The following is a 60,072-nucleotide window of genomic DNA, read 5'->3' as shown; positions in this document are numbered from 1 at the left end:
AGGGACCATCACCACGAGAACGGCGATGTTCTTCCAGGTCAGGTCCATGCACGTTGGGGTCCTCCTGTGGCAACCAGGGAGCTTCTCACTGTCACACTAGTCCGCACCCTCCTCCAGCAATCTGTCAAAATGACTTTCGGTGTTTCTAGCAGTTAGGGTTGAGTGACAACTTCCAAGTCATTGCATGCAAGTGTCCATGCATTTTATGTGATAAGTCTCTATTGATGGAAAGCTTCATTTACTCCAGCATCCTAGGGCATAGAATTTTGTGCACTGTGCTAATCATGTTTTCCTTTGGGTAAATTCCTTGAAGAGAGATTTTCAGGTCGAAGCATAGGCACATTTTAAATGCATTCCACAAGACTGCACCAATTAATAATTTAACTAACATTGCACAACACTGTTTTTCAAGATGTGGGGTCTTTGGACCTCTTTAGAATTACTATGGCAGCCACTGAATCTGAAAACTGGAATGGGGAGAAAATTTACATTCCCTCCAGGATATCATCCTCAGCCTAGCAGTCACCTGAACTATCAATCCAAGATCTCTTAGGATAGGTTCACAGAGAACATTCCTATTAAACAGCTGTTACCTGTCAGTAATAGGGGCTTTAAGAGACATCAACTATGGATCTTTTTCTTCTCTCTCTTTAAGCAAATCAGGTGTAATTTTCTCCATTTTACATAAAAGCAGAGAAGACGAAAAGCTTCAAAGGGGGAGGGAAACACCTGCTTCTTGCCAACTGTATTTCCCGGAGAATGAATTACTTTGAAGGTAGCGATGTATTTCGTCAGGCAGAGAAACGCTGGAATTTCTCCTTGAAAAAGATCATTGGGAAGTGAGGGAACTCGGAACTCTGTTGTGATGTTAATGATTATGGGGAGGGTTTTGGGTACACAGGTTAATCCATGATGGTTTATCAGTTAAGTCCTGAGTGTGACTGAACTTTGCTTTTTGCCCCCAGCACTTCGACCGATAACAGGACAGGGACTTGTAAGAGCTACTGAAAATAAATAACAGTTTTTCCCAAGTGACCCTTTCCCTCTCCTCCCTTATTTAGAAGTGGTGGAACGGAAGAAATGGAACATTTTAGGACAATTTCAGATGAATCCTAATTTACAGGAAACCGCATACTATAGGGGGTGCCTTTGCTAGCGAGTGGACTGTGAAGAGGGGTGTGTGCAGACTGGGGCCCGGGGGGCAGGTGTGTTAGGAGAGAACAAATGCAGTCCCTGTGACCTGCAGCCCCAGTCTCGGTCTTCCCACTGGACTGTGATCCCCAGGAGTGGGACCCGCCCCGGTGCTTCCTGTGTCCTAGCACAGGCCCTGGCACAGTGCTCCTCAGCGTTCAGCCATGGACGTGGTTGAACGACTGACAGACACCTTCACTGAGGAAGAATCATATTTAAAAGGAGGGTCACGAACACCCAAGTCAGTGTCTTTTTGGTAGAAATAGTTTTGTGCACAGGCCGCTCTCTTACCAGTGGGACTTCTCCCGTCCACCCCTTGCCCTGCACGATCAAAGCATACTGTTTTTCCCGGTCACAGCAGGGTTCATTTCTCAGAATCAATCGGGCTCCCCATGTCTGGGGTTGTTCTTGTGTGGAGGAAGAGCTGCCCCTAAACTTGGGCCTTCAGATGCAGCAAAGGATCTTTCTAGAACCTTTAATTATATCTTGTTCTTATAATAATTATTGCAGAGTTAGCTGATTTAAATTGCAAAGACATTTAGAATTTAGATTGCAGAAGGAAAATAAAGGAAAGGTGTACCAGATGAGAAAAATGGAACTGATGTATCTCCTAAAGGAAGTTTTCAAGTAGAATGAGAATACAAAAATCTAACTACAGTATCCCCCCCCCCCCCTTATTCAGGGGGATATGTTTGTTCAAGACCCCCTGTGGATGCCTGAAACTGCTGGTAGCATTGAACCCTATATATACTATGTTTTTCCCTATACATATATACCTATGATACATCTTTATTTATAAATTAGGCAAAGTAAGATTAACAACAACAACTAATGATTAAATAGAGCGATTATAAAAACATGCTATAATAAAAGTTATGTGAATGTGGTCTCTACCTCTTTCTCTGATAACTGATCTGATAGGCTGGACGGCTGCCGAGGGATGAACAGCATATACGGTGTGGATCGCTGGACAAAGGGAAGACGCACGTCGTGGGCCACGCAGAGAGGAACAGAGCAAGGCTTCAGCGTGCTACTCAGAACCACGCACAATTTAAAACTTATGAATTGTTGATTTATGGAATTTTCCATTTACTATTTTCAGACTGTGATTGACTGCAGGTAACTGAACTGTAAAAAGCAGAACCGTGGACAAGGGGGACTATTGTATCTGCTGTTCATAAGAGACACATGTATAACATAGTGACAGAGCAATTGAATTCAAGGAATAGAAAGAGACCCACAGAGAATTACCACTGGAAAGAAAACTAATGTAGCAATATTAGTATCAGAGAAAAAGATTTTAAGACAAAGAGCATGGTTAAGGATACAAGAGAACAGATTTAACAATGAAAGGGATAATATACTAGGAAATCAAACACTTAAATCTATATACACCTAATAATATAGACTCAAAATATATAAAGCAAAAATTAATAGCATTACAAGAAGAAAAAAGAATTTCCATAATCACAGAAGATTTTTAACTTACAGATCACCTCAGAAAATTATATCTCAAGCAGCAAAAAAGAGGAATCTTAGGAGTGTAAAATCTTAAATAAAATTTTAGCCAATTGAATGCAATAAAGTTTGCAAAAACACATCATGACCAAATAGAATTCATTCCAAAAATTTGAGGGTAATTTAACACTTAAGTATTTTCTCTAAATTAAATTCTCTGTAGTAATGCATAATTTACATATTAAATGAATAACAGAGAAAAGCCATATTATCATATCAATAGATATAGAAAAAATTTTGGAGCTTTTAACACCAATTTAAGACAAAAATCATTAGTAAACTAGGAATAGAAAGGAATTTCCTTAATATCACTAAGAGTATTTGCGAAAACCCATAGGAAACATTATACTTAATGATGAACTTTAAGTAGCATTCTCTTTAAAGTCAGGAGCAAGAAAGAATGTTCACTACTCTGCTTTTCCTCAACATTGTACTGGAAACCCAACCCCAAGAAATAGATCAAGAAAAGGAAAGAAGTCTAGGGATCAGAAAGCAAGAAGCCAAATTGTTACATTTTAATGATGTGATTATAAAAAATGGAAAATCCAAGAAAACCTACAAATTTTAAGAACTAATAATTGAGTTCAATAAGGTTTCAGGATACAAGATCAATATTAAAAAATCAAGGGCTTCTCTATTCAAGCAACAACTACTTAGAATAAGATAATATTTACAAAGATACCATAGCAACAAAAATTACATGGTGCCTAAGAATGACTCCACTACAACACATAAAGAATAGCATAAAGCTTTATTAAAGTGCAAAGTAAATAAAGTGATAATATACCATGTTCATGATTAGGAAGACACTGTATTATAAAGATCTAACTTCTTCCAAAGTTACACATAAATTCAGTTAATGATTTAATTTGCAGCACAGTTTTTAAGGAAAGTTCCTAGGCTTATCTCAACATTCATATGATGAATACATGGCCAAGAAGAGCCAGAATAACTTTTAAGAAGGCATGGAGGTGTAGGAATGAATTTACCAGATGGTAAATTAGACTGCACCCACTAGGGTAATAAAAGGGGTCCTCAGGGCAGCAGAAGAGGAACAGGTCACGGGATTGGAATAGAAGCCCAGAGCTGACAAAGAAGGCAAGAACAGATATGCAGGTAAAGGATGAGTTCTTCAGATACAGAATGGGTTCCTTAGGACAATAAAAATCCAAACAGCAACAGTATATCATTTTATGGTCAGCAAAGTGTAAAAATGATAATATCTGAAAATACCAGGTCATGATTAAGGAGAGAGAGGAAAGTCTTACACTGCTGACTAGGGTATACTTTGGTGAAATTGCTTTAGAGAGCAATTCATCAGTGGTGAGCAAATGCTGAGATGTGTGCTCCATGTGATCCAACAAGTCCACCTCTATGTATATTCTGGAGAAAGTCTTGCAAATACTCAAAAAATGAGACTTGCTTAAGAGTAGTCATTGCAGAGTCATTTATAAGAATGGAAATGGAGATCTGATGGATACAGGGATTAACAAATAATTTGTATACATGTATGCAAGCATGCAGCAGATAAAACCAACAAACGGGAGCTATTTGAATCTCAAAACCCCAATGCTGTATGGAAAAAAATCAAGCTGCATAATAACATATGCTGTTATCTATGTAAAATTCATAAACACCCAGAATATTTATATGTATTGTTTATGGATACATATATATGAGGCCTTTTTTTAATGGCAAGGAAGAATATACAACAGCTACAAGACTGTGATTACCATTGAAGAGAAAGAGCATTTTGTTACTGAGGGGTGTATATTTTGGATCTGTGATGTTTCATTAATTAAAAAAAAGGTAAGGAACAAATATGGCAAAATGTTAATATTTGTGAAATTTGAGTGCTGGCAAATGGGTCTCTGTTACATCATCCTTCGTGGTTTTCCTGTGTGTACAAAATGTTTCATGCGATAAATCAGAGATCATAAATGGAAGATGAAACACAACTAGAGTTTTACGTGAAGACAGAAGGTAATTCTCGGCAGGAAGAAGCAAACAAAAGAAAGTGCGACTCCTTGGCACCGAGTTTTACGGCGTAAGTTCCATTTGAGAAAGTTAATTGTCTATCAGATTTGGAAAGCGTCCTTTTGATTGTTCTTGGTTTTCCCAGAAGGCCCAAGGAACTTCTGAGTGCTTCCAAGCATCTGTGAGTTTTTAGGGCTAGGCTCTGGCAAAAAATAAAGACGGGGGAAAGAGAAGATGTAGAGTTTAGCTGGCGTGGAAGCGAGATGTCAGTTTGATTTAGAATTAGTAGGAAAATAAGGTTAGAGAGTGTGTTGAAAAAGGAGCACAGAAAATGTGTGCCTGAAGAAAATGGCTTGGAAGAGTGTTCGAAGACACATCTTTCAGCTTGTGCCTGTGTATTTTATTTCCAGAGAAACTTAGAATGCTGTTCTTTTCTTCTTCTTCTTTTAAAAAGTTCTAATAAAGTTTGTTGAAATGAAGAAACGTTTCTCAACATTACACTTCTTTTCTTAAAATACATGTTTCATAAATGTATAAAAAGAACCTTCGAAAGCTGTCGATTCGATTTAAATGAAGCTACCATGGCAACAGTGTCTCGGGAAAGGACTGAAAACGCATCATGACGTTACATGGTTCGGTAACAATATCAGCACACTACTGCAAATGCATGTGAGCTCATCTTGTAGTGTTCAATACCTAATGGAGCAGATGTGTCACCTTAACATGTACCTATGACACTTACGACTTCTTTTCCACACATTAATAAATACAGTAATAAAAATTCCTGAGCTCCCTTTTCTTACACTTGTGTTTGCCATTTGCCATTTGTGTGGTGTTTTATGTGACTAAAGTCCCCTAACCTTTCCTTAAAAATTTTTTTTGATCACGTTTATAAAAATATCTGTGCTTCCAGTCAGTTTGTAAGCATAAGTTTTAGTGTGAACCGGGTCATCACAAGAGAAAACTGCTTACGAGGGCGTTACCGTGGGCAGTGGGGTGGGTGGGGCCGGTGGTGGAGAAGGACTTGCGGTTTAGCATATATTTTCCAATATCAAGAGCAGGTGCAGTTTTCTCTGCACGGTTTGGAAAGATTCTCAGAGGGAAATCAGCAAGAATCGGCTTCTGTGGCCAGTAAGGTCCCTGTTGGGGGCTTTTCAGTAGCCTCATTTCTTGTACCTCTGCCCAGTGTCACTCTGCACCCCTCCCCCAAGACTTAAAGGTTCCTGCAGGATGGAAGTTCTGTCTCCCAGCCCCTAAAACAGAGATTTAGACTGTATAAAGCTTGGCTAGTGAGTCACAGGGAGTCAGCTGAGGTTACTGCTTCAGATGTGATCTTGGCGAGATGCGTGATGCATGATTTCTGTTGTCCTTCAGAAAGCACAGGTACTGCTTTTGGAAAACTAGCTACATCTTGCTTCTCTGGCACCTCATAAATTGTATGAGTGCTGTGTCTAGTGGCCGACACCCCGAAGTTTGCAGCTTAGAAGCGAAAGCGTGCCCCGATAGTAAAGAGATCAGCACGGACGTCAGCACACGGGAGTCAGCGTTTCTCTGACGAAGGCCAAGTCTTAGAGTGTGATACCGGAGACGTGTGTCATTGCCCCATAAAACACCGCGTTAGGGAAGGAGGAGGAGGAAGAGTTCGTAAAGCAAAACCCACCCCAGCTCGTAGTTCTGCACCATCAGCATGAACAGTAGGCGAAGACTTCTTGATCCAGAGTCGTTAAAGCTAATAGGTTATCATTTTACACTTAATTCGATGGATTTTTTCAGAAAAGATGTTTGAAATATGGAAGATTCACACCGCTCAACAAAATCCCTTTATGATGCTTAAAGAAATGGTTTGGTCTTTTTTCTTTCTTTCTTTCTTTATTGATTTTTAGAGAGGAAAGTAGAGGGAGAGAGAGAGAGAACCATCGATGAGCGAGAACAGTAATTGGCCGCCTCCAGCACGCCCCGCACTGGGGATCGGGCCCACAACCGGGGCATGTGCCCTGACTGGGAATCGAACTGGGACCTCTTGGTGCAGGGTCGACGCTCAGCCCCTGAGACACACTGGCCGGGCAGGTCTTTCCTTTATTTCACAATATTCATGTGAGCTTCTCTGATTTGATGCCATGTTTGTGGTTCTCGCTCACAAACTCAGTTTTAGCAGCTTTTCATGGGCCAGGACCAGGGCCAGGGCCAGGGAAGGCGGGCAGTTATGTTTGCATGCCTATGGAACGGTGAGGGCAAAGGACAACTGTTCTGGTTCAAAGTATACCAGCAATTTCTGGATGATAGATCCCTTTGTGGCAAAAGCTCTTCGAGAAAATTATTTCAACCACCCATGACATTCTGTTCATTTCCACATCAAATAAATAAAAAAAAAAATAGAAGAAGGGTAGGCAAGGGAAACAAATGTTTATTGGGCCAGGCACTGAGCTAGGAATTTTCAGTAACATGAGTAGAAATATAATGACCGTATTGTATGGGGATGTCTAAGATTTTGTTTGGCAAGCGTCATTTCTGGCGTGCGTACAAATGAAGATGCTATGATAACAGCAGTTAGCATCATCTCCCATACCACTGACAAAGATTTAACTGTCCGCGTTGTCTCCTCAACACAGAAAGAGACAAATGAATAAATCCACAGAGAGCAGAAAGCACAATATTCAATAACCAAAGATTTACAGGATTAAAATGCAAGATAAATCAATGACTGCTGTCTTCTATCACGCTTTAAGATTAAAAAGAAAAAAAATTCGGCATTACAGTAAGTACATGTAGAAATACATTTTAAAAATCGAAACAAGATTATTTCTGATATATGATTGACTTTCCCCTTACCATAATAAATTTATGTCTAAGATCAAATAAGAAAAAGATTTATTTCTAGGTGGAATTAGGGAAATCAAATCGTGAAAGATACCATCATCAAGACTTTGGGAGACAGGTGATTTACAGTTAGAAAAAAATCTGCTTTCTGGTTTTGTTGGCTTTTCATTGGTGACTTACTATGTGTTCGTTCTGGTTCTTATTCCTCATCAGTTTTTATTATGTAAAAATGGCTATTGAGACAACCTAGCATAAACCTACAAAGTGATGAATTAGAGGGTGTATTCTCATGTAAAAAAACCCCGAAAAACCTAAACAAGTCTGTCCAACAACTTGTGTAACAATCACTTCTAATTTCCCACTTAAAGGTAAAGAATTTTGCTTGGCATTTGCTAGGGAAGAGGAAAAGCAGAGGTAGTGGTAGCTATGGAAATATGGAACCTTATGCTATGACGTAGCCTTTCCTTCGCCAAGGCTTCACACAAGACACAGGTCACCCAGCGGGCTGCTTCTACGTTGCTTTGGCTTCCACATGAGACTGGAAATTTTAAAAACAAAAGATCAAGCAAAGAAGCAAACCTCACGATGCAAATAACACTCAAGACGTTATCAAAGGTTACAGGAAGCAGAGCTGAGGGCTTGGTTGACTTTCAAACAATTGTTGGTTGTACTTTAAACATTTAACACCGAGATCAGCTATACAAGTGGCACATTACACTATTTCTAGACAAAGAGTAAGAAAACAATTAGTGTATTCACGGTTTCAACAGAATTATATGATTACATAGTTCCTTCAGTTTTGTTTCACAGACATAGACACAATCATATTGAAACTACACATGGATAGATTGTAAGTCATTGAATAATTATTTTCACTTGTCTTACATGAGTTTCACAATATAAAGACTATTTCAATGTGTCATAAAGATTTTGAATCACATAAAGCAGTAAAATATAAAATAATACAACAGTTTTTTGTTTTTTTTTTTTAAGTCAGGAATATCACATGGCAAATACAACAACTATACCACTGAAAAAGAGTCATGACATCCTTTGTTCTAAACAATAAGCAGCTTCAAAAAAGGACATTAGGATGAGAAGGGGAGGTAGTTTTCAAAACCATTTCATCAGGAATTTTATAAAAGAAATTACTTCTCAGAGGTATCTCTGCTGTGTAGTTTTTCAATTTCAGATAGCATAACAAAAAAGATCTTTTCACCCCAGGACTCATGAAATTTGCATGGAAAAAGTCAAACTGTATTTTGCAGTTTATTCTGGTGAAGCATAATTGGACCACAACCGTGAAAGGTTATTTTTGATGTTACTATATCAGTAGCCAAAGTTTTGAGAGTTAATGGTTTTTTCTTTTTAATTAGAAGCAGGTAAAAATTAACTAATAGACTAAGACTATCCAAGAGTCTCTCTATTGATTGGCCACAACTTCATAAATGAGATATGTTTTTCCATTTTACACATCCCAGTTCTTCCTGACTTGAAATCAGAGCATTGATCAAAGGCATCGATGTGGACGAAACAGTGGAGGGTATATGGTGTTGTGTTATGTACATCTCTTAGCTGTAAACTCAGAACACTGGATAGACTATGGATTCACCAGGCCTCATATAATTGATGTTCAGCAGGCTACTCTTGGCATTTTATGGAATCCTGAGATGCCCAAACCTCTGGAAATGTCATATTTTCCATCTTTTCCTTCTCTTTGAAATAGATACCATGAGGGTCTCAGACCAAATATCACTTTCCTGAAAAACACCAGTCTGGGATGAGGGCTCCTGTTTGATTTGCTCATCATGGGACACATCTGGGCCATGACCATGCAGAGAACTCCTGGTTTGCTCATATGTGCTCAAGCAGTCATTCTGTATTTTAAGTTTCTGTGCAAGACCTCCAGGACCAAGACATCAATGTCACTCGGATTTATTAAGGCCTTTGAGTTAATTGAGTAATTAGTGAATAGAGCTAACATCTCTAAACATGCAGATGTCACAGATTAGGTAATCTGTGACCCTCAGCCTGGGCCTTGATGTCTGTGTGGCTGATTTAACATTTGACTCGGTCTTTGGCAGGGCCAAATAATTCCTAATTATTTAGGAATAATTTAGTTTTTTGGCAGTTCTTAAGGTTGCTACCACCATAATTGACTCTGAGGAAAGACATAGGTCCTGGGGTGAGAGAATAAAGAGTCTGCAAGTATGGACAGCTAAGAAGAGGGGGAGATGCAAGGACGCTAATTCAAGTCAGTCTGATTCAAAGGGATGACTCTCTGTTCTTCTCTCAAGCATTGCTACATCCACACTGGTCACTGCTTCAGGTTAAGAGCATATTGACAGTTCTTCTCTGGTTGTACTTGAGCCTGTCACCAGAAACTGCAGATTTTACTTTGATCATGAGAATCAAAGATGGTTCGAGTTATAAGAAGTCTTTGAAACATTTTAGGCCAATCCAACTTATTTAATAGGTGGGGACACTGGTGGCAAGGGTTTAAAGGACTTGCACAAAGTCACACAGCCTGTTTGGGGGCAACGATGTGACCTATACCTGGAAACTGAAAGCTCAGCCCACGACCCTAGAGACAATGCGACTGTGCTCAAGCTGCAAAGGCACAAGGAGAATTTGTTCACTGACGTACACGTGCCACTTTTGTCGATGGCAAATCTACAGGAGCCAACACGGGTAGTAACCAGAGTCCTGTCTGTTTTCCCGCATGTGTGCAAAGTTCCAGTGTGTGTGCATTGTCTTTTCAGGCCCATGCATGCAATTCAAAGCCATTCAAAAGTGCATCAACATGTTTGTCAATGGAAGCCTAGGGGTGGCAGGTTGATCCCGAAACCCTAGCCAGAGTCAATTCCTTATCAAAGGAAGTCACACTATTCACATCGACTCTGTGGTAAATCAGTTAAACAATACATTTAAAAAATCTGCTGAACAGTTGCTGGTTGGACCATTGTATCATTCCCTTTCTGGCTTCTCCATTCATTTACATTTAAAACAAAGGAAAATTTACTTTCCAATCAATATACTTTGTGTGTGTGTGTGTGTGTGTGTGTGTGTGTGTGTGTGTAAAAAGGAAACTTCTAAAAAAATATGAGTAAAGAAAGGCACTTTGTAAAATGTACAAATCTGCTTCTTTCTTTTCCACTCTAAGGAGACAGAGAAGTTACTAAAGGCAGGGCCACGTCTTTCTGTAAGTGGTGGGCAGCAGCGGGCAGCCAGATTTCCTCAGGATTCTCCGATCCAGCTGGGTCACTATGGGGAAAGCAGCCAATGTCCTTGATCTTGTACAGTGCTCAGGGACGGACCCACTTTGGACTAAACCAGTGAAAGCAAGCTTTTAGTCCACAACTGCCTACCAGGATTGGCCTTAGGCACTTAGGAGAGAGGAGAGTCAGTTACATGTCAATGTCGTGGCTGACAGTACTGTGCTCATGGTGAGGTGCCCAATACCCCTGTGTAACACCTTGACCACAGGACATTCTGCAGTTGGGATCATGAGCTTCCATGCATCACACACTGGCGGTCCCGTTTCCGTGTGCTCTGTAACATGAATATTCAGGAGTATGTTTACAAAAATATGACTTTTTGTAATTCAAAGCATAGGCTCTTTAGACCAACTGTGCAATGCTGGTTGGTAATCCAGAAGACAGAGAGAAAGAAATACCAGAATCAGCAGCCATCTGTAGGCAAAGACATTTGGGGCTGTTGGCTTCAGCAAGGAATAAGCATCACTTGATTCAGCAAAAGATAAGTTTTCTAAAAATTAGAGCGACATTCAATATGTCTTTTTTTTTTTTAATCTCACGCCTCTTCTTTTTAAAAAAATATGTTTTTATTGATTTTTTAGAGAAAGAGGGAAGGAGAAAGAGATAGAACCATCGATGTGACAGAGATACATCGATCGGCTGCCTCCTGCACACCCTCTTCTGGGGATGGAGCCCGCAACCTGGGCACGTGCCCTGACAGGGAATCGAACCCGGACCTCTCAGTCCATGGGACAACGCGCAGTCAATGGAGCCACACCGCTGGGCTCATGACTCTTCTTCTCTCTACACACATATTTGCACATAATCTTAGACTATGATTCTGTACCTACCTGATTTATAAAATGCACGTGCAGTGTGTTAGGACCAACTAGAACTGATGATTTGAAAGGGAACAACAATAAGGACATCACTGAAGAGCACTTGTATTTCTATGATGAAGGGCGATTATTTATTAGCTTAATTAAGATACAAAGCATTGGTTAAATGATCTTGGCTAGAAAATATTCAGTGAGTCATGGAATCAAGGAGTCAGAGTTAAAAAAGGACACTAGAAACGATGTGGCTCAATATTTCCTTTGGAGGAAAACAAGGCTCAGGGAAGGGAATGGATCTGTTTAATGGGACATAGGACTAGAACGTGGGGCTCTTGAACCCCAGTCTGCATCTTTCCACTCAGCTATCTGTTTCCTTGATAGAAAATATTCTACCCATGGAAAAAACCTTAATTCAAACATAGAGTGCTAATTGGCCAACAAATATAGTCTTGGCTTGATAATGAGTGGCTAATTAGAGTTTTTTAGGAATTTAATTGAAGTTGAGTCTTTAGTCATAAATTGTTTTTTTTTTTTTTTTTTTCATCTATGCCAAAACCAGATTATTTTTTCAATTTTCAAATGATCAGAGTGATGGATATACATCTTGGAGAACAACGGACTATTCTGGGAAAATTTTAGTATGTATTGGCTTTGAAGGGCAGAGTCTTTGGTCAATGCTACCCAAGGTGGACTATATCCCCTAGACCTCTTGGAGTTTTGCGTGCACTTTTGCAAGTCCTTCTCTTCCATGATGTAAATCTTAAAGTACTAATAGATTTTTTAAAATTATGCCTCCTCCTTACATACAGTGTTGTTCAGTGTGAGTCAAACGGACTTCCCAAGAGAGGGGTTTCCACGCACTAAAATAACCTTTGGAGGAAACGGTAATCTGGGGCAGTGTTTCTCAAACATCATTCCCCACGTGAGTCACCTGGGGAACTTAGTCAGCTGCAGATTCTGACTCTGGAGGTCTGGGGCAGGGAGGCTGAGATTCTGCATTTCCACGTGGAGCCCAGGTGGTGACACAGCTGGTCCTCAGATCGGACTTTGAGTTGCAAGGAGCCAGGAGACCGAATGAACTTGGACCACTTTCACGAATGTTCCCGTGCTCCGCGGGGTTTGCATATTGGGAGAACAGAGCCTCGGCTCTGTGAGGTTTGCAGTCTGGGAGCTCCAGCAGCAGTGCGCTTGCTTCCAGACCTCAGGCCCCCTCTGCATCCAGTTCCTGTCAACGTGGGCTTGTTGGGGTGGAATCAGGAACTCACAGAGGTGAGCTCAAATCCTTCAAGTCCTGCTAGCGAGTGGGCACAGAGAAAGGATTTGTCTGCCATCAGGTGAAATAAAAAACAGGGAGGCAGCCCATGAGTCATGGATGTACTCTCGAAAACGGAGTTCCAAGCGTTTGACCCCTCCTGGCGAGCCTCCCGTGGAACTGATGTGGAGGTTCTTACCACCGTACCCCGGCCTTTGTAGCTGTTCCCTGCACTCCGCAGAGGCTGTTTCTTAACACTTTTATTTGGATACTTCTGACGTGAGTGCTCTCTCTGCTCTGCCAAGATTTTGCAGACGGATCTAGTCCAGAGAGATAACTAACTCATGGCTTCGCCCGAAATATCTTTGCTACCCAAGTTGCTCAGGAAAACAAAGCCAAACAAACCCCTCTCTCTGACACAGTATGTTGGAGGTCACCACGTTCCTTTTTTATGGTGGTTTCTTGACTCTTCACCCAGAGAAAGGCAGAAGCCCCAGGGTTGCTTTAAATTATAGGAGGAGTAGCCTCTGTCTGTGGAGAGCCCTAAACTTGAGGCTGGTGATTGTTGTTTAACATGTCCTAGAGATAAAAGAATCAGGTACACTACACTACACTGTATGGGCAATTGAATGTTGTCATCCACTTTGTACTCTTTGGTGGGCTTTGGTTGGCATGACATTCACCCCACAAACAGGCACTGCATGTACTATAACCTGCGGTGAAGGCTCGTCACAGCCTCATAGCAGAAATCACTGTGCCCACGGAGTACGTAAACAGCTGTACTGGGAAGATAGAAAATACTCTTTTATTTTACCTAAGTGATAGAAAAATAGTCTTGAAAAATATGTTGTTAAATATATGGGTTTGTAGCAAAGTAGACTCTGTATGTACAGTAAGGCAGTATCTCCATTATCCTCCTGCTGTGATTAGCTTTTAAATTAAAGTTAGTCTTTTGGGACTTTTTTTTTTTTCCACTATGAGAAGATTATAGGGTGTATAATAAATGTCCCGTCGTGCTGAAATGAAGCAGGAAAACATTTCAGAAGGACTCACCACAAAGAGCTCATTTGCCTCCCATGTAAGAAAATTCTACTCTCCAGAACTATCCTCGCTAGGCTGGGCTTTAGAGTGAAATACAATTTAGGGGGTGCAAACCCATGCTTAACAAATTCCAACAATTGTAAGGAAAGAGGCGGAGGCACACTGCCCATCAGCAACGTGGCACTAAGGTACTGGGAAGTGACGGAAGTAATCGCCAGGTGTTCGGGAATGCGTCCTTTCTTTCAGTGTGTTGTGTTTGGTTCACCCTACTCAAATGACAGAGGTGTGCAAAGCGATTTCCATGGCCTTTGTCTCAGATCTGTCACCTTCCTGAGCTAAACTGTCCGACGACTTCATTTCCCCCGACGCACCAAACCACAGACGCCTTCGCCGAGGCCGTGCCTACTGGCCCTGTCCCTCCAGAACACTAAGCCGTGTGCTTTTGTAACATACAATTTTATAACTAATAGCAAAAAAGTAAATCGACAAATCACAGGAAACAAAATGATCTGCTCTGGAATCAGCTGTTGGAGAAAGAGGCAACTGGTTGAAAACGGAGTATGGGAAGGAGTGAACCGGGGTGTCTGCGGTGTCATTTCCACCCTATTCTCAGACATTTTTCTGGTAGGGTACACTTCGTGTGCGCTGCGGTGTGACCTGAAGAAAAATCCCATTCGAACCAACCATCGTGAGCTGGCCGTCACTGGAAAGGGTGCTTTAAGCACGTGGGGTCCAGGTAATCCAACCCACCCAGCTGCAGTCGGCAGCTGTTGGGGGTCGTGGTGAAGGAGGCCAGGTCTTTTTCCTCCTGGTTCTGTTGCGAGGATGGCACCGCTGCCTCAGCTGGGTCCTCGCACAGAGCCAGGTTCTGAGCCGGCAGATTCTGCACTAACACCAGGATGTTGTTGTCCGTCACCCTGGACACCCTAGCGTACTCCTTTCTGGCTTTCGGAGCACAAGGCTTCTCTCTCTGGCTGCTGTTGTCTTTCTGTTTGGGGAGCAGCGCTAATGCTCCATCTCTGCCGATCTTGTGAATCTCCACGTAATCCAAGGGCTTATCAGAGATGAAGGAGATCTTCTCCCGGGGCCGCAGCCAGGGGATGTCTGCGCCAGTCTTGGGATGCAAGCTTTCCTCCTCCTTCTGCTCGGCCGCCTTTCCCTCCCCTCCGGGCTCAGCGCTGTGCAAAGACGTTAGTGCACGTTTGTCTGTTTTGTCCAACAAAGCGGCTAATGCACCCGCCGCGCCCATGGCTAGCTTGCACACATCGGCCACGTTATGGTACGAAGATCTGGGGCTGTGCTGGCTGGGGGGCTGCACTAAAGGCCATGTTGAAGATTTGTGTCCATTGGCATAGAAACGGGGGGTCTTGCCTTCCAAGCTTGTGCTCTGCGGGTCCCAGGTGTGGGTGCTGTTTCTGTCCGGGTTCTCTGGCTTCTCAATGCCCACAGGAGCATGGGATGTGGAGGGATGTTCCTGGGGCTCCTCAGAATTGTTGGACAGAAGGGAAGGGGTGTCATAGCTGCCCTGGCCAGAATCATTGTCGGGATCCAGGTGTTTGGGCTTCATACCTTGACCCGGGTACCCTTTCGAAGGGCCTGGCATCAGCTGCTGGTTCTCACTGTCGACGACTTCTAACAGCTCCACCAGCAAGTCCTCACAGTCAGAAGGGAAGTCTTGGCATCCCAGGGCACTCAGGAGTTCCTCAGACTTGCCTCTCTGTGAAAACACAGACAGGAGAAATGGCTGTTAGCGTCGGGGCGTTCCAAACCAGCATCAACGCGCAGCCGTGCGCTTGGCCTTGGGCAGCACCTCCCTACCTTCAGTACCAGGCCCTCTATCATCGCCTCCTAGACCTCTATTCATTTAATGTTTTTCTTTAAGCCAATTCATGATTTTAACTTAGTCTCTTTCTAAGCAGTAGTGATCATGAGCGTAATGGGCAAGTAGTACATGCGCAGATAAGAAACATATAACATAAGAAAGTTTGTGCAGCACCTGAAACATGCATCCGGCACTTTGGGACTCGTGGCCCTGAGATCTCTAGCTGGTCTCCTAACCTCCCCAGCAGGTTCTAGAATCGGGGACCAGTAAGGTGCTTCTCCTCTCAACTCTCCTCTTCCTGTTTCTCCCTTCCTTTCTCTCCCTTCTTCTCCGAGCCTACTTTTCTCTCTCCTCCACTCCGTTTCCTTTCCCTCCTCCTTCTCCTTCATTCTTCCTTCTGCCGTCTCCTTTTACTTCCCACTCTCCTCCCCGATCCTCCGACTTAGGTCAGTCCTGGTGCCGAATCTTGGCTTTTTCCCTCCTTAAAGGGTATTGACTTTGAACAAGCTGCTCGAAGATTCTCAGTTTCTCCATTTGTAAAATGGGAATACTAGTGCCGGCGAGAGGATCCTTTCCAAGATTGGAGGTAATGTAAGAACACAGAATTTTTATTTTTATATATTTTTTGGCACAGAAAGCAGTTACTTTACTGTTAAGTTTCTGTGGTGACAAGGTGGGAGAGACGGTGCTGACTGTGGTTAGCTGAGATGTTCGGCGGTGGCTCAGAGCACCGAACTAAGAGCCCAGATGCCAGAACCGTAGTCCCTGCGCTGACGCTGCAGTCGGTGGGCACAGTCAGGCCACATTCTCGGGCTCACTTCGCACAGCCTTGCACCGTTACCCAGCCTCTCAGTGGCTGGGGCAGGTGACAGAATGCGCAGGTAACTGCTTTTCTATGTCAGCGTTAAACTTAAGGTCCAGTTAAAACTACAGATTTCAACCTGCAGAGAACTTAAAAATGTTCTAACCTCTCTTTTCATTCAAAACACTTCAATTTAATTCCCACTCGAATCAGCCGACGTGGGTCCTGGTATCACCAGCCCCATGGCGCCCACCCGTCTCGACTGCGTGCTCAAAGGGAGGGAGCGTGGCGCCGGGGTATTCTGTGTCCAGGGCCTTCTGCAAGGGACCTCAGGTGAAAGCTTGTGCCACAGTGTGAGGGAGGGGGGTATTAAACGAAATAGTCACCTTTTGTATTAAACAAAATAGTCACCTTTTTTTCCTACACTGATTATTTGTACAAAATGTTTATGTCTGTGCTCATGAATAGACCTGGTGAATCGAGCAAGCATTGCTATGTGTTGCCACGTTTTCCTGGCTTTCTCTCTTTTCCCTCTGACATTTAATGTCTCGTGGGAAGTACTCTCATGCCTCACACATTTTCTTCTCTAAAGAGGGGGGACAGCAGGGCAGGGGCGCCTGAGCCAGCCAGGCTGCGCCGATGTGACTGTGTGTGCATGTGTAGAGGCAGTTACTTCGAATCAGTGAGTCAGGGTTCACTCTCCGCCTCCGGCACTTACCTCCAGCAAATGAATATCAAATCCTTTTATTTTTGGCCCAGGAACTGGTGGAAAGACGCAGGTCACCATGCTATAAAATAATTTGTAAGATAAAAAATAATGACTCATTTTCTCACTTTGTAATTTCTGAAAGATTAGTATTATCTGTAAATAGCTGCTACATGGACTATGGTAGCGAGGCGTTCAAGATCTGGGGCTACATGAAACTGACGATCAGTGGTGAAGACCATCAATACAGAGGCCAACATCAAAATCGGCTCTGGCTGACTGGGGCGCTGATTTGGAAACTAGTGCATTATTTGCTTCTCTTGTGTATAACTGCTCTTGACAGGATTTTACTATTTCCCAACTGTGAGCTTCAGTATGACGGAAAGAGCACTAGTTTCCAATGAGTTCATTCTGCTACTTCTGGGAGCAATGACAAATGATTTTTCTTATGGGTGGACACACTGCAGCTAATGGCTAAGATCAGGTGCTTGAATTATCTGTAGGTTTCCATCATCTCAGTATTGCCTTTTTTTTTACCATTATCCCTGACAACCATGATTGGGAGGAAGGTTGATAGACAATGAAGTACCTATAGCCCTTCAAAGCCGCTGCCCAGATCATAATCAAACAGATGACAACAGAAACCACAGCCACAAAGATCCACACAGCGGTGTCCGTATTGGTGGCATCTAAAAAGAAACAGCCAAGAAGGCTTTGATCACATACAGCAGTGGTTCTCAACCTTCCTAGTGCCATGACCCTTTAGTACAGTTCCTCAGGTTGTGTGTGGGTGTATCTGCATGTGGGCGGACCTGCCCGGAGACGGATAGAGGAGCCGTGTCTCAGTTCCTAAAACCATCGGAAATATGTGTTTTCTGATGGTCTTAGGCGACCCCTGTGAAAGGGTCATTCAACCCCCAGAGGGGTTGCGACCCACAGTTTGAGAACTGCTGACATCCAGCATCATTAACTACAAGTGAACGAACACAACTAATGAATGAAACTTTTGAACGTAAGCTCCCCCTCCCGCCTTCCTACACCTCTTTGGATCTGAATAGCAATCCAGAGTAACATTAACAATGGGTTAATTTTCCCAATATTATTAAATTTGAATATGTTCCGTATAGTTTATAGTATTCGACACTTTCTAAATCCTTTTACATGTTATTTTATTTGCTACTTAAAGAGGAAATTCGAAGTCACATGGTCAGTAGCAGTAATAATAAAAGGTAACATTTGTGAAGTTCTTACTGAAAGCCATCGTGGTGCAAGCTCGTTATAAACATTGCCTGTGTGTAGGGAGGAGACGGAAAGGGCGATTTTCCCGTCGGCACGTAACTACAAAGCTGTCGTCTGGGGTTTGAGTCCAGGCTTCTGCCTGCAGACCCTGTGCTTTTATTTAGGAAGAGCTGGGGCTGGACGGGATGCATGTGGTGTCCTGACCCATGGCTCTCCCCAGTAAGGTCAGCCCGGTTCGTCCTCATTCCGTGTCCAGGCAAGTTGTCGCAAGCACTAGGCTTTGCCATTTGGTTCTGGGCAAGACTTCTAACTTCACGAGACTTCAGTTTCCTCCCTTTCGATTCTCAATGGCAATTCTATTCTGTCTGAATCCCTGACAGGCTTGGGAGGACCCAACAAGATACCGATGTCGTAAACCATAAAATTCTTCAGAAATGTAAGATGAGCTGTTCTCCCGTGGCACACAAGCCACCATGCTTCTTCAGGACACTGGGGGAGCACTGAGTGCCCCTCACTTAGTGAGCCTTGACTGGGAAACCGACATGGAATCGACATCAGAGACGGGAAATCCCTTCAGCTCATGCCTTTAAGATGGGATAACACCTTACACATTCTGGGAGAACTAGACGATGACCTTGACTAACGGACAGGGATGGAGCAGGCGGGGCCGGCAGAATGGCCATCAAGCCCTCTGAGACACGCCAGGCCCCTGTCTGCAGCTTTCTCCTAGAAACCGTCCTCACCAGTGACCCAGGGACACAACTCTGTGACACTTCCAAATGTCTTTGTGTTGGGTGAAGAAATAATAAACCCTCCTCTGCTCATCCCTCTGACTAAAGCTCAAAATAGTTTCTCTACTAGTAGTTACTACCTGCAAATTTACTAAGTTTGTTCAGTTCTAAAAAGATTTAAGAATCTAAGCAAAGCGTGGGCGAGACACTCACCGTTAGGTACCTGGACAGAGCTCTGTGGGCTCCACTCACTCCAGAAGCCGTGGTCGGGCTTGCAGCGCACCTGGGCGAGGTATTTCTGTCCTGGGTAGAAGCTGAGGACCTTAAACTCAGTTTGCTGCCCGGCGAAATGAGTCTAAGGAGGAGCAAGGAAAACAGAAGGCACTCTGACTCGTGTTCTGAGGAAACACTTTCCCCTAAGATGAGAAACTATTGGAGGAGTGAGGCTGCATGATCAGACTGGAGAGATACCCTGTTCCCACCTTTCCGTCCTCCAGCCCATCCCTTAGACACTGTCCACGCGACAATCAACAGGTCTTCTCTCTCTCCAGTTGGAACTCTGCTTCAGAAAGACAGATATTCTGCACCGTCCCTGCTGCCTTCTAAATTCTGAAGGCAACCAGTTAATAACGTTGTAAAATTGTTATTTTGTAAACCCCTGTGAAATAATGACTAGAGAAGTACTCCAGTAGAGCCACCAGGTGGAAGAGAAGCGGCATGGTGTATGCTGACGCAGCAGAGCACAAAGTAAACGCGGCTTTACAATCAAGGCATCGGGCTGCGACCTCCCGGACCCAGGGCTCAGTTTCAGCACCATCTGTGGTAGGTCAACGAGATGCTTTGTGTCTCCTGACATGACACAATATGAAGCTGTACAATATCACCTCTGAAGTATTCTTGTTCATAATTGTCTAACCTGAATCTCATCAAGTCTTTAGATCTAATGTCTGGTTATAGGAAATAGGGGGGCAGAGAAATTAGCTAAATGACCTCACAAAGAACTAATCAGACAAATGCAAAAAATAGGATGTTCTATGAGCCAAGAGGCTAGTCTCCTGAGTATATTCACACTAAAGGAAGGTAACAACCAGTCACAGTGTGGGGTCCTGGGTTGATGCTGGTTTGGACAAAGTAACTGTTCGAGATTTGTTTTTGAAGCTATTGGGGGAATTAAAATATGGACTAGCTGTTTGAATGATATTAAGAAACTTGAATGAGTTTTCTATGTGTGATCTTATGTTTTTGGCTATGTTTGAAAAATGTTACCTTTCTCAAAGAGACATATGCTAAAGCATTTAAAAGTGGAATATCATAATGCCTATAATTGATTGTATTATTATTATTTTTTAAAATTTATTTTAGAGGGAGAGAAACATTGGTATTGTTGATCCACTTATTCATGCATTCATTGGTTACTTCTTGTATGTGCCCTGACTGGGGATCGAACCCACAGTCTTGGCATATAGGGACAATACTTCGACCAACCGAGCTACGTGACCAGGGCCTCTGTATTATTTTTTTACATTGAAATATTTTAAAGTGAATAAAAATGCCACCGAGCATTGACTGGTTACACTGAGATTTCTCCCCTCCTACTTGGTGCCAAAGAAGCACTCTCATAGGTGTCTAGATCTGCTCTCCTGAGGGCAGCGGGTTGGGAACCTGGTGGAAGAGGCTGTTCTGTGCCAAGAAGGAATTAGCCTTGGGAGAGACGTAGGATGCACCTCCACCGATCCCAAGGGAGGGGCAAGGCCCTTCCACATCTGGGCAGGCCACCTCAGCATCAGGCCCAATAAGGAGGAGAAATGGCCTGTTCCCAGCAGCAAGGGCTTCGTCTTTGCCAAAGCACATGGCTCCTTTCAAACATTCTGGGTTGACTCACCTCCCACTCAGCTGCTTTCTCGGGCTTTAATCGAATTTCATACTTGAGTGTGAGCCAACCGGATCTTAGGTCAACTTGGATGGGTGGGGCCCATTTTATCCACAGATATGGTTTTTGGAGTTCTGGATATTTTATTTCCAAAGTCAGATTCGTAGGAGAGTCTGGTTCAACTGAAAATAGGAAAGAAACCCCATATTTAGTAAAAGTGGTATCTGAACACAGAACTACATGGCTTATGGTTTCACTTCCCGTGGTGACCAGACACCTTGCATTTGACGTCAGGTGCTGCTCAGCAGAGTTGGGATCAGGTTGAAACAAGGGAGCTGCACAGGGTGTAAAGTTTAAGGAGGCACGAATGGCCAACAGGTCCATGAAAGACCCTTAGTGTCATTTGGGAAATGCGAATAAAAATCACAAGGTTATACCATTTCGTACCCTCTAGGATGTCTGGATTCAAAAAATGAAAATTAACAAGTGGGAATGTTGGAGACATGGAAACCTTCATACATTGCTGCTGGGAATGGAAAATGGAAAAAAGGTCTAGAAGTTACTCAAAAGGTTAAACATAAAATTACCATGTCACCCATCAATTTCATGCCCTAGCCAACATACCCCAAACAGATGAAGGCAGGAGTTCAAACAAAAACTCACACGTGAATATTCATAGCAGCACTATTCACAGTAGCCAATAGGCGTAAACAATCCAAACGTCCATCAGTTGATGAATGGATAAACAATAACCGTAGAATGAAACATTATTCAGCCATAAAGAGGAAGGAAGTGTGTACTGATAATACTACAACGTAGTCTAGTCTTGAGAACATTACACTAAATGAAAGAAGCCAGACATAAAGGCCACACACTATACATACTATTCCATACATATAAAACGTCCGAAATAGGCAAATCTGTAGAGAAACCATGCAGATTGGTGAGGATCAAGTAAGGGATCTGCAGTAAGTACTTAATGGGTATCCGCTTGGAGTCATGAAAGTATTCTGGAACTACACAGTTGTGATGGTTGCGTAGCACTGTGAATGAACTAGTACCACTAAATCGCGTACTTGAAAATGGCTAATGATAAAGAAAAAATGAAGGAAGCACTCACTCTCAGATTTCTTTATTTTATTATTAAAATTTTTTTTTTCTTTATTGATTTTAGAGAGAGAGGAAGTGAGAGGGAGAGAGAGATAGAAACATCGATGAGAGAGAACATTGGCAGCCTCCTGCATGCTCCCCACTGGGGATCAGACCCACAACCTGGGCATGTGCCCTGACCGGGAATCAAACCAGTGACCTCTTGGCACATGGGTTGACACTCAACCATTGAGCTACACTGGCCAAACTTCTTTAAATAGAAGTTTATGAGTGCCTCCTTAAGAGTGAGGTGCCTAGGGCACAGGCTTGACTTACCCTAGTCTCACTCCTGCTAGTCAGAAATACATTCTCTCTTCACTTACTACCTCCTCAAACCACCCTCCACACCAGGCGGCATAAGAGAGAGGGCAGCTACAGTGTACCTGGCATTATCACCTACAATTGCCTACAAAAGGAACATTAGAACATTTGCCATGAATCCTAATGCTCTTATGTTACTAAGTAACAGCTGAGCAAGGATACTTTTTGTGTGCTTACTAAATAAACATCAGTTATTCAATATAAGTTTTAAGTTTAAACACAACACTGAGAAATGCCTCTGATAAAAAAACATTGCGCAAAAAGTCCGTGTAAAATGTTCAGGATGAATTCCGTCAAGCAGCTTCTCACCCTCAGCCTTGTTTGTATTTTGGATCAGGTCATTCTCCATTGTGGGGCTGGCCCGCGCACTGTGAGATGCTTGGCAGCATCTCTGGTCTCTGCCCACTAGATGCCAGGAACACGCTCGTCTCCCTTCCCAGGGCTACGATAATAAAAAATGTCTCCTGTCATTGCCAAATACCTTGTGGGAGGCAAAATAGCCCGAGTTGAGAATCACTGCTTTCCAGTGACGGCCGTGGCTCGTTTTCGAGTTCTTTCAATGGTTTGCCCTCGAACGCTACTTTAATCTTTGAGGGCGAGGCAATTCAAGAAGGAGCCATGAAGAAGAAAGTATTTGGCCTTTAGCATCTAAAGATCTCATATCTCACATATGACTCAAATTTATTTTATTCCGACTTGTCATTGGGATTACCTTTTGGATTTTCTTAAACTAAGACTGAATTTCGTTTCTACCCCATGCTCATTGCAATGATTTGCTGGGGGCAGAAAATATTCAAGTGCGAACCAGCTGGTGTTGGAAGCTTTTTAAGGACTAGCCACTGTGATGATATGCAAGTGAATATTTGAGACTCCTGGCCTAATTTTCCTGTTGGGTGGTGTTAGGTAAATCGGGAAGTCTTGGGTAAACTTGAACCTAATTAGCTTCTCCCTAGATTATTATCTGAAGAAGAGGGCTGACCCTAGTCCTAGCCAACCCATGTGTTGCCCTTAGATTCCCTTTTTCATCCCTGATAAAGCATACAGGCTCCTACAGTGATGCCTAATTGCCCCGCAGCTCAGAGTTGATCAGGCAAAGCAAGAAGCAGCTCGCAAGTTGATTTTGATTTGCTTTGCCAATGATGTCTATAAACCTTGTACTTAGGATCGTGGTCTTCAGCCTGCTGTTCAAATAGCACTGTTTTTGTTTTAACTTTTAAAAATTAATTAATTTTTATTATCGAAAGTAGTACAAATGTTCCCTCTCCCCCCCATTGACCCCCCTCCACCCTGTTCTCCTTTCCCTTGCCTTCACCACACTATTGTCTGTGTGCATGGGTTATGCGTATGTGCATATAAATTCTTTGGTTAATCTCTTCCCACCCCCTCTTCCTTATGAGATTTGTAAGTCTATTCAAAAGCTGTGGTACATTTACACAATGGAATACTATGCAGCTATAAAAAATGAAATACTGTGCAGCATGGAGGAGACCTGGACAGTATTGTGCTAAGTGAAATAAGCCACTTGGAGAAAAGACAAATATCACATAATCTCACATATATGTGGAATCTAATAAACAAAATAAACTGATGAACAAAATGAGACATGGAAGCATGGATCAAGGAGCACTCTTCACTCCCTAAGTGTTTATTTTTCAAAGAAGAGCTCTAATTTCTAAGAAGTATATGTACACTGGCTACTAAATTTGGGCAAAGAGGCTGGAGCTAGTCCTGTGAGTGTAGAAGCAGATGAACTCCTTCTAAGGAGTTCTCTGTGGAGAAGCTCTGCCCTCCAGGGGGAGGGAGAAAAGAAGGCCCAGCTTGCCCGGGGGGAGGGCACACTGGTTGCAGGAGGAGGACTGAGGGGAAGGGTCGATCAAAGAAGCACAAATAGAACATTCTTGTCTGGTGCAAGGGGATGGGAAGAAAGGTCAAGGGAAAGCAGAGAAACACGAGGACCCGGAATGCCAGTCTTACTGTCATGATCGATTCAATAAAAATGGGTTTAAACTACTTAGTAGGTGAGGGTATTGCGAATTGTCTCCTCTTTCTTTCTGGGGATGAATCCATAAGTCAGGAAGACTCAACCTGAGTCTGGAGTCACACATTCCTCCCCCGTCGCCCTTCCCCTCACCTATGTAAGCCACGTCCACGAAGCGCGGGTTCGAGGAACTGCTTCCCATCTGGTTCATGGCGTTTACTGTGATGACGTATATTGTCCAAATGGAGGTGTGCTTCTTGTTAAAGTAACAGGAGTTGGGGCCACCGGTTTTGTAGTCGGGACAGTCATAGATGATTGAATCTCTGCACAAATGATACAGTAGGAGTGAGTGAGAACATAGGAAAAAGAGTCTAGTTTTTTTCTTAATAGAGCAACACCACTGGGTTTTGGGGAGCAGAGCTGAAGGACGAACACCCCAAGCTTCTGTGCCCTGTCCATGTCACCTGGGGGTGAGAGGGAAGAGAATGCTGGGGGAGGGGGTGGCAGTGTCACATTAGAGCCTAATGACTGGTCTCATCAACCCTTCCTTTCTGCAGATTTCTGTGGGCTTTGTGACACCTGCCCCTGCCCATAAACACTTGAACTTTCAATAACCAAGGCATCGGCGTGCCCATGGTTCTGCCAGGGGGTCCTCTCAGGAACAGGGACCTCCCCCCACATTAACACGGAATGGCGATGCATCGCTGCATGCATCTGTTGAATCCCATTCATTTTTGAAAGGATTAAAGAGAATAAAAGCTGATGTGAGTATGTTTCAGATTGCACATCAGCAGATGTGACTAAAGAAAGACATTTCCGGCCCAGGAGGCCCATCCATCTGCTCTCATCAGCCTTGGGGGTCTTGAGGCAAGACACCCCAGACAGGGGTGGAGGAGTACTCCATCTGGGTTCCCAGTTGGAACTCCTGAAATCTGCTTGCTTGACACCCCCCTGGGCCCCAGAAGGGCTGGCAGCTTTGTGTACAGCAAAGTGCAGGCACCAGGAAGCGGGCCAGCGGCTGTTTGCTCCCCCTGGATTCCAGGGGGGTCTCACCGCAGTGTGATGAACCCTCCCCCAGAGAGCACCTCTTTCATTCTGCGCTGCAACGCTGGCTGCAGATGTGAGCTCTGGGGGACCGGGAGGTTTGATGAGCAATTTCCTAAGGAAAAATCCTCACCTTCCTCATAGGGCTATTAATTTTCTCGGACATGAAACAAATTTGAAAAGTTAATGTGCCATGATTGTCAAGGACGACATGACAGTCTTTTTATGTTGCAGAAGTAACTATTACTAAAAAAATTATAAATAGCATCAGGTGTATAGATAAGCACCTGAAATTAATTCACACTCAGTGAATGCTTATATGTGACCTTGGGCTGCAGCCTACGTTTGGAACAGACGGCTGGGAACACCAGTCTGTCCTTAGCCATGGGCATATGTTCTAAGACCCAGAGTAGATGCCTGAAACAGTGGGTAGGCCTGAACGTGGATGCCTGGGGCCCTCCCCTCGGAAGCATGAGCTTTACGGGTGTCAACCCGGGGGAGTGTGGTGATTCTAACTCGGAAGCAGTACTGCTCTGCCTGGAGAGAGGACACGCACCCTTCCTTGCGGTAGGTCAGAGTGTAGTTTGTGGGAAGTCCTCCGTCCGGCCCAGGCTTCCACCAGCACGTGAATGTCTCCTTCTCAGTAGAGCGACATTTAGAGAGCTCAGGTTTTCCAGGAGGAGACTGTCCTAGAAAAAGCCACAAGCCACCGGAATCAATCCTGAGAGCCATTCAAGCATTCCCTCATTCTGCTGGTGACGAGAGCAGACTTATGGGACCACGCCAGGGAGGAGGGCTTGGGGTGAGTAGGCCTAGGGGTGCGGCGCTCCGAAATGCCAAAGAGTTAGCATCCAGCAACCCTCCTCTGTGAGCTGCCCCATGTTGGCGGAACGGGGGGGGGGGGGGGGGGGGAGAGCGAGCTTTGCGGTGGGCGGTGGTGGCGGTGGTGGTGGTGGTGGTGGTGGTGTGTGTGTGTGAGAGATGGAGACACTGGCAACCTAGGATCAAGTGACAAACGACTATTTGAAGAGCGTGAGCATCAGGAGGAGGCGGGACTGGAGAGCGGTGGCCCTTCTGTAATTCCGTGGGGTGTGTGAGGCTGATCTCCACCCAGAGTGTAAGGGTGACGGTAAATCCCCTCCTCTTGCTGACATGGTGCTTCCCGGCACTTGTCCCCTCTGCTCCCTAAGCGACACCTCTCTGCCATTCCCACACAGTCAGCTCATCCTGTGGTCTTGTGTGTTCACTGGGTCACTGGTACTCCTCCTTCCGCTGCCTTCTCCCCTCCCGTCTCCTTCCTTTCCCCTTCACTGTTCCTGAACTCCGTTCTGCTTGACCTGGGACCCGCTCTCAGTACGTCCCCTGCTGTCCCCACCCCCATTTCTGAACCCTGGTGTTTTGTCTCCTTTTCTTTCACATGCCCCCTCTCTCCTTGGGCCTGTGTGTGGTGAGGGGCAAAGGACTTCCCTGTAATTTTATGGTGGTGGGGGGGTGGGCAGGAAACATGGTAAGAAGTTGGGGAGTGGGGAGCTGGTCTCCTGGTTACCAGCTGCCACCATGATCTAAGGTCTGTATCCAGTTCCAGCCCGAAGCTCGGATGTCCGCAAGCGGTGACGTGGGCATACAGTGTCAAGGGGATGGGATGTGCCTCACCCGTAACCCGAAGTTCTTGGTGAGCGGGCCCCTCGTCTCTCCCTTACATGTCAGGTCCCGAGAGGAATGTGTGATGCTGGGTTTGCCCCGATGCTGGGCTGGGAGCCACCCCCACAGGCCTGGTCCCCCTCTGTGCTGAGCTGCGCTCCTGAGCGCTTACTTCAGGAAGCAGGAGCAGAGAGGGGAGCCATCAGGTGTGGGTCTCAGCAACTTGGGGGGTCTCTCTCTTTTCTCTCACACTTGTCTCCCCATCCCTCATGCTGGCTCCAGGCCAGAATCACTAGCTGAGCAGCAGATCAAAAAGAAGAGGGGCCAGGCAGCCCTGGTCAGAAAGCAGGAGTTAACGAGCGGGGACGCGGTGCGCAGGCTGGGCCCAGGCCACCAGGCCGACGGTGTGGCCGGCCGCCCCGCAGCTCCACGCCCCACGGAAAGGGTCCACGCAGCCAGCTGGGGCCCACTCTGGCAACAGTAACTGTGCTCGGCCTCGGGGACAATTTCACAGGCTAAGGCAACGGTTTTGTTTTTATCATGTCTGGGGAGGAGTGTTTGAAATAGAAAGAAAAGTTTGTTAAAAAAAAACAACACTCAAACTCTGTGCTCCGTAACGAGCAAACTCAGAAGCCAGACAGGGCTATTGCTGACCGTCCGAGTACTTGACGTTCCCTGTGGAGTACACTGCTCCCCTCTTTTCTTTTGCCCTTTCTGAAAGTTCCTCTTCCACATCCTCTGGTTATTAGCAGTGCCTCCAGGAAACTCAGAAGAGGACAGGAAAGCCGTCAACTTACAATGAGTCAAATGTTCCTTTCAGAGGAGACAGCCGCATGGGTCCACACGCAGGGCAACACAGAGCCCACCTTAGGAACACATGCCACACCCCGCACAAAAGTACACTTAGGTGCACACTTAGACAAATACACACTGGTACACAACCAGAAATATACACATACAGAGAGGTACACACAGAGAAGTATTTGCAATCAGGCACATATGGAGAACTTAATGCACACACAGGCGTATCCAGAAGTGTACACACCCAGCAACACAAAGGGTGCACACAGGTGCGCAGTGCGGTGTAGCTGTGAACCTCTCTCCCACTGGCTGGGATCCTGGCACAGTGGGCTGTGCCCATTCCCCACCGTGCAACCACAGTCCCTCAGATCTCTTTACAGTTTTCCGAAGATTTTTCACATACATCATTTGAGGTTCAGGAAACATCACTATCCTCAGCCTGAACATGTGGGAGCCCACAGAGATGGGGTTATGGCTCGAGGTACACAGCTGATGCCTGACCACCCGGACCGCAGCGCTGGTCTCGTGGTCTGTAGACCCGCCACGCTGCACGCCCGGCCTGAGGGTGGACGTCGGAGGACAGTGAGAAGCTTTTGCATTAATTTCTAGTGCCAAATATATTGCAAACAACTTAATAGCAGCAAATGCCATGGACATTTTAATTTCTCATAAGTGCATGGCAAGAGGACAGTGCTGGACTCCCCACCCTCTCAGGAAACACCCCCGGGAAAGAAAGAGAGCAGGCCAGTCTCTTACTTACCGTTCAGAAGCTTGGTGTTGAGAAAAAGTAGCAAAATGGAAACAAATGTGGATGCCACATTCTCCTTCATGGTGGCTCCCTTCTGTTTCTACAGGGGATCAGAGGTTCACTGGAAGAGAAGGCACCAGGCTACTTTTCTGAAATAACAGTCTGGTCAGGCACATGCACCACTTTATTCTGGATGTTTGCAGAGGAGTCTTGCTCCCTGCTTCATGTGGATGACAAAACAGGAGGGAAGGGGTGTAGGAAGATGTAACATGGTCCGATGGCTTGGCTGAGACGTCTATGCACACATGCTGGGAAAAATTCCACCACCAGAGGTCACCAGATGACCACGTTCAAGGGCAGCCACGTGGCAGCTGGCTCCTTCGCACTCCCCGCAAAGAAAAACGGTTCCCTGTCAGCCAGCAGTCACCTAACAATATATTGCCTGTTTTGTGTGACACAGACTGTTGCCCCACCAGAGAGATGTTCTGGAAGGGCTTTGATCCACCAGCCAAAAGGAAAGCAGGCTGGAAGTCAGGATACTTGGTCCACTCCCATCTGGCCTCACCGAGGCCACAAAGTTAGGGGGGCTCCCTCTGGAGGTTCAGGCTGAGAAAGTTCTGGAAATCGCTGCTACAGGCATGGCCATGAAGTACACAGTGAATTTTGGTGCACTTCCATGCGGTTTCTTTCTCCCCTTTGGAAATGCCCCCAAAACAAGGAATGCCAAACCCAGCCATAATTCAAGTCTCTGGGGTTCAGAGTGGTAAGTTACATTTGAACCCGCAGGACTGAGAGTTTCAGGAAATTTATTATTAATATATTTTTACCCTTGGAACCAGCTTCAAAGCCTCTAAAAGTCCTTCTTGTTAGACTCCACACAACTCAGAAAACAACGGATTTGATGGACGAAGTGCAAAGGTTGGGAAACACATGGTGTACATTTTCCTCTAAAAAAAAATTTATTTATTTTTAAATCAAGTAAAGAACATCCAAGGGCAAGGCTGCTCATCTTGGGATGTTTGAAATGACTGCGTGTTACATGATGAGCCTCGAAAACACCAGCCTCTTGGTCAGAGGGTGCTTCCCAGCTGAACACCACCTAATAGGCTTTTTGAAATCTTTGTCCACCTGCTCCTGTTCCCTCCGAAATGCTCTCAGAAACAGAAGTCTTAGTGACAGTAGAGGTTCGGGGCTCATAGGTGTCATCAAGTGACTCTCTTCTGTTGGGGCTCTGGGAGGTAGCCAGTGTGCTGTTCTGGAGGAAACTTCTAGACACTCTTCCACTCCCAGACCATACCTTCTAACCCCCTGATCCATCTAACCCTCAGGACCATCTATTGAAATCAATAGTCTATAGTTAAAGACTCATAATTGGTTTAGAATCATGCCTATTGCGTATGCAGCACTTACTATGGGCCGGGCACTGTGCAAAGTACCTGAATTATTAAAATTTCAGTTATCCCTCCCAGAAGCCCCACCAGCAGTACCGGTTACTACCAGGCCCTTTAAAAGATGAGGGAACTGAAGTAAGGAGCAGGTTAGTCAACGTCATCACATGTCATTGGGAGAGAGACATCTGGCAAATCTGAGCACGCGTCCCAATTGGTGGGCAGTCTGTGCTCAATGGTGTGGTTGTTCCACCTTCAATGGGGAGACAATGGAGACAACAGCAGCCAAGCCAAGATGAGCAACACACCGAGCCTTGGGGACCACAGAGTCAGGAGAGCCAGGGCTCAGAGAGGTCACTGCAGTGCCCACCCACTGGTGCCTGAGCCTCTCAAACACTTGATGGCCACTAACCCAGCTCCTTTAGGCCCGGATAGCCCCAGCGGAGTTCTTTGTCCTGGAGAGCTGGTGACCCCAGCTGGCCTTGGGGATGGAAATCCCTCCCACTGGCTGAAGGAGTCCTCTAATATCCTGCTATTGAGATTTCCCTGCTCTTTGGGGCACTGCATCAAAATACTTGGGAGCTGAGAGCGACATGCAATAAGTCACACCTTTGGGGGAGGCCAGATGCTGTCCAGACTTCACTGCCCAATCAGGGCTCCACGTGATTTGCAGAAGAAATGCCTGGACAGGGAGCAGGGCGGGGCAGCTAGAACAGATATTGTTACTGCTTATACTTTCTGGTGCACTGGTCCAGGCACAAAGAAGTTCTAAAAGTGCTTTCAGAAAGTATTTTCTGGACTAAAAAGCAACCACTTTCCCCAGGATTTCCTAAAATATTCTGCAATGTGTACTTTCTGATGCCTTGAAAGCCCATGACGGGGAGTTAGGCACACCCGCAGTGCTGCCATTGTTGCATTTCAGTAGTGATTTCCCAACTCGTTCCGCATCTTGCTCCCCAGCAGGGCGAACAGTCCGGTAAGTAAACCTTCCGAGAGAAAGAGCATCGTAGCTGCTCACTTCTGCGGGAACGTGCTGGATGTTAACCCTGATCACACCTCGTAGTTTTCCCAGTGCTAGGCACACCTCCTGCGGTCACTGACCATTTTTTTTTTTTTTTTTTTATGGCTGACAGACACTAGGCTGGGGATAAATCCTTTTTTTGTCTCTCCGAGCCCACTTCCCCATTGCCAACTGGATCTTCATAAGATCATTCATCCCGACGGGCTGGAGCACCCACCCAAAGACTGTTTTCAGTGATGGTTACAGTGGCAAATGACTCCAAATATTTGGAGTCCAATTAGGAAAAAGTCAGCTCCACATCCCTGCCCGAGGACAGTTACCTTGGCTTCACGCCTCGCCAGCTCCCTGGGTGTGACTATGGTTTGGAAACGGAAGACTGGGAACCAAAGGGCAGGTCTGTAGCAAGTCAGCAGCCCCGACACTTTGGCCACGACCAGCACCTGGCTTCCTCGCCTCTCCCATCATTAAGCTCCTCCCATTACCTTGCTCACATACGCCTTCCCACCTGCTACCTCCCACTGTGATCTGACCCCACAGAACCTCCTTTCCGATCAGTGCTGCGCCTCCCCAGAGCCCCTCCTTCCAAAGCTTCCCTCCAGCGCCCTCTTCCATTAAGCCAGGTGTCTTCACCCGGGCCAACAGTTGAGAAAGAGGTCTGGCAATCTGTGCCCTGGTAGCTTACTGTGCTGGGAAACAGGCGCTACTCCCCCTGGGTGGAAAATCAGGACCACGTTGCCATCGCCTGTACCGATCCCACTCCCTACAGTAAGAAGGGTGTGCCACAGGGGAGGGGCAGTGTGGTCTTCTAAAGTCCCAAACAGCCCCAGGTCCGGGATTCCTTGTCCACAAATCTGCATGTTCCGGTGCACCCAGAGCTTCAGTCAAAGCCAAATGCCAGCCGTCTCTGCTCTGCCATTCTGTGGGACTTGCTCCCAAGACCTAGTATTGGGTGATCCCCAAAGCGAGTCCAGTCCCTCCCTTGTCCTGCCCCCATTTGCCACTGTCACCCGAATGTTCTGCTCAGACTCTAGAAATGGACCTACCATGGTAGGCAGGGATTCTAAGGACCTCCCTAGCTCTTGCAAGCCCAATTCCCATGGAAACGCCAGGCCCAATCCAAGATTTGGATTTCTTTAAAGACAGTCATACATAAGACATGTGCAAATCATAAATATTCTGCTCAACGAATTATCACAAAGTGGATATGCTCATGTTACAACTAGGCCAAGAAAAAGAACACTAACAGCACCCCAGAAATCACTCTTCACCCAGTCTCTACCCACCCCTTCCCAGTAGCAACCACTCTATTGACTTCTGGCACTGCAGATTTGTTTTGCGTACGTTTTGGACTTTATAGAAATAGAATTACACAATATGTAGCTTGTGAGTGGGTGTATCTGGCTTCTTTCATTTCACATTGTATGATTCAGCCTTGCTGTTACAAGTCAGTTTACAAAATTCATTTTCACTTCAGTTCATTCATATTACACTGAATAAAAGACCATAGTTTGTTTATTCATTCTACTCTTGATGGACACTTGCCAGTTTTTGGCAGATTTTGGATTTTGCTGAGACTGGTCAAGGCACAGATGGTAGGGAGACCCCCACCCCACAGCCACTTTGCGTTGCTGCCCTCAGTGATCTACTGCATAGTCAGGACACTGCCTGCTGTATCTCCTGATTGTGAATCCAAATTAAATTTCAAATGCCTTTCCCGTCCTAACAATGCACAATGTCTCATTTCTTGCAAACACATTTGAAGACATTCACCCGTTGCTTTCGATGTTAGGAAGTGTGTCAGGTGCTTCCTTTGGGGTCTGCTGGGTTGGCATCCTCTGCCTACTGGGTTTCCTTACCTGCTGCTCCCCCTGGGTTAGATGGCCTGAGGCTGGCCTGAGAGGCAGAGAACTCCACGTGTACTCTATGATTTCCAGGAGTCGGGTGTGTCTTTCCACTATAGAACGCCAACACTTAGTCTGGAAAACAGAGGACCTCATCTGCTCAGAGTGGGGAGAGCAGGAGGAGGGATTTGTGACTTCACACCAGGGGACAAGATGAAGGTCTTTACACAAACTCTGTCCAAAGTCAGTGGCCAGCGATTGCAGAATGAATAAGTGAATCAATGAAGCCCTAAAAGTCAAAAAGCGGAACAAGATTCTAGGGCATGGGATGAAACGGTGCACATGGAGAACACGTCCTAAGCTAGTGCTATTGAACATTAGACGGCAGCCAGTTCAGCAACGCGTCTTCGGCAGGGCCCAGGAGAGGGTTCAAGGAGAGTGTGCAGCTGCTCTTCCATGCAGACATTGAAAAGTGGGGTGTAGTGCCAAAGCACCCCAGCCGAGATGGGGAGATGACCGGTCCCGTTCTCCCTTGCTGCGTGTGATGAATGTGCCCACACCACGCAGTGTTTGTCCATCGCCAGACCACGTGTTCACACCTTTGTCTGTGAGTTCTCAGAGGAGGACCCTTCTCATGCGATCATCCATTATTGTTATTGTTTATCACTGCCATGGCCAAGTTCCCATTCACTGCTTCCCATAAGGTTTCCATCTCGTTCCTTGTGAGACAGTCTTCGATGGGAAACATTCTGGTTCTTACCACAAGCGAGTCACCGCTACGTAAAATGACCATCACGTCAGAGCCCAGCATTTAGTCAGAACATCACGGCTGCGTGGAGGTGATCAGAAATGGTGTGAAGGCTGATGTAAAATGCCCACCTCATTCCAGACCCGCTCCCTCCCTCCTCTCCCACCAACCCACCGAGTGGCCACCAGGGGAAGACTCCGGAAGACTGCTCGGTGCAGACACACCTAGAGGGGGACAGTCCTGTGCATGGTGACGTCTGCGTGCGGACAATGAGCAGATAGCATTTGTTCAGGCTGGAGCCGACCCAGGATTGATTCCACATCTGGGGGTGCCAACAGGAAGGTGTCCTGGCTCCTCACAGCGTCAGGGTAGATCGCCACCCTGTGGCTTACGCACCTCTGCGCTGGAGTCAGGTGATGAAAGGGAACACGGAGGGTTCCCGCCGCTGAGGCATCGCTCCGAAGCCCAGGGCACCAGTTCCACGCATGCGCACAGCATCCGGCAGCATCTCTGATGAGGCGCGCGCTGATCATCCATCCGACCGCTTGGCTTGAAGGCGAAAACAGGGCCTGGAGGAGTTTCAATCCTCCCTGCCAGGGTACACTTGGAGCAGATGGTAGAAAACGCACGTTGGTCTGACTTTCAGAGAAATCACGAGATCATTAGTCAATAACAATGAAAATGCACCCATAAATTGCAGGTGATGTTTTGCAGTTTACAAAACTGTTGCACAGACATCCGTGATTTGTAGAGTTGAGCCCATGGGCCCACGGACACTTAAAAAAAGCCCTCCGGATGATTCCAGCGGAAAGGCAGTACTGGGAACCACTGGGTGGCATGATGCCACCTACCAGATATAGCCTCTGCTGGGAGGCTCCGTCTGACAGGCGAGAAAACCGAGGCTCAGAGCGGAGCCGGCTCTGTCCAGCGGTGCACAGTGCAGGCGGCACAGCAGAGGGAGTCCAGTCTTTAGATTCTGAGTCCTGACTCAGATGAGTAACAACATCCGAGATAAAATGGCAAACCTTTTTAATTACACGGTGACTGAGGGTTTAGAAAGCACTCTCGTGGTGTCCCATTTTATTCTTACAATAATCCTGTGCAGTGGGTGGGAAGCTCTCATTGTTGTTACTGTTACTACATCTTTGCTCCCAGTTCAAAGATGAGGAAACTGCAGCTCAAAGGGTCTCACACTTTGTCCTTTGACTCACTGCTCAGTAACTCCATGAGCTCTGTCTGCTTTCACACCTGGTCCACTTCCCCGTCAAGCAAAGTGTGCTCAGCCTCACCTGCGTGCGTGGGCATGCAGACATACCGATCGCACCAGCACAGATCAACCCGGCTCCTCTCACTCCGCAGCCCAGAGCAATGGGACCAACAGCCGCCACACAACGCCTGCATATCCCCAAGCAGAAGGAAAACCCCGGTCACTTAAAAAGCAGGTTGTGATCGTGTCCCTTCCTGTCCCGCAGGAGACCCTTTATTGGAATCGGGTGTGATGCAGCCAACTGAGAGAAGAGGAGGAGGAGAAGGGATCAACCACAAGAACAGCCCAAGTGACGCCAGGGGAGATGGTGGCCCAAGCCAGGCAAAGTAATAAGTAATCTTCTATTTGTTTATTTGTAGATCTCACTGGGATAGCCAAATCTGCTTGAGCACGCATTCATTCATTCATCAAGTATTTATCTCCCTCCCTTCTTTCAGGCCACTGCTCAAATGTCACCTCATTGGCATCCTTCACTGACCACCGTCTTCAAATTCGACCCTTCTCCAGCCCTGCTCCACATTCTCATTCCCCTGCCCCACCTGGCTGCCTTCCAGAGCACTACCATCATCTGACCTATGATACTTTTTCCTCACTTATTTGTTGATAGTGTGTCTCCTTCCACTAGACTACAAACTCCATGAGAAGAGATTATGCAGGACCATGCCTAGGACAGTGACCTATATCCTAATGATCTCACAATGTTCAGCTTTGTGTATGTTTTGAAAAGCATACTTGTCGTGTCTTAATGAAATAAGGTGTGCACCTTCCAGGGGCTTTTGGTTTCCTTGCTCCCCTAAGATCCCAGCAATCAGCAGCCAGCTGGTCAGCGGCGCTAGAATCCTCCTATTCCTCTTCCTTTCAGAGTGCGGAAGAAGAGAAATTTCAGAGCCAGACGATCTGGTTTGCAATCCTGTTTCTGCCACTTACTAGATGTGTAATCACCGACAAATTACTTAACTTTTCTGTGCCTTAGTTTCCTCATTTGTAAAATGGGAACGATGTTAGGACCATCCTCACAGAGCCGTGATGCAAGTTTAATGCATTAGTATTTGCAATTAGCTTAAAACAGTGCCCATCCTACAATGGGCCTATACAAATGTTTGCTAAAATCCCTCCATTGCCCCTTCGCTGACTGCTTCTCCCTCCTTACTCTCTCCAACCTAAGATCTTGCCACAGCAGAAGGACATATGTAAAGTGGCTCCCTTACAATGGGGAATGTTGAATTTAGAATTTTAATGGAGGAGGTGGGGGTGTGAGCAGACTGGTTTATTGTCCCCAACTATTTGTTCCCTCCCAGTCATATAAGATTGCACACTGCTTTGGACATTGTCATTGGATGTACTCATGCATCTTGTGGGAGGAGTACACATCCTACCTTAATGACTTTGAACAAGGCTGTGTGAAAAGTTTTGGCCGATGGAATGGGAGTGGTTGTGATTGTTCTTGCTGTGTCCAATCAGAAGCCTTAAATGCAGTTGCATGATTCGGCTCAGGCGTTCTTGCTCCTGTTCTCTGCATGCCCTCAGGATGTTCCAGATGGCGGACGGCGGCTACTCCCTCAGTCTGGGTTTTAGCATGAGAAGACAGGCGAGCCCAGGTGAGCCCAGCCAACATCAATCAGCAGAGGCCCTGCCAACCTGCAGCTGACTCACCATTCTTATGTTAAGTGAGTGCAAGGTAAATGTTGCTGGAAGCCACTGAGATAGCGCTGCTCCTTAGCACTGCGAAGCTGATGAATACAACGCAAGGCAGTGGGGAGAAAACGTGTTTGCTGAGACTGTTTAAACATGATGATCTTTTCACAGGGGACTTTCTCTGTGTTATATATGTGCATGTGAATGTGCTGTTCATTCATCCAAACCCCCAAAGAAATCACTATTGTATTGGTAACAATCTGGCCTCTCTCTCTCTCTCTCTCTCTCTCTCTCTCTCTCTCTATCCTCACCGAGGATATTTTTCCTTTTTTTGTTCAGATAGAGTGGGAGGGAGAGAGAGGAAGAAAGAGAGAAATATCGACGTGAAAGGGACACATCGAGTGGCTGCCACCCACACGACCTAACCAGGGCCGGGGACAAATCGCAACCAAGGTACACGCCCTTAGTGGGAACCAAACCTGGGTCTCTCTGGAACACAGGCCGACGCTCTAACCACTGAGAAAACCGGCCAGGGCTGCTATGTATATTTTAATTTTTAGAAACCTGGGCTCAGCAAATAAGAAGGGATATTAAAGTTAAAATAAAAAATAGCCTTGGACCAAAGAGTCACGGGTTCAGTTCTGGTAAAGGGCATGTACCTTGGTTGTGGTTTGGTCCCTGGGCCCTGGTTGGGGTCCTGCAGGAGGCAGATAATTGATGTGTCTCTCTCACGTAGATGTTTCTCTCTCTCTCTCTCTCCAACTCTCTCTGAAGATAAATGAAAAAATATCCTTGGGTAAGGATTTAAAAAAAATAAAAAATAAATTATTGGCCTATTGGCATTGCCCCTCTGGCTCCCTGACTATTTCTCTCAGGAGGAAATGAAGAGCAGGTGTTCTAGAATCATGGCATTTTGGATATGAAAAAGTCGAAAGATCTAAAAGAATTCTGATCCAACCTCTCACTTAAAAAATTTTTTTTTCTTTATTGATTTTAGAGAGAGAGGAAGGGAGAGGGAGATAGAAGCATTGATGAAAGAGAACATCGATTGGTTGCCTCTTTCATGCCCCCCACAGGGGATTTGGCCTACAACCTGGGCATGTGTCCTGACCAGGAATCGAACCAGTGACCTCTTGGTGCATGGGTCGATGCTCAACCACTGAGCCACACCGGCCAGGCACCAACCTCGCACTTTTACACGGGTTAAAAGTGGGTCAACTGAGACTTGGGAAGGTGAAATGCCTTGACCGAGTGCCTGCTGGGAGAATCTTCAGAGCACTGAGACTGGGCTGTGTGCACATCTGAAAAGGCTGACAAGTCTAAGAAGAAATTCTCAAGAATGTGTCAAGAGCCTTTTTCCTCTTGGATTTTGATGTTTTTTTCTACCACTTCAGTTAGAACCCTGGGAGACCATTCACAAGAGTATTAAAAACTTCTGATATCTGTCAGAATTTGGTTCTCCTTTTCTTTGTGGGCACACAAAGTTTACCTCTTTGACCCCTGTAGTTAGATGGGGTCAGGTGATTGAGTGGTGGCTTCTGAAAGTGGGCAGAAATGATACATTTTTAGTATAGTCCTGGTCTTTAAAACGTCCCACACATTCTCATCCCCCCCCCCCCCCATCCATGATTGGCCAGAGGAAGATGAAATTGAGGATGTCGAGGTCCTAAGGGCTTAGTGCAGCCAATAGGTGGAAGGGTCACTTGGCCCTGCTGATGCCCACTGGACTGTGACATGGGTGAGAAATAAAGCTTTGGTTGTTAAGCTTCTGAGATATAGAGAGGTCAAGTTATATAACGGCTAGCCTTAGCCTGACTAATCCAGAGACAACTTAGTTTAATATGGTAACTACTGCATTTAACCAAGTAAAAGAGCTGTGAATAAGAAGGAAAATGGTGACACCTGGCCTACAGCCAGTGTTCTGTCTTGAATACCACGGTCCCTTCTCAGAGTGCCCTCTGCCTTGCTTCCTCTACATATTCAGCCTCTATACACTGTTACCTTCTATATGTCCATATGTCTTCAACCACACCTGTCAGATGGCTGGCTGAATATTTTTATAAGGCTACATATAAAACACAATATTCTGATTCACAGATCTACTGACAAAGCATTGACCTTGAGCTCAGCACTCCGTAACACATTTCTTCCACTAATCAATAGGCCTTTCATATTACTGAGGGATATGTTCTCAGACCTTATTGATTCCCCCAGCACAGCTGTTCACAGGCATGGAACTTAAAGCCAGGGACAGATGGTGACAATGCCAAATGAGATGTGGTTGCTTGAGAAGTGTTTGAATAGTGATGCATTTCTGTATCCCAAAGGAAGACAACTGCACGTAGGAAAATATGACCTAATATGCTTGACATCTTAAAAGGCAAGAGCTATTGTCAACTATGAATGGATCTCTCTCTAGATCTTAATAAGTTCACCATCCCGTCAGTGTGCATTGACAAAGAGGTACACTACCTGCTAGGCTTCCTGTACCAATGTACTTGCATATGGAAATGAAGTCGGCCCATACAAAGTCTGTGTACTTGGCCACCGTGACATTAGCCTGGAAGAACCTAGTAAATCATTGTTGACTTACTGCTTTACAATAATAACATCACCTCTTTGTTCAACATACAATTGATGGTACATCTTCCAGGCAACCCTCTCTGAGACCCCCAAAGAAAAAAATAAAAATTAGAAAATCAATATCCAAAAGGTTAGTTAATTTCTCCTTACCTTTGTAAACACTTGTCTTGAGAGATCATCCATGATAATTCCCCCCTTAGCCTGGCAGACATCCTAAGGTGGCATCTCCATGCCTCTCAATCTCACCAGAGAAAAACTCATGTTAATATCACCACAAAACAATATGATTTGGAATAGAAGTTTGCTGCTTTACTGATAGCCGCAGTTTTATTAATTGTAAATTTATTAATTGCTTTTCTTTATTGATATTAAAGGGAGAGAGAGAGATGGAAACATCAATGAGAGAGAACATTGACTGGTCGCCTCCTGCAGGCCCCTAACTGGGGATCGGGCCCACAACCTGGGCATGTATCCTGACCAGGAATTGAACCAGCGACCACTTGGTGCGTGGGCCAATGCTCAACCACTGAGCCACACCAGCTGGGCAATTGTACATTTATTTACAAGTCAGAATGCAAATGGTTTGGAATGAATTTCATGGTGTGCCTAAGCAGGGAGCTAATCCACACCTGGATTTTTGGAGTGCATTTCTGAATGCCTTTGATCGCCTAAAGAATCCCATTACAATTCTCACCTTTTCTTTGAAGCCCTGTGTGTGTGCCAAGCTCCTGGAACCACGTAGACCTGGTAGGTCAGAATGGGAAGAGCAGCAGATAATGCCGACTTTCGCATCTGCGCAGATCAGGAGATGTCCTGCTTAACAGAGGTCTTCTGAGTGCCCAGGAGCCCTTGCATGCTTACAGAATGAAGGCTGAGTAGATCAGGTGGCACAGTCTCCAACAGGAGCCTAGTTTTCACTCTTTGCCCATCTGGAGGCTACACACAGCCTTTTGTCACTCCGTGTGCTAACAGCACGGGAATCTTGTGGGTAGACAGGGTAGCACAGTTCACAGCAGACACTGCTAGGCATCTCTGTCACCGCCTCTAAAATGCCTCTCCCTGTCCAGTTGTCGTATGTTGCCCCTGTATCTTCCTTCCACACTCCTCCAAAACCCGCTCGATAATTCCAAGCAATGCTGCTCTCAGACTCAGCTTGCATATCACACTGACCACAAATGTCAGGCTGATTGCTAGAGAAATTATAACCATCCAGTGTCCCCCAAAGTAGACCCCCGTGAGGGACTTAGCTCTCCCACCATGTGGCACATTAAAGCCTTTATACCCCCCCGAAATGGCTCCTTTTCTGTGCAGGATTATAGCTGCTAGAAAGAGTGATTTCTCAGTATTGTTTCAGAAGCAATAAGATTGGCACACGGTCATCCAACCAGAAGCCCAGCTGCCTCCTCATCCTCAGTTGCAGCCTTCCTTCCTTCAGGCAGGGACTCCCTTGGGTGTCCCCACAGTGGGGGATGCCCTGCCTACAGAGCACCCAGGACCGGACCCTGTGTTAGAACTGATAATTAATCCTGATTTATCTCTCTCTCTCCACACCCTCCCAGGCTAGAATCTTATTGATGTCAAGACTGTGTTGATTATTTTTTCTTCTGTATTCCTCATATTAAAACAAAGCTCAATGCATAGAAGGTTCTCAATAAATGGTTTTGAATAAATGAAATGTGTGGGGTGTCAGCTGCATTTAGAGGGAAGTTGTTAACGATATTATTCCGATGATTAAAGGCTGTTAATCATCGGAATGTGTGGTTCAGAGAGGTGATCCTTGTTGGTCTCAGCTGGTTAAAAAATGAATAATAATGGCAATGTGCGTTTTAATAGGATTTTCATTTTCAAAGTGTTAACAGAGAAAATATTTTATTTTGTTCTTTTCCCAACCCTGTGAGATTGCAGGATGTTATCAACAAGTCTGCAAAAATTTCTGACTGCTCAGTGGTATAAACTGGTAAAATCTTTCAAGAGGTAATAGTTATTAAAAGCCTGAAAAATGTAAATGTACTTTGAATTGGAAAATACACTTTTAGAAACTTATTCCAAATGAACAGATATGTGCAAAGAAACATTTCTGTACAAAAAGAATCCCCCAGTGCTATTTGTAAAAAGAGAAAATTGGATAAACCTGAAAATCAAATCATAAAGAATTACTGAACTAATCATTGTATGGGCATATCATGAAATATTATTTAATCTTTTTAAAATAACCTAATAAACATGTTAATGCTATGGAAACATCTGAAGGAAAAAGAAAAATGGGTACAGAAAATAGATGTTTGACTTCTATTCTAATACGTGTCTCCCACATGTGCACAGAAAAAAATCTGGGTCCGGCCACTGTGGTTCAGTGGCTGAGCATGGACTCATGCACCAAAAGGTCACTGGTTCGATTCCTGGTCAGGGCACATGCCCAGGTTGTGGGCCGGATCCCCAGGGGGGAGCATGCAGGAGGCAGCCAATCGATGTTCTCTCTCATTGATGTTTCTCCCTCTCTCTCCCTCTCACTTCCTCTCTCTCTAAAATCAATAAAGAAAGAAAAATTGGAACTAATATATGCTGATATATTAGCAGTTTTTATCTCTGGGAGGATTATTTTAATATAAAAATTATTACTTTTTAAGTAAAATGAAATAAAATATTACTAAATACCTCAACAATAAAAAAAGTTACTACATTTATAATTGAGGGGGAAAAATCCTCATAAAAATTTTACCACCGCAAAACAATCTCCTAGTGACAATCTGTCATTTCATGGCAGAAATACAGAGAGAAGGTCCCCACGAGAGTGGAATACAGAAATTGCTTGTTTGTGTTGGAGAAACATTTCAGCAGCTGCTGGAGGCCAATCTCCTGTGTGTCTGCGCAGGCCACCTCTGGGGAATGAAACGAGTATTTCAGCAGTTCGTGATGTCCCAAAGCCTGCTCACTTGGTTTGAGGAATTCCCTCTACTTCTCCGAATTTCATCACTGTGTTTATCTTAGGGTTATTTAAAATCCTGAGGGGCGACTAGCCATTATTGGTCATTAACCTTCTGACAAGTGGGTCAAAGGCAATTTCATGGAAAAAGTCCTTTTTCAGAACTTCAGAGAAGGGTGGGATCATCTTATTTAAAGAGAGTTTAAGAAGTTCTTAGACTCTCTGAGAAGCTGGCCTCTCAGATCTCTTCCTCCGTAGGATGCAAAGGGGGGTGGGCCGAGGGGAAGCAGGTGGTTCAGCAGTCGGAGCATCTCGGCCACTACCAGTGCCGCTCCCTGTACCAGCACGTCCTGCCTCCACCGGCTTTAATCACCACCCTTCTCACTCAGGTACACTGTGTTCTTTCAAACTTGCTTCTTCATTCAAAACTTCTGGGCTATGGATCCAGCCAGATAATTACTTGACTTTCTTACTGGCTTACATGCTCTCTTTTCCTTCTTTCTCCTTTTCCCAGCTGCCCTAGGAAGCCCTGTCTTAGCAGCGAGGCCAGTCTGTCCAATACAACTGTGATGGCCAGTGTCTGTAGTTAGGCTGGGCCTGCGGATGGAGCAGCAAGTACTCCCAGTGCAGACTCATTGAGTGAGAATGGGGAGGAGGAAGGGAAACCTGGATTCATCATTTTTTAAATGCATTTTTAGAAAAACTCAAGGTCGGCTTAATGTGGTGGCTGGAAAACCCACTCATCCATCCATCCACCCATCCATCCATCCACCCATCCATCCATCCACCTATCCATCCACCTATCCATCCATCCACCCATCCACCCATCCACCCATCCACCCATCCACCCATACACCCCTCCACCTATCCATCCACCCACCCATCCACCCATCCACTCATCCATCCATCCATCCATTTTAAAGCAAATGTCCACTGAGCATCTGTGATACACCAGCTCTGGGCAGGGCCCCAAGAATATAGTGTTGTGCTAAAATAACCATGCCAGTATTTAGTCTGATGGAGAAGAGAGAAGCTAGTAAGACACTTAAATGTACATGATGCAAGCATTAAGGACATCTGCAGGCACCCTGAGAGCCAACGGCGCATAGATCTGACCTGGTCAAGGAGGCGGGGGCTTCCTTGGGAGGCCACCTTGGGATTCTCTATTTATGGCCCTGTGCACAGCTGACAGGGCAGACACTGCTGGGGGCCTCCCCAACAACCATGTTCCCATTTGTGTTTGCTCACAGAGCCCAGTTTGGTCAGCGACCACCTGTCCAGTCCCAAGGGATGAGGAGGTATCAGTCCAAGGTAACCACGGTAACCTCATATACTGTTTGCCTGTGATCGGTGTAGGAGTGGTTAACTCTCCAGTTCTGACCACTGAAACATCACAGAAGTCTTCCAGGGTCGGCTGGGAAAGATTTTCCTCCCAGGGAAAGAGAGAGAAGCTAATACTGTAACAGCGCTCCACAGTACTGCAAGTGTGAGCCAGTGTCGTCAGCAAGGAGGGACATTGCTCCCCAGACCCTCCATGCCCCTCAGAGGCTCCGAGCACAGGTCTAATTCCAGGGGGAGGGAGTGCTCCTTTTCTCCTGCATGTCTTCTCACTTGGGGGCTCCCAAGGCTAGACTCTGGGATACCGACGAGCTGCCATGTGCCACCTGGATGATGGTTTCCCTCCGGCTGAAGCCCAGGGACTCCTGTGTGTGGGAGGCTCTCAGCCCCTCCCAGCTCCGCATTCGGGACAGGGTCTCTTGCTTCCCAGAGAGCTCCCAGGTCTCAGAGGCCATACAGTGGAGGACATGGGGCCCAAAGCCAACTCCACTCACTCCTTTATTTTCCAGTGTCAACACAAACAGCTTTGTGGTGGGCGGATGCATGTCTGCTTGGCGCTGGGCCCCTGGCAGAGAGTACAAAGTTTGCCTTTGGTCTCATTTCACTTTCTCTTTGGCATTCTCTTCTCCATCTTTCCGCACTGAGCTGATGATTTCAGGCTCCCCGCTTTCCAGAACTCTCCACTGCCAGCACCAGCCTCAGTGTGCAGGAGTGCTACACAATAGAACTCTCTACGGTGATGGAAATGTTCTATATCTGTTCTGTCCAACATAGTAGCCATAACCACGTATAGCTATTGAACATTTGAAATGTGGCCCGTGTGACTGAGAAATGCCTTTTTTAAAATTATTTAATTTCAATGAATTTCTATTAAAATCGCCACAGATGGCTAGTGTATTGGACAGTGCAGGTCTGGAAGTCAATACCTCAACCATTTCAGTCTCTCCAACGTAATCACAAGTAACCTGTCCTGCGTCCCAATTCCAAGGCTCTCTTCTTAGACATGTACCAACGTGTTGATCCAATGAGCAAATTCCTATCCATTAATTACTGTCTCATCTCTCTTAGATAAGCTCATAGATTTTGAGCAATGCCATACTTTAGTCAAAGCAGAGCTTCAAGTGATAGGAATCTGAAGGACTCTGGTAGGCAAGCAGGGTGGGCAAAAGGATTATGGGCCTCGAGTTTTACACTTACTTCAAAGCACACTCTGTGGATGGGCACATCCTCCCCAGTGCCTGGGGCTGCTTCTAGTTTCCTCCCAGTCTTTTGTAGTCTGGGGAGAGTTAAGGTCACAAATATGCAGATGAGAGCCTGGGAAGTGGAGGTGGGAGGGGCTGGAGAGGGGAGGGTTGGAATGGGAATAGCCCAAAAGATGCCAAGTTCTTGCAAAAGAACCTGGCATGCCAGTGGTGGTGATCTGATCCACCCTGGGGAGGAGGTGCCAGGGAGCGGTCCTTAGGGAGTCATTGTTACGACTGGGACAAGATTGAAGAGTCGACAGTTCCATCACAGAGCCCAGAAACCAGATTGAAGGCCACAGAATAGACTGTGACAGTTTTGGTAGAGTCTCAGACAGGAATTGTATTTCCATTCTTAATTCTAATCTCCCCTAATTTTAGGGGTGTATTTTTCTCCTTCTGAATTCTGTTATGAACATTGCTTTCTCCATGTTCTCTCCACCCCAACACTGCGCTGCGTTTCCGGTTCTCTTGGCTGACCATACAACTGCTATCAGGTTCTCACCTGTGAGTTCACAGGTGCCCTCGGCATCACATGCAGCCCTTGCAAAACAAACACTAGGTTGGATAAAGGGTGGAAGGTAATGGGGGGGTGGATGCCGGGAAACAAGGTCAACTGGGGCATGAGAGGCCCAGGTGGAGAGGAGCAGGAAGCGCAGATACCCACCGCAGAGCTATGGGATTTGCTCTTGGGGCCTCAGTCGCCTATCGTTACCGTGGGTGAATCTGCTACCACTACATGCCCTGCTCTTCACTCTAAGGAATGGAAGAAGGGCTTTCTAGTTAAGCCACTGCCTAGAACACATGCCTATGTGTTTACAAAATATCACATTTTATGAAATAAATTGGAGACTAAATCTTTTGTGCAAGAATGTGGTCTATAAATATGTACACATACAAAGGGGAAAAAATCACAGCCAAATTCCTCTGGTGCCTTGCAACACAGTTCAGGCCTCGCACTGCCTCGCTGGAGCTCCTCAGGCTCACGAAGGGAAGGACAGCTGAGGGTTCAGCGTTACCCTGCTCTCTCACGGGTGTCTTTCCTTCAAGCTGGTCTCATGAGACATTTGGCGCCAAGGAGCAGAAGCCCAGAAAGGAGAAAGAAACTCAGAGAAGCCGGCTGCGTTGATTCACTGGTTGCAATGTTGCCAAATACTCCTGGGCACAGGGTCCAGTTGTGCCAAAGCTTTTTGACTTCCCCACTTTTCCTCTGAGGAAGACATTTAGCAATGTCTGGAAACATTTTACTGTCACACCTTGGAGGGAAATTTTAGACATCATTGAAGATCTGAAGACATCATTGGTTGTTACAAGGTGGGTGGGTTAGTGTCCTACCGGCATTTAGTGGGTAGAGACCAGAGATGCTGTTAAACACCCTACAATGCACAGTACAGTCCCTAGGACAGAGAACTATCTGGCCCAGAATGTCAACAGTGCTAACGTTGAGAAACTCTGACCCAGGGGGAAGGCTCAGGCTTGGTTCTTGTCACTGAAATGTCAGCCCTCAAAGGGCTAGCACTGTTTTCAATGTTGGAAGACTAGAAAATACCCTGGGGTGGTTTCAGGAAATCCTAGCATAATTTTGGCTAGAATTCTCTTCTGCTTGATGACTTAGTGTCACATCTTCACGAGTCCGTAAGTTCCTCTGAAAGAGGGAGTACATTCTCACGGTTCCACATGTTACACATGTCAAGTCGCTCTGGCTGGGGGTGGTGGTCTATTCCCATTTCACTGCAGTATATACGGAGCCCTGAAGCTCCAACTGTAAGGTGGTATCATAATACATCACAGCCTGTTTGTCAGCTGGGCCTGGCGTCCTAGGAGGGCGGAATCGGGACATGGTGTGCGAGCTGGTGTGAGGGGCATGTGAGTTGGGTACTTCTCAGCCAGCTGCACTCCACAATGGCAATAGGATGTTGTAGGTGGGGAGAGGAGCCCCTCAGCTTGTGAGAGCCAAGCCAGCAGACGGTGCCCGGGGCTCGGTGGGTTGAGGTCTATCAAGTGATTTTCCTTGCCAATGGTTGATGGGAGATCCAGAGCCCATCGCAGATGAGTCTTTCTTTCAGGTCTGACAATGGGATGGGAGGGAGGGGACACTCAGTGGCAACAATATTAGAGAGCTGAAGGGGGCCAGAAAGCGATGGCAAGAATTTATGGAGAACGGCTTGGGAAGCTATAAGAAAATACCGTATTTCTTTTTCTGATTTTAAAAATAACACAGTTGTTTTTGAAAATCTCTCAAGTTTAGAAAAATATAAAGAGAAAATAAAAATCTCCCATAATTGCTCCTCTAGGTGATGCCAGCTATTAATAGGTACTTTTGAGAAAAACAGAGAAGGGCAGGCGGGGAGGCCGGCGGGTCTTTGAGAGGAGCACAGCGCAGCAGCTGACTGGTTTGGGGTTCTCTCTGGGAGCCGGGACAGTGGAGTCCCTGCCCTGCCTGGACGAAGTGACAGTGGGAGAGACGGGCATGTGATCAAGGTCCCCTTACCTCCAGGCTCATGTGCAGAGCATTCTTAGTGTTCACCTCCATGAAAGCACGAGTTCTTTAGCTGAAAGAGGAAATGATTTATTTTAGCTCAAAGATGACAAAACAGGAGACACCATTTCTGACTCGCCTTGTAGCCCCAGCAAGACTGAACTCACTGCACTTCGGGACAGGCACAGGCCAGCTCTAGGGTTTTGGGGTTACTTTGCTGGCAACTTCATTATGAAGTAATTTCAAATTTATAAAAAAGATGCAAAAAGAGTTAAAAAAGTCCCATATACCCTAATTGTTAATATTTTGCCACATTTATCGGTCTTTTCCTTTTCTGTATACAAAAATTACTATTTTTTTTCTGAATCAGTTGGGGATAATCCTTAAATATTTCCATGTGTTTTCTTAAGAACAAGGGCATTCTCTTACATAAACACAGTGTAATGATTAAAATCAGAAAATTAATGTTGACACAGTAGTGTTATCTCATCTACAGATCTTACACCAATATTGACAGTCATCCTAATTGGGATTAGATTTTATGAAATCTGGTCCTGGAGACCTTGAATGACAATTATTGATAAATCTTGCCACAGCCATGACTGAATTGGAAATCTGGCCATTTGAACTTGAAGTGAAAGTTTGATTTCTTTTTTAAAAAACTGAATTTATTGGGGTGACATTGGTAAATAAAATTATAAAGGTTTCAGGTATACTAGTCTATAATACATTAGCTATATATTGTATCGTGTGTTCACCACAAGTCTTCTTCCATCACCATTTATCCCCTTTTTACCTTCTTCTACCTCTCCCTATCACCTTCTTCCCTCTGACTATCACCATACTGTTATCTATGTCTATGAGTCTTTATTTTTTTATTTTGCTTAATCCCTCACCCTTTTCCTCAAGCCCTCAACCCCCTCCCCCCTGACAGCTGTTAGTTTGTTCTCTGTATCCATGAGTTTGATTTCACTTTGTTTTTTAGTTTATTTTGTTCATTAGATTCCACATATAAGTGAAATCATATGGTACTTGTCTTTCTATGACTGGCTAATTTCACTTAACATAATACTTTCCAGGTCCATCTATGTTGTCACAAAAGGTAAGATTTTCTTCTTTTTTATGGCTAAGTAGTGTTCCATTGTGTAAACATACCACAGCATTTTTATCCACTTATCTACTGATAGACACTGAAGAAAGAAATGGAAGAAGATACAAATAAATGAACGCATATACTGTATTCATGAATAGGTAGAATTAACATTATTAAAATGTCCATTCTACTCAAAGCAATTTATAGATTTAGTGCAATTCCTATCAAGATACCAATGGCGTATTTCACAGAATTGGAACAAATATTCCAACAATTTATATGGAATCACAGAAGACCCTGAATAGAAATAGCAATCTTGAAAAAGAAGAACAGGGTTGGAGTAATTGTGCTACCTGATATCAAGTATACTACAAGGCCATAGCAGTCAAAACAGCATGGTGCTGGCATCAAAACCGACATATAGATCAATGGAACAGAATAGAGAACCCAGAAATAAACTCATGCTTTTTTTTTAGAATTTAAAATATAACTTAATTGTCTTTTCTTAAATTAATTAATTTATTTTTGTTATAGATGTTTCTCCTTTTCCCCCACTGATTCCCCCCTCCCCCTGCCTCCCCACCCTGTCCCCAGCTTTTTTGTCCATGAACTTTGTTCATGCATACATGCATATAAGTTCTGTGGTTTATCTCTCCCCCACCACCCCCTGTTCTGGGGATTGTCAGTCTGTACCTCACTTCCACGTCTCTGGGACTACCCCATTCCTCAGACTGTTATGTTCATTATATTCTACAAATAAGTGAGATCATATGATAAGTTGTCTTTCTCTGTTCGGCTTGTTTCGCTTAGTATAATACTTTCCAGGTCCCTCCATGTCATCACAAAGGATAAGAGATCTTTCTTTCTTACAGCTGCATAGTACTCCATTGTGTATATGTACCATAGCTTTTTGATCCATTTGTCAACTGATGGACATTTGGGCTGTTTCCAGATCTTATCTATTGTAAATAGTGCTGCTATGAACATGGGGGTACATATATTCTTTCTGATTGGTGTTTCAGGCTTCTTAGGGTATATTCCTAGAAGTGGGATCACTAGGTCAAATGGAAGTTCAATTTTTAATTTTTTGAGGTGACACCATATTGTTTTCCATAGTGGCTGCATCAGTCTACATTCCCACCAGCAGTGTACTACAGTCCCCTTTTCTCCACACCCTCGCCAACACTCATTGTTTGAAGATTTGTTGATGGCGGCCATTCTGACAGGTGTGAGGTGATATCTCATTGTTGTTTTAATTTGCATCTCTCAGATGATTAGTGATGTTGAGCATTTCTTCATATGTCTCTTAGCCATTTGTATGCCCTGTTTGGAGAGGTGTCTATTTAGTTCCTCTGCCCATTTTTTAATTGGGTTCTTTGTCTTCTTTTTGTTGTAAACTCATGCTTTTATAGTCAATTACAATTTGACAAATGAGGCAAAAACATACAATGGGGTAAAAATAGTCTATTCAACACATGATGTTGGAAAAATTGGACAAATACATGCAGAAGAAAGAAACTAGACCACCTTCTTACAACATACACAAAAATAAACTCAACTCAGATTAAAGACTTAAATGTTAGACCCAAAACCATAAAAATCCTAGAAGAAAACATTGGCAGTAAAATCTTGCCCATTTCTCATAGTAATTATTATTTTTTTCTGATATATCACCTCGGGCAAGGGAATCAAAATAAGAAACAAACAAACAAAAAAAACAAATGGGACTACATCAAAGTAAAACATTTTCTCACAACCGGGAAAACCATCCACAAAATGAAAAGACTGAATGGGGAGGGAGGGGCTGCCACCTCTCCCCAGAGCCCTGGGAAGGAGCAATATGGCCACCGTCCTGCGTGGCTGCAACTCAGCAAAAGCTCTGAGCACCCTTCAAATCCCGAGTGTCCCCACACAGCTCCAGTCCAGTCCGCCCTCCTTCTGCCGGAGCCCAAGAGTCATTTGGATGTGTATCTGTCACATTATCCAGTGGGGACCTCTGTTCAAAACATGCTCCACTTGACTCAGGCTGTTAAGATTGTGAAACTTCAAGCTTTTGACTGGGGAAACCTGGTTCAGGATATGAGGCACTATCATCAGCCCACACCTCCCATTGACAGATATGAATGTGCCAATTGTGGTGTAAAACGGCGGCAAGGACTTGGTGGCTGACCCTCATGATGTTGACCTTTTGCTTTCCAAACTCCCTAATCTCGTTTACCACAAGAAGATTCCTTTTTACAATCATGTGGATTTTGTCTGGGGACTGGATGCCCCTCAAGAAGTCTATAATGACATTGTTTCTATGATGGGAAAAGATAAAAATTAGTTCTGGATTTGAAGAATCATCCATTCATTTTTCCAAAATACCTTTTTCTGTCCCACATAATTTTCTATAATGATTGAGATGCAATGCTTCTTTCTGTAATTTTGACTTCTGAAATATATTAGCATTCAAAAAAGAAAAGACTGAATGGGAAAACATGTTTTCTGATGCATCTGATAAGGGCTTAATATCCAAAATTTATAAGGAACTTATAAAACTCAAGACCAAAAGAAACAAAACAATCCAATTAAGAAACGGGCAAGGGACCTGAATAGACACTTCTCCAAAGAGAGCATACAGATAGCCAATAAACATATGAACGGATGCTCATCGTCACTAATCACCAGAGAAATGCAAATTAAACCACAATGAGATATCACCTCACACCTGTCAGAATGGCTATCATCAATAAATCAACAAACAGCAAGCATTGGCGAGGGTGTGCAGAAAAGGGAACCCTGTGCACTATTGGCAATAACTTTGAGTGAGGCAGGACTGTTCCCTGGGCTCTTGGGTAGCAGCTTGCGTCAGTAAGCCCATCAGTAATCATGGTTCTGCGTCAGAAAACAAAAAAGGATTTCAGGATGTGAATCTAAGATAGGCTTTTATATGTCTGCAGTTACTTATAAAAATTTGCTTTGATACAGAGACAATTCCTAATTTAGTGCCGAATTTTGTCTTGTACGTTGCACGCAACAACAAGCGATCTAACTAGAGTAGCAGGACAAACAATATTTTCAAATAATTTCTATGTCTTCAAAAGCCAGAACCCTAGAGATCAAAAGCCAGAACCCTCAAAGAATTGAGTGTTAAATATTCTCTATATTCGGTTGAGCTGACTCAACTGATGGAGGAGGAACCGGTGGCTTCATGCTGCTGAGATTGTCTCTCTCACACACCCAACTCTCCCAATCGTCCTGCTACTGGCATAATGAACGGAGAGCCCAGCTACCTTTGCAGTACAAACCTATGAGATGATGAGGGCTATTTGAGCATCAAATGGTCAGCCCCAAGGCATCTGATAATGAGGTGTCTGTTGAATCCAGAGCTTGTAACACAGATGTCTGGGGCAGCTTTCTTAGAAGTCACCAATACCCCCCCTCCCCGCCGTAGAATGCAGCAATGCTGAAATTTTCATTTAAAAAAACTCGGAACATCCTAGAATGTATTTTAGTTTCTGGGAATCCTTTCAGGGCTTAGAGCCCTCTCTTTGATCATGTCCTAGTTCCGTTCAGAACAACTCCTGCTCTGCTCTGTTACTTCCTAAATAACATCCATTCTTTTTACACGCTTCCGTGATACCAGAGGGGGCAGCAGAGGCTGGGAAGTGTGCAGAAGGAGGGGAGCCCCGGACCAGGGCTGCACGGCGGGGGGGGGGGGGGGGGAGTCTGGAAGGCAGAGCAGCAGCGAGAAGTAGAGCTCTGGGGCAGGACATGAAGGCAATTGGGTCCTTTCACTCATTTCTGCTGTTCAACAAACACTTACTGAGCGATAGGCCTGGGCTTACTTCATTCATTCATCTGTCATTTGGCATTCAAAACATTTTTTTTCTTTACTGATTTTAGAGGAGAGGAAGGGAGAGGGAGAGAGTGATATGAACATCAATGGGAGAGTGATAGAAACATCGATGGGAGAGGGAGAGAGTGATAGAAACATCGATGGGAGAGGGAGAGAGAGATAGAAACATCGATGAGGGAGACCATCAGTTGGCCTCCTCCTGCATGCCCTGCACTGGGGATTTGGCCCACAACCTGGGCAAGTGTCCTGACCAAGAATCAAACTGGTAACGTAACCTCTTGGTGCATGGATCGATACTGAACCACTGAGCCACACCGGCCAGGCACCAACCTGTCACTTTTACGTGGGTTAAAAGTGGGTTAATTGAGGCTTCGGAAGGTGAAATGCCTTGACCGAGTGCCTGCTGGGAGAATCTTCAGAGCATTGAGACTGGGCTGTGTGCACATCTGAAAAGGCTGACAAGTCAGCTCTTGTAGTTCTGTGCCCCAAGACCTGCACCTACCCTCGGTCCTCTAGTGTACCCCGGGGCAGACTCTGTGGCTCTCTGCTCTCCAGCTTTGGCTGGGTTCCAGCCAGGGTTGCAGAGCTTGAGAGAAGAGCACATCAGGGTGACTGTTGCCCTTGCTCCCTGCCTTCCTCAAGGCTTAGTTCCAACAGTGGTTGTGTTTCTATCCATAGCTTCAGGTGGGCAGCCCCTCTTCCATGTCTCCAGCTATCACTGGGTCCCAGCAAAATCCCTCTCTCCCCATTCCCTTTATGAAGAGAGGGTGGTGACAAATTCCCTCGTTAGTTATCTCAACCCAGCCCACGGGTATGTGAATGGCCTCTTTATTATATCTCTTAAAAATCCTAGCTGAGCCTGGCCGGCTTGGCTCAGTGGTTAGTGTGTCGGCCTGCAGACCAAAGAGTCATGGGTTTGATTCCAGTCAGGGGCATGTACCTTGGTTGTGGTTCAATCCCCGTCCCTGGTTGGAGTCATGCAGGAGGCAACCAATCGATGTCTCTCTCTCACATTGATGTTTCTCTCTCTCCCTCCCCAGCCCTCCCCAACACTCTATCTGAAAATCAATGGAAAAATATCCTCGGGTGAGGATTAAAAAAAAATCCTAGCTGAATCTGGCACATTATTCTGGTCTGACCCCAACGCTACAGCCCTTGACTATGAACAGAATTGCTTCCTGACTGCTCAGACGCAGTTTGTACATAGTTTCCAACACTAGGCACCACCACTGCAGGGTGGGGATGCATCATTTAACAGAAGCTCCTGGGGAAAATCAATCTCAGAGATTTAGTTCTGTATACACTCAAGTGTTATGTGTCAGTCAAAGATTCAACTGATCACTGGCCTTGTAACAACGGAACCAAATCAAACCAGTCCTCTTCTGTTTCTTTTAAAATACTGGGTTGTTTTTCAGAGACAACAGAACAGAACTGCAAGTTACATAGCTGAAGCATGCACAGAGGAGAAAACATTGCCAATTACACCCAGAACCAAACTTTCCCCCCTCCATGGAGCCAAAGAACTGGACGGGACCAGAACCTGAATGCTGGAGCCCTTCTGGAAGTGAAGGGCCCAGGAAGATCTGTGCTGAATGCCCATACCATATCTCGCTGTGAATGGTCATATTCTAAAACCCCTCTGATAGAAACCTACTCTGCCAGTACTTCTGCATACCAGTCTGTTCTCTCTAACCCCTTGAAATTTGTCCCAAATCCTTGATCAGAGAGACAGATTTGAGTTTTGTCTCTCGTCTCTTCTCTGGTTGACTTCGCAATAAAGCTTTTTCTTTTCTCAAAAGCCAGTGCCATAGTGTTGACTTCTATGCACATTGGGTAGAAAGCCCTTGCTCGGTAACAATCACATCATTGGAAGTATGATGTCCAGAACAAGGGAGGTGATAGTGCTACTCTATTCTGACTCCTTTAGCTCCAACTTAGATCTATAGGCTCAGTTCTGAGCTTCCCACTTAAAGAAAAGACATGCTAGTTGTCTAATTGTTTCAAGGTCTGTCACAGAGGACAGACCAGCAGCGTCTGACATAGAGCAGAGGTCAGAAAACATTTCTTCAAGGGTCAAAGAGTCAATATTTTCAACTTTTTGGTCCATAAGGTCTTTGTTACAATTGCCCTGCTATTGCCCTGGCCAGTTTGGCTCAGCGGTTAGAGCGTCGGCCTGCGGACCGGAGAGACCCGGGTTCGGTTCCCACTAAGGGCACGTACTTCGGTTGCAGTTTGTCCCCGGCCCTGGTTGGTCGTGCAGGTGGCAGCCACTCGATGTGTCCCTTCACGTCGATGTTTCTCTCTCTCTCTCCCTTCCTCTCTCTCCCTCCCATTCTATCTGTACAAAAAATGGAAAAATATCCTCTGGTGAGGATAAAAAAAACAAAACAAAAACAATTGCCTTGCTATTATACAAAAGCAGCCACAAACAATATATAAATGAATAGGCTTGGCTGTGTTCCAATAAGCTTTATTTACAAAAACAAATGATGGGCTAGATTTGGCCTGTAGGCCTTACTTTGTTGACCTCTAATACATAGGAAAAAATGGATTTATTCTGGGTGTGTTCAGAAGGCAGACGTTGGATCAATGTGTAGAAATCATAGGGAGGTAGATTTGTCCAAATTTTAAAGAAGCTCTTTCTAATGATGATTACTGTTCCCAAATAGAATGAGCTGTTTCACAAGGCACTTGTCATCGTAAGGGTTCAAAGACAGACCGAGTGTTGTAGTAGAACAATTTTCTGCAAAGCACGGGGAGTAAATCAGACGGCGTGGAGGCAACGACGCCTCATATTTTTGTATACGCAGAAAGTACTGCAAACATTGTAAGTCTTCTGGACTTTATGTTCCTAGAGGGACATAAACTATCCTGTCCTGCTCACTCACCCTTGAAAGCCTAGTCTAGTGTTTTAGGCATGAGGGTGTGATCAATACATGTTATTTTCAACTTGGCTCTTTAAATAACATCTTGCTGATAGATTAATTAAACTAATTTTTCTTTAGTACAGTCATCACTGCTAGTCATATTAAATGAATTCAATTACCTCTAATAGGCTTTAATATTTGAGGCTATTCACCGACAAGAATAGACATAAATGTCAACATTTATCAGGTTCTGAAATATGCCAGTTACTGTTAAGAACTTTATATGCATTATCTTATTTAATTCTCCCCCAAAACCTAGAGGTAAGTATTATTATTAGCCCCATTTTATTGATAAAAAATTGAAATTCAGAGAAGTGTCCTAGTTGGAAATTGGCATAACCAAAACTTGAACAGAGATGTCTCTTTATTTTTTTCATTTTTAAAAATTCTCTTTTTAAAATATTTAATTTAATTATTTTTTCCATCACCATTTATCCTTCTATGACCTCTTCCACCTCCCCCACCCCATCCTCACTGTGATTACCACACTGTTGTCCATGTTCATGAGTTCTCTTTTTTCTTTTATCCTCATCCGAGGACATTTTTTTGTTCAGATAGAGTAGGAGGGAGAGGGAGGAAGTGAGAGAGAGAGAGAAACATCGACGTGATAGGGACACATCAAGTGGCTGCCACCCACACGACCCAACCAGGGCTGGGGACAAACTGCAGCTGAGGTACGTGCCCTTAGAGGGAACCGAACCTGGGTCTCTCTGGACCACAGGCCGATGCTCTAACCACTGAGCCAAACTGGCCAGGGCTCTCTTTTTTTTCTTTTTTGCTCAATCCTTCCACCCTTCCCCAGCCCCGCCAGAGCTGTCTGTCTGCTCTCTATCTATGAGTCTGTTTCTATTTTTCTTGGTAATTCAGTTCCAAACTGAAATTGCTTTATGCCAAAGGCTGTGGTCCAACCACAACTCTACCCTGCTTTTCATTCATTCATTCAGTATTCAACAAACACTGGTTGCCTGCTATTTGCCAAATACTGTTTGAGGGGTGGTGAATATGAATAGTTCAAATTCACACCCTGAAGGATCCTGCATTCTGGATGGGACAGTGAGGGTGGATAGACCAGTAACATCGAGAAGATATCAAATGGTAATTCATTAGAAGACGCAGAGATTATAAAGGTAATAAATATTTCTTGTCCACACCAGAACTTCAGGTATACTCTTGATTGATAAAATTTACCAAAGCTCTTCCTTGTTTACTGACATGAGCCCAAGTTTATCCTTTAGCCTTGAAAACTTGTCAGATACATTCAGCGACTCAGAAGAAAGCTTCAAGCATTTTGGCAACTGACACAGATCATGTCTGGTGATTTGTAGATAGGTGTGTGGAGCCCTCAGAGGGAAAACGAACCAATAAAGCACTCAGGAATCATTCTTTAAACTGGAAGACCAGAGGCAACAGATGGAAAGGGGTAGAAAGAACAAATTCAGTTAACACAAAAGTAAAGAAAATCCCTGGCCGGGTGGCTAAGTTGGTTGGAGTGTTATCCCATACACCACGAGGTTTCAGGTTCGATTCCTGGTCAGGACACATATCTGAAGAAAATTACCTGGAGGCAAATTCGAGTTCAGTAAAAGAGTTGTGAAGTTCCTTGCTAGGCATTCTTGCCCACTACTGGGTAGAACTACAATGAGTGGGTCATGTTAGAGGGCAGAAGGCCTAGACTCAAGAAGAAGAATAACCTTTAATGATTATTATGCCCCAAGGATAAAATGGGCCACTTTGGTAGGAGACAAGCTCCTTGTTACTGTGGATACGTAAGCATATGAAATCCTAGAGGGGTTAGAGACTTGGATCAGGGCTGGAAGACCAGCAAGGGGACTTTCAACTCTGAAATGCTATTATTCTTGGAGAATGGAGGTTTACACTTTCAACTGTATGCCAGAATTTAGATATTCCTACAGCCATCAGCTGGGAAAATTCAAGGCCCCTTTCCAGGCCAAATTCAGGCCAAAGTCCTCAACTTCTTTCTTTCTGTTGCCTTGGGTGACGTATCAGTGAAAATGCTGCTGCGTATGATGTCTGAAATTTTGTTGCCTACATTTTCTTCTAGGATTTTTATGGATTCATGAGTCACATTTAAGTCTTTTATCCAGTTTGAGTTTATTCTTGTGTATGGTGTAAGTTGATGGTCTAGTTTCATTTTTTTGCATGTAGCTGTCCAATTTTCCCAACACCATTTATTAAAGAAGCTGTCTTTACTCCACTGTATGCTCTTGCCACCTTTGTCGAATATTAATTGAGCATAATGTTTTGGGTCAATTTCTGGGTTCTCTGTCCTATTCCATTGATCTATGTGCCTGTTCTTGTGCCAGTACCATGATGTTTTGATTACAGTAGCTTTGTAGTATAACCTGATATCTGGTATTGTGATCCTGCCTACTTTGTCCTTCTTTTTCAAGATTGCTGTGGCTATTCGGGGTCTTTGTCCTTCTTTTTCAAGATTTCTGTGGCTATTCCATATGAACTTTTGAAATATTTGTTCTAGTTCTGTGAAATATGTCATTAATATTTTGATGGGGATTGCATTGAATCTATTTTGGTAGTATGGACAGTTTAATGATGTTAATTCTTCCAATCCATGAACAAGGTATGTGCTTCCACTTTTTTATATATTCCTCTATTTCTTTTTTAAATGTCTTGTAGTTCTCTGAAAATGTGTCCTTTACTTCTTTGGTTAAGTTTATTCCTAGGTATCTTAATTTTTTTTGCCTCAATGGTAAATGGGATTGTTTTTTTAGTTTCTCTTTCTGTGAGTTCATCATTGGTGCATAAGAATGCCATCAAGTTCTTGACATTAATTTTGTATCTTGCTACTTTGCCAAATTCACTTATTAAGTCTAATAGATTTTTGATGGAGTCTTTAGGGTTTTCTATGTATAACATCATGTTGTCTGTGAACAATGACAGTTTCACTTCTTCTTTTCCAATTTGGATCCCTTTTATTTTTTCTTCATGTCTGATTGCTGTGGCTAAGACTTCCAGTACTATGTTAAATAAGAATGGCAAAAGTGGGCACCCTTGTCTTGTTCCTGTTCTTAAGGAAAATGCTTTTTGTTTTTTTTCCATTGAGTATGATGTTGGCTGTATGTTTTTCATATATGGCCTTTATTGTGTCAAGATATGATCCCTCTATTCCCAAATTGCTGAGCGTTTTTATCAGAAATGGGTGCTGGATTTTGTTGAATGCTTTTTCAGCATTTATTGATATGGTCATATGGCTTTTATCTTTCATTTTGTTTATGTGGTGTATCACATTTATTGATTTGTGAATATTGTACCAGCCTTGCATCCTTGGGATGAATCCCACTTGGTCATGGGGAATAATTTTTTTAATGTATTGCTGGATCCAATTTGCTGGTATTTTATTCAGGATTTTGGCATCTATGTTCATCAGGGATATTGGCCTGTAGTTTTCTTTCTTTGTTGAGTCTTTTTCTGGTTTTGGAATTAGAATTATGCTGGCCTCATAAAATGAGTTTGGAAGTTTTCCTACTTCTTGAATTTTTAGGAATAGTTTGAGGAGAACGGGTATTAGTTCTTCTTTGAATGTTTGGTAAAACTCCCCTGTGAAGCCCTGGCTGGTTTGGCTCAGTGGGTAGAGTGTCGGCCCACAAACCAGACAGGCCTGAGTTTGGTTCCCACTAAGGGTGCATACCTTGATTGCAGTTTGTCCACGGCCCTATCCATGTTTCTCTCTCTCTAAAAGAAAATAAAAACAAAACAAAACAAAACAAAACAAAACAAAAAACTCCTCTGTGAAGCTGTCAGGGTCTGGACTTTTGTTTGCTGGGAGAGTCATGATTACATCTTCAATTTCCTTCCTTGTTATTGGTCTGTTCAAGTTTTCTCTCTCTTCCCAGTTCAGTTTTGGGAGACTATGTGTTTCTAGAAATTTATCCATTTTGCTTAGATTGTCCAATTTGTTGCCATATGATTGTTCATAGTACTTGTTAACAATCCTTTGTATCTCTGTGGTGTCAGTTATTACTTCTCTTTCATTTCTGATTTTGTGTATTTGTGTTCCCTCTCTTTGTTTCTTGGTGAGTATAGCTAAGGGTCCATTAATCTTGTTTATCTTTTTGAAAAACCAGCTCTTTGTTTCCTTGATCCTTTGAATTGTTTTTTTTTTGTCTCCATGTCATTTATTTCTGCTCTGATCTTTACTATTTCCTTCCTTCTACTTGCTCTGGGGTTTTCTTTTTGTTTGCTTTCTAGTTCTTTAAGTTGTGAGGTTAGGTAGTCTGTTAGAAATTTTTCTTATTTCTTGAGGTAGGCCTGTAGCGCTATGAACTTCCCTCTCAGAACTGCTTTTGTCATATCCCATAATTTGTGTTGTTGTGTGTTCATTTTCCTTGGTTTCCAGGAAGTTTTTAATTTCTTCCTTGATTTCCATGGTAACCCATTCATTGTTCAATAACATGCTATTTATCCTCCATGTTTTCAAATGTCTTTGCATGTTCTTGTTGCAATTGATTTCTAGTTTCATGCCATTGTGATCTGAGAACATGCTTGATATGATTTCAATCTTCTTGAACTTGTAGAGACTTAGTTTGTGTTCTAACACGTGGTCTATCTTTGAGAATGTCCCATGTGCACTTGAGAAGAACGTAAATTCTGTAGTTCTGGGGTGTAATTCTCTGTAGATATCTATTAAATTCATTTGATCTTGTGCTTCATTTAGCGTCTCTGTTTCCTTGTCAATTTTTTGTCTAGATGATCTATCCAGGGGTGTCATCAGGGTGTTGAAAGCCCCTGCTATGATTGTATTGCTGTCGATTTCTCCTTTGAAGTCCTCCAGAAGATTTTACATACATTTTGGTGCTCCTATATTAGGTGCATATATGTTTACCAAGGTTATATCTTCCTATTGGATAGATCCTTTCAATATTATGTTGTGGCCTTCTTTGTCTCTAGTTATGGCCTTCATTTTGAAATCTAATTTATCAGATATGATTGCTACCCCAGCTTTATTTTCCTTTCTATTTGCTTGGAAG

General features: G+C 44.5%; 1 protein-coding gene across 1 annotated transcript; it reads right to left on the bottom strand.

Annotated features, from left to right (window-relative positions):
• Positions 1 to 14,589: 14,589 nt before the first annotated feature.
• On the bottom strand, positions 14,590 to 47,263 carry PRLR (prolactin receptor). Its single transcript, XM_036280575.1, has 9 exons — positions 47,218 to 47,263; positions 28,754 to 28,862; positions 26,108 to 26,240; positions 24,661 to 24,830; positions 21,072 to 21,241; positions 19,403 to 19,544; positions 17,809 to 17,908; positions 17,232 to 17,301; positions 14,590 to 15,606 (listed from the first exon to the last, which is right to left on the bottom strand). The coding sequence occupies exons 2-9, from the start codon at positions 28,821 to 28,823 to the stop codon at positions 14,590 to 14,592; spliced, it is 1,872 nt and encodes a 623-aa protein (XP_036136468.1). The 5' UTR covers positions 28,824 to 28,862; positions 47,218 to 47,263.
• Positions 47,264 to 60,072: the final 12,809 nt, after the last annotated feature.

This window comes from Molossus molossus, unplaced genomic scaffold, assembly GCF_014108415.1.
Source record: "Molossus molossus isolate mMolMol1 unplaced genomic scaffold, mMolMol1.p scaffold_m16_p_3, whole genome shotgun sequence".
Lineage (NCBI taxonomy): Eukaryota > Metazoa > Chordata > Mammalia > Chiroptera > Molossidae > Molossus > Molossus molossus.
The sequence above is the reverse complement of the archived record's forward strand: the minus strand, read 5'-3'. Positions and strand labels throughout refer to the sequence as shown.

Bases quoted from the DNA above. Each gene is read 5' to 3' on its own strand.
- PRLR (XM_036280575.1), bottom strand. From the start codon at position 28,823: ATGAAGGAGAATGTGGCATCCACATTTGTTTCCATTTTGCTACTTTTT. The intron at 24,831-26,107 runs GTGCGTGTCCTC...TCATTTGTGCAG, and splicing joins CTGACCTACCGCAAGGAAGG to AGATTCAATCATCTATGACT. The intron at 17,302-17,808 runs GTACTTCATTGT...ATTATTTTATAG, and splicing joins GCGGCTTTGAAGGGCTATAG to CATGGTGACCTGCGTCTTTC.